General features: G+C 35.7%; 4 protein-coding genes across 4 annotated transcripts; all 4 read left to right on the top strand.

Moving 5' to 3' along the window:
* The first annotated feature begins 2,987 nt into the window (after positions 1-2,987).
* On the top strand, positions 2,988-4,487 carry LOC122609008. The gene is made up of 2 exons (XM_043782069.1): positions 2,988-3,828; positions 3,937-4,487. Exons 1-2 carry the CDS (start codon positions 2,988-2,990, stop codon positions 4,485-4,487), a joined length of 1,392 nt encoding a protein of 463 aa, XP_043638004.1.
* A 7,421-nt stretch (positions 4,488-11,908) lies between these two features.
* On the top strand, positions 11,909-23,758 carry LOC122608430 (exocyst complex component SEC5A-like). The gene is made up of 21 exons (XM_043781539.1): positions 11,909-12,259; positions 12,731-12,891; positions 13,102-13,190; positions 13,945-14,139; positions 14,610-14,734; positions 14,813-14,971; positions 15,810-15,914; positions 16,409-16,483; positions 16,900-17,037; positions 17,126-17,287; positions 17,863-17,976; positions 18,551-18,677; positions 19,027-19,237; positions 19,760-19,872; positions 19,946-20,159; positions 20,884-20,977; positions 21,302-21,379; positions 21,456-21,512; positions 22,017-22,166; positions 22,814-22,978; positions 23,397-23,758. The coding sequence occupies exons 1-21, from the start codon at positions 11,909-11,911 to the stop codon at positions 23,607-23,609; spliced, it is 3,096 nt and encodes a 1,031-aa protein (XP_043637474.1). The 3' UTR covers positions 23,610-23,758.
* A 2,728-nt stretch (positions 23,759-26,486) lies between these two features.
* LOC122609007 lies at positions 26,487-27,421 on the top strand. Its single transcript, XM_043782068.1, has 3 exons — positions 26,487-26,669; positions 26,775-27,231; positions 27,414-27,421. Exons 1-3 carry the CDS (start codon positions 26,487-26,489, stop codon positions 27,419-27,421), a joined length of 648 nt encoding a protein of 215 aa, XP_043638003.1.
* An 8,804-nt stretch (positions 27,422-36,225) lies between these two features.
* Positions 36,226-49,708, top strand: LOC122608470 (threonylcarbamoyladenosine tRNA methylthiotransferase). Its single transcript, XM_043781575.1, has 11 exons — positions 36,226-36,477; positions 36,560-36,598; positions 37,074-37,165; positions 43,665-43,914; positions 44,408-44,527; positions 44,995-45,070; positions 46,645-46,853; positions 47,267-47,375; positions 47,832-47,924; positions 48,396-48,556; positions 49,025-49,708. The coding sequence occupies exons 1-11, from the start codon at positions 36,316-36,318 to the stop codon at positions 49,553-49,555; spliced, it is 1,842 nt and encodes a 613-aa protein (XP_043637510.1). The 5' UTR covers positions 36,226-36,315; the 3' UTR covers positions 49,556-49,708.
* The last annotated feature ends 22,381 nt before the right edge of the window (positions 49,709-72,089 follow it).

Below are 72,089 nucleotides of genomic sequence, written 5' to 3'. Positions count from 1 at the left end.
GGGGGATTTGATATGTCGTATTTTATGCTCATTTCCCATAGCTTAAAGTGTCGTTTAGTAAGTTATACGAGTCGTTTTCGTATACATTTGGTGCGTTTATGGTATTTGTTAGTGTTTCAGGTGGAAAACAGGTACCTAAGCGATATTTTGCAGAAAATGAAGTTCCTAGAGCAAAATAGGTGTTTACGGATGTTTCACGTGGCTCGCAAGTGAAGAAATGAAGAAAGTCAAATAGTCAATGCTGGTCAACCTAACGGTGCGGCGCACTTTCAATAGTGCGTCGCCGTTATTTATGTCAAGGAAATAAGTGCTTCGCACCTTTGAAAATCTGCGACGCATATTTTCAATAGACGACAAGGCCAGTCAACAGAAGTCAAAGTCAAGAAAGTCAACCAAAATGTGCGACGCACTTAGTGAAGTGCGACGCACCTGAGCGCCGAATCTGTCCAGTTTCCTGCATCATATAAATAGCTGCAAAAACATTCCAAAAACCTATCTTTCACTTTTCAGACGATTTTAAGAGCTTTTCCTCGGGTTTATCTTATTTTTCATCATTGTGGATGATCAAAGACTCATTCGGAATCATTTTGTTATTCGTTTTTCAATCCTTTGTATTCGGTAACAATGAATTCTTTCGTTTTGATTTGTTATATCATATCTAATATGAGTGGCTAATCGCCTTTTCATCCATCTTGATGGAGTGAGACATTATGGAGGGATTGCACAAGATTTATTAATTCAAGTGATTTGATTTAACGTTTTGTCGTGAACTTAATCTATTAATTCTTTGTTATTCAATTATTGATTGCGGATGATTTGTGCTCATTGCTTAGTGACGACTAGGATTTGGGTATAAGTTATTTTGATTGCTTAGTTAGAAGCAATTGGTTCTATGACAGGTACGGTAGAGGGTAATCAATATTTGATAGGAATTAACGGGTTGACGGTTGGGTACAATCGATAGGCAAAATTGTTATCTAAAATGACCAAAACCATTGTTTAACTAGGGAAGTTATAAAAAGGCGTCTCGGGGTACCGGTCTTAATAATGAAACTAGTTATTACAAGAGAATAAAATAAGTTGTTAACTTGACGGGTACGAGGTTTGGCAATAGATTTGAGTCTCGGTCATTGAATCACCAAATTGAATTTGAACTTCATCAAAAGTGCAATCCTAACATTCTGTTGAGCGAAATCAAGATGGGTGACCTTTAAATTCTTGTTTTAAACTACAATCTCTTTTTTGATTAATCCTTTGGGATTACTAATTTTCAACTAACTACTTGCATCGTGGAAACTCGGCCACAAAACCCCCCATTTTACTTGAATCATTAAACGTTTTTACAAATGCTTGTTTAAGTACTTGCGAACGATCTCGGCTTACCATTTTTCACTATACTGCATACGATCAGGTACACTGTCTGTGAGTGTGTAGTTATCAGTATTTTTCGGTAAATCGTGTTATAAATTTAAAGCTAGATATCGCATATCAGCTACCTTGTCACGTGTACTCATGCTACTGGTATTCGAACTATTAGATGTGATTAAATTTAAATAATGATAATAAGTTAGCGAAATGATGTGTTGTTAGCAAGGAGGTATGGCGATATATCATCACAGAAAAGCCTGATCAACTTTTCGCGTGTGGTATATTTTCTATGGACTTGATGGCAACATGGATCGTGCCTAAGATGGTAAGAGTGTGGTAGCAACTTTGGCATGTTCAATAGGTGTTGGTCGGGTGGAGGGTTAGCCGCTGGTACACCCTGTATACATATCTTTGCCAATACCTAGGGAGCATATCAGTACCATGAACTGACCTTGCATTAGATGTACTAGAGGTGTGGAGGGTTAGCTGCTGGTACACCCTGTATACATACATCGCCTGTGCAACGGATGTAGGTGTTAGATCCGGACCGCATTTTGGCTGTCAAAAGTTAATTGGGTTTAAAAATTTAATTTAAACTGAAATGGTTATGTTATTCATCTTGCAAACTACCTTTCATGGATTGAATGTTTTATTGTGATATTACTTTGTACTGCATGATTGGTATTGGTGATAATGCTTACCTTCAGATATAATACTTGATTTCTTGAGTTACATGCGATAATGGAAGTATAAATGAATAGGATTCTAGAAGACTAACACGTGTGTTTGAGAGTGCGTAAATGACTTCACGAACGACTATTTCCTCATTCTAACGCCGATCCCATCTTTTCCTAATATAGGAAAATGGTGCGAACAAGAGCAAACCCAAATGTCGAAGTTCAAGATAATGGTGTTGGTCGTGGTAACCTTGGAGGTGGTCTTGGCAACCCGAGAGGAGGTCATGGAGGTTAACAAGGAAGGGGCCGTGGTAGAGGTCGTGGTGGTCGTGGTGATGGCATGGGTCACGTTGAGAACCCTGATTTGGCCACTATCATTGTTGAACAGTTGGCGGCTTCAATGCCTACTATTATCGAACAAGTGACTGCCGCAATGGGTGTTATTCCGAATCAGAACCGAAGAGCACCTGAAGTTGAAGCTGAACCAGTAAGAGTTGCGCCGCAACAAGTGAATCAAGAACCAGAAAATTTTGACCCCGAAGTCGAGTTTGTTGGGGAAGGTGTGTATGTGGGCCCTGGACCCAAAAGGTTTCCCAAGAATGAGGAGTATGCTGTGGAGAGAAGAGTTGCAGTTACACCGAGTTTAAGAAGTGTGGTCCACCGGATTATAATAGAAGATGAGGGGCAGGCGTGTTTATGAAGTGGTTGGAGAAATTGGAAGCAGTCATGGACATAAATGAATGTCCATCTCATCAGAGAGTAAGATTCACTGGAGGTTCATTCACCGATGATGCACTGTCATGGTGGAACACTTTGCTAGGAGCCCGTGGAAGAACTGCTACTTTGGAAACACCATAAGATCAGTTTAAGGAGATGATGAAGAACCGCTTTTGTCCACTGAATGAGATGCAGAAGATTGAACAAGAGTTTTGGCACCACACCATGGTGGGATCTGGTCATGCAGAGTATACCAGCAAGTTTCAAGAGTTGGCTAGATTCGTACCTCATTTGGTGACTTCTGAGTTGAAACTGATTGAGAGATACATCTATGGCCTCATTCCTCAGATTCGTAACACTATGACTGGCATTCCTCCCTACTCCATTGAAGAAGCTATTCGAAGAACCAGTGCAATGACTGATGACTTGGTTAGAGCTGGAACATTGTCTAGGTCTTCAGAGAAGAAGAGAGACTTTGGTGAACCCAGTAAAAGAAGGGATTTCAGGACAGACAAGAGAGTCAAGGTTGGAAAGGTGTTTGCAGCAGTTGAGTCAGGGCAGAGGGCATATGTCGGTCAAGCTCCTCAGTGTTCTACTTGTACTTATCATCATCCAACAACAGTGCCATGTCGATTTTGTCAGAACTGTCTGAAATTTGGGCACTTATCTAGAGATTGCAGAACAGCTAGAATCCCAGCAACACCACTGAATGTCGCACCAAGAAACATTAGAAATCCTCCAGTTAATCCAAGAGCTTGTTATGAGTGTGGTAGCACTGAGCACTACCGTAATGCTTGCCCAAGAATTGTTAGGCGACCCGCCCCAGCAGCAGCCAATCAGAATCCTCTACAGATTGCAGCACCAAATCCACCAAGAGCTAACCAAGCCCAGCAGGCCAGGGGCCGAGTCTTTGCTTTGAATGCTGTGGAAGCCGCTCACGATCCGAACGTTGTCATGGGTACATTTCTCTTAAACAATCATCTAGCTACTGTGTTATTCGATTCGGGTGCTGACTACAGCTTTATCTCCACTAACTTTGTGTGCACTATTAACGTGAAACCCATTCGTACACATGCATGTTATGAAATAGAGGTAGCTAGTGGTGGAATCTCTAAACTTGACCAAATTGTACCTAAATGTGTGTTAACACTTGATACTCATTCATACTACATAGACTTAGTCCCATTTGAAATGGGTAGTTTTGATGTAATAGTGGGGATGGATTGGTTATCTATGGTAGATGCAACGATTGTACGTCGCGCAAAAATCCTTAGAATTCCCTTAAGTGGGGGAGACGTACTAGAAATCCAAGGTGAACGACCCGAGTCTCACAAACGAAACCTAATGAGCACGGCAACCGAAGTAATCAAACTAGCCGATATCCCAATAGTCCATGATTTTCCCGATGTATTTCCTGATGACATTCAAGGATTGCCTCCGTCTCGACAAGTTGAATTTCGAATTGATCTCCTACCTGATGCAACTCCAGTAGCAAAGGCATCATACCGTCTAGCTCCTTCTGAAATGCAAGAACTTGCGACACAATTACAAGAGCTACAAGACAAGGGTTTTATCCGACCGAGTTCTTCACCATGGGGTGCACCGGTATTATTTGTTAAGAAGAAAGACGGATCTTTTCGCATGTGCATCGACTATCGTGAGCTAAACAAGTTAACAGTTAAGAATCGATACCCTTTACCGCGCATTGATGATCTATTTGATTAGTTGCAAGGTGCAAAGTACTTCTCAAAAATCGATCTTCGTTCAGGCTACCATCAACTAAGAGTTCGTGAAGAAGACGTGCCAAAGACAACATTCAGCACGAGATATGGACACTTCGAGTTCCTAGTGATGCCATTTGGATTAACAAAAGCGCCTGCTGTTTTTATGGATCTAATGAATCGCGTATGTAAGCCCTACTTAGATCAGTCCATCATTGTTTTCATTGACGATATTCTCATCTACTCGAAGACTAAGAAAGAGCATGAAGTCCATCTAAGAGAAGCTTTAGAACTTCTGAGAGCTGAAAAGTTGTATGGAAAATTCACGAAATGTGAATTTTGGTTAGAAGAGGTGAAGTTTTTGGGTCATGTAGTTGACAAGGATGGAATAAAGGTTGATCCCAGTAAGATAGAAGCAGTAGAGAATTGGAGAAGGCCAGAGACATCGACTGAGATCAGACAGTTTCTTGGTTGAGCAGGCTACTACCGGCGATTTATCAAGAACTTCTCAAGGATCGCACAACCACTTACATTGTTGACACACAAGGATAGAAGTTTCGATTGGGGGGAGAAACAAGAAGAAGCTTTCAGAATCTTGAAGGAGAAGTTATGTAATGCACCGGTCTTAAGTCTTCTAGAAGGAACCAAAGATTTTATTGTTTATTGCGACGCGTCGGGTCAAGGCTTAGGATGTGTGTTGATGCAACGAGGCAAGGTTATTGCATATGTCTCTCGCCAATTGAAGATTCATGAGAAGAATTACACGACACACGATTTGGAGTTGGGAGCTATCGTTTTTGCACTCAAATGTTGGAGACACTATCTGTATGGGACTAAGACAGCATATCTTCACGCAGAAGGATCTTAATATGCGCCAGAGACGGTGGCTAGAGTTGTTTAGCGACTACGATTGTGAGATTCGATATCATCCCGGGAAGGAAAATGTAGTAGCAGACGCCTTGAGTAGGAAGGAGAGAGTTAGACCAAGACGAATTAGAGCTATGAGCATTACCGTGCACAACAGTCTGAAGGATAGAGTGATTGGGGCACAAGTAGAAGCAAACAAGAAAGAGAATGTTGACAGAGAAGGATTGGAGGCATGATAGAACAGTTTACTCAAAGAGATGATGGAGGACTGTATTTTTGTGATTGATTGTGGATACCAATGTATGGAGGACTAAGAAAGCTGATAATGGACGAAGCGCACAAAGCAAGATATTCTATTCACCCAGGGATAGATAAGAAGTACCAATACTTGCGAGACCTATTTTGGTGGCCAGGAATGAAGAGCGATGTGGCGGTCTATGTAAGCAAGTGCCTAACGTGTTTGAAGGTTAAGGCCGAACATAAGAAGCTAGGAGGGCTGCTAACACAACCAGAGCTGCCCAGTTGGAAGTGGGAAAAGATTACTATGGATTTTGTCACGAAGTTACCAAGAACGAGTACTGGTAAGGATGCAATATGGGTGGTGGTAGATCAACTGACCAAGTCAGCGCACTTCATACCCATACGTGAAGATTACTCAATGGAGCAATATGCGCGTCTGTATCTTAAGGAGATTGTAGCTAAACACGGTGTTCCAGTATCGATCATTAGTGATAGGGATAGTCGATTTACCTCAGGATTTTGGAAATCGTTGCAACGAGCCTTGGGAACGCGAATCGATATGAGCACAGCCTACCATCTGCAGACAGACGGACAGAGTGAGAGAACGATTCAGGCACTAGAAGACATGCTAAGAGCCTGTGTCATAGACTTTGGAGGAAGTTGGGATACTCACCTCCCATTAGTCGAATTCTCATATAACAACAATTATCATGCAAGTATTGGGTGTCCGCCTTTTGAGGTTTTGTATGGAAGAAAATGTCGATCTCCGCTTGCATGGCACGAAGTTGGAGACATGCAGTTAATAGGTCCAGAGATTATTCTTGAAACTACCGAGAGGGTTGCTCAAATCAAGGAGAACCTCCTGAAGGCAAGGGATAGACAAAAGAAATACGCAGCCAACCGAAGGAAACCTTTAGAGTTTCAGGTTGGTGATCGAGTGATGCTTAAAGTTTCGCCTTGGAAGGGCGTGGTCAGATTCATAAAGAGGGGGAAACTAGCTCCAAGATATGTCGGACCGTTTGAGATTGTAGAACGCATTGGTGCGGTGGCTTACCGTCTGAAACTTCCCCAAGAGTTGAGTAACGTACACGATGTTTTCCACGTATCGAACCTCAAGAAGTGTCTAGTCGATGAAACAACCTATGTCCCTTTGAACGAGATACGAGTAGATAGTAATTTAAGTTTCAAAGAAGAACCCGTTGAAATTCTGGAACGAGAAGTCAAAAAGCTCAAGAGACATAAGTATACCATTGTGAAAGTTCGTTGGAACTCCCGTAGAGGCCCAGAATTCACTTGGGAACGAGAAGATCAAATGAAGCTTAAGTATCCACTCCTTTTCGCTTAACCCGATACCTCAAACTAGTGAGAAAACCTAAGAGCTTAGTTCCTAACTTGACACTTGACGCTTGTTGTGCAATATGATGTTCAATGTGAAACATGCTACTTGCTACTTATTGTGTGATGACATACTTGAAACTTAACGTGCGACTTCATGCTTGTAAACGTGGTGTGCAATCGTAACTTAAAACATGGCGTATAACCTGAATTTCAGGACGAAATTCCTTTAAGTAGGGGAGAATGTAACAACCGTCATAGAAATGTTTTAAATAAGTTTCTAGAATCGTACTTTCGCCATTGGAACGATTAGACAGTTCAATTTATTAAAGTTCTTGATATACTTTAGACTTAATGATACGCTTATATGAAGGTCAATTTGATCTTAAATGTTGAATTAAATGACGAGTTTATGAGTTAATATGATAGAATACTAGAATTCGAGTCGTAAACATTCAAGTCTATAAAAGATCTAGTCCAAAATGTTCACAAATAGTCCTTGCATTTATTGAGTTCATTTATTATGGGAAAGGTATATATAGAAAATGATGGAAACCCTTGAGAGAGAAACTACTATTCACCTTCTTCTCTACCTTTTTTCTCTCTCTCTCTAAAAACACATAGTGCAGCCTCAAAAACACACACAAAAATCATCTTTTGATTTTGGGTTGTTAAACCAAAATCATTCTTCTCCACCTTTTTTCTCTCTCTCTCTCTAAAACACATAGTGCAGCCTCAAAAACACACACAAAATCATCTTTTGATTTTGGGTTGTTAAACCAAAATCATTTGTACTTTTAGCATCCTTGTGATAATCAAAACATATTTCTGGAATCAAATCTCAGTAACAACAACAAATTAAAAGTTTTTGATCAAATTAAAAGTGTACTTTTTCAAGCTTATGTTCTTGATGATTTGGTCCAATTTTTGAAAGGAAAACGTGTTAATAGCTAATGGGTTTGTGTCTAGTAACCTTTTTATGAACAAATTTGGGTCATAACATGTTTTAATCTACAAAACCCATTTTTGAAAAACAAGGGAAAACTTGTTCTTGATGTGCCACACCTTGTTCATAGTATAGGTGGTCTTGAAATCGTTAAAAGTGTTAATGGTTAGTTTTATTATGTATATATGTACTAGTTTTATGTTCTAACAAGTCCCGGAATCGATCTAGATCTCCGTGTTATGTTTGAGCTCTTGTTTCATCCCGTTTTGTTGTTCGGACGATCTTGGAGGGGACGATCTTGTCCCAAGATCGTCCTAGCAGCCCACTTGGTTCCTAGTTCATGCTCGTTTGATCTTGTGTGGTGTTGTGTTGTTGTGGTACGTTGAATGGGTAACTGATCCTTTGGATTGGTTTAGCTCAAACACTTGTTCGTTCAAACAATCATATGCCTTGTTCTTGTTCTTAGACCCTTAGGACGATCCTAAGCTAGATGTCCTTAGGACGGTCTTGAGCTCCCTCATTTTGAAACGATCTTGACACTGGAAAACCTAAGACGATTTTGCACCTTGTTCCCTTAAAACGATCTTGAGTCATGAAATGAGACGATCTTGAACCCTTAGTCACCAAAACGATCTTGCCCTAGAACAGCTAGGATGATCTTGCACCTTGTCCAGAGGGACGATCTTGAGCTTCAAACTCTTAGGACGATCTTGTATCCTGACCTCTAAGATGATCTTCAAACTAATGGAACCTAGATCAACCGTAAACCCTAGAACGACTTCGAAACCCAAACACAACCTAGCACCTATAACATATCACACTTAAAACAACCTAATCATGTACCTAATCATCAAAATCACTTCCTAACCTCATTCTCATATGATTAATCACATTCAAGGCTATGTTATAACATTGAAGCTAGTTTTTAAAACTATCTAGACCAACGAATACTGTGCAAACCCTAATTGAGTACACACGAGACATGTGCTATCTAAATTACTAAAGTACGAGTTCTATGAACAAACAAAAATCGAGTTCTTAAGGCTAAAGTTCATCATTTAAAGACACGTTAAACTCATTAACACGATAAGTACTTATGTGTGAGTTCAATGACATTCAGTTCGAGTCCAGTTCACATACTTAAAGTCCATTCAAACACTTTTGAGTCAAAACGTTCAAAGATCTTTAAGGGACCAAATTATCAGTTCATCAAGGACGTTTCAATGATTAATTAATCACAAGAACTAATACACGCGTTTATTTATACTCATTTGACTTGTGATTAGGTTAACATCAAGACGTATTTGGATTCAAATAGATATAACCTATTTATATCGGTGCTTGTTCTCTGTGCTTGTAAACTACGCTTGTATCGGATCACTGTGAGTCTTCGTAGCCCCTTTTTCTTTACTTATGTTTTGGGGTGAAAGAAATACTACACATGCTTTTATATGTCGTAACTGCTTTTATTATTCTATGGTTGTTTGACTACTTTGTGACATACTAGCCGGTCATGTTGATGACTGTGAGTGCTCGATTGATACATATTAGGTGGTCATGTTGATGACTGTGAGTGCTCGATTGATACATATTAGCCGGTCATATTGATGACTGTGAGTGCTCGATTGATACATATTAGTCGATCATATTGATGACTGTGAGTGCTCGATTTATACATATTAGCCGGTCATGTTGATGACTGTGAGTGCTCGATTGATATACTTGTCGGTCATGTTGATGACTGTGTGTGCACGATTTATATATGCTAGCCTGGTACCGTAAGTGCACGTTTATACTCAAACACATACTTATGTGCAAAGTTAGTCTCTAGCCACATCATACTACTTTATTCTCAACATTCTATTGACGGCATAAAACATATTTTAACAACTTGTTTATGTACTCAAACCTACGAACTCACCAACCTTTGCGTTGACATGTTTAAGTATTCCTTTCAGGTAATCAAGCGAATCGTGGCTAGGATTGGTAGCATGGGACTCTTAGCAGACCGCAGGCTAGGTTTTGAAGTTTGCATGCTCTTGTTTATGCTTGATAGCAATATGCCTAACCTTTTCCCCTACGTGGGAACTTATCTCATCTCTATTTGAATGTTTGACGTAACTTGTGTGTGATGACTACTATTATGCTTATTTAGTTATGAAATTGACTATGTATGCTTAATGTATGCACTCATTTAGTATTCCTATGTAACATCCATGTGCGCGTGTGCTTTATCTTACATCCCGAGTTTTCCGCTGCAGTCGGGGTGATACAACTAGGAACCTCTTAAGAGGATGAACTAAGTTGAATATTCCTAACACTCCCTTGACGCCATCAAATAGTGCAATGATACTAGTCGTCCACAATGATACTAGTCTTCTATGTAGAGCTCCTCCAAGACTCGAGGCAATTATGTTCACTTTTTGGTGGTATGCTTGGAAAGTTAGAAACGATATTCTTCATAACAATACTCACTAAACCAGCATGGATATCTACAATGCTATTCTTTTTCCTACCATTGGATTCATAATCGTGATTGGAAGGACACCACTACTTAGGATTTGTGGAGTGACACACCGTTCAACCTGGATAGCGAGCTTATGTTCCTAATCAATAACACTATTCTCTTTTAATTACTCTTTATGTTGTGATGTTCATCCCTAAGTCTTATATGGACTACACCAAATATACATTGGTAGCACGTACTTCGGAGATAGGGTTTTTTTTATTTTCTCAGAAAACTGTAATTGGTACTGAGACGGATCTAGTTAATTCGCGTATACTAAATTCTATATTTTGTATCTTAAACCTCTAGCATCTTGTTAGAAAGTTATTTGTTATAATAATATTATATTGTTAAAATAAAAATATATATGTAACTTGAATTGGAAAAAATATTGTGTTCATATATACACTCATTTATTATGAGCACACGTCATTATCTTTAATAGACTATTTAACGTTTTAACTAGTCAACATTGTCGTTCATTAACATTATGCGAATATTAATGTTCCATCATCTACACGTCAAAAAAGTTGGTTAGCATTTAAATAAAACTTATAAAACAAACTAATGTTTTAATAAATGGTCAGCTCATTTGGTCAGAGACACTCCTTGGTTTACCTTGAGTATTAAGCTCGTTTTTTAGGATGACAAGTCTTGGGGTTATTCTCTTAAATACTTGTAACGGCCCATAGTCAATATCTTGTTGTCTAAGGTACGTGCAAGGCTTCATCAGTATACAGTGAAGTTTCCATAATGTTGTATCTCGACTCAATGTTCGAAAAAATTCCCATAGTAGATGAATAGATAAATAAATGTCATATAAATAAATTTTACTTGAGGACACATGAATGGAAATGCATGGTAGACTTATTCATTTCAATAGGTTTCCTTCAAAAATAGTTACCAAGTACATAGCTCTTTTAAACATATACAATCAATCATTTACTCATATTTAAAACATATGTAACGGTAAAATAATAATGATAGATGGTACTAACTTTTCCTTTTATTTAAAAATTTACTTAATACTTTACATAAATCTCAAAGGTTATATTTTACCACTCTCATTTATCATATTTATTAGGATGAATAGGTAAAAGACAATTGTTTTGGCAAAAAATATGAAAAGAAAAGTTTGATAGTAGTGAAGTAATAACATTCATTTTTCTAGGAAGATGAATGACAAAATATATTATTTTTTCCTCAAAGTGAGTAAAATAAATCTAAAATTAAATGACGATTTAGCGTTAAGAACAACGGATCATTTTGAATAGCAAAACGACCACAATTTTCAATCATCCACAAATTAGGATGAAAAATGTTGAACTTTCAACACCAAATTGTTATTCTTCATTAAGCACAAGGACCAAATTTGTAAAAGAGTCTAAAAATAGTAACAATGGACGTAGATGTATTGATTTACTATTCTTGTCCATCAATAATGGCAAATAAAAATACTACAGATATAGATCTCATCAAATTTTCATTGTTCTTTAGAACTCAAAATTTCAATACGTGAAAGATAGTAAATATGAGTGACAGTGATGAAGAAGAGGTGGTGGTGTCGAAAGGTAAATCGCGTAAAGCTAAAGGTAAGGCAAAGGCTAAGCGTGTTGGTAATTTCATGCAAACCTTAGGAGGACGAATTCCTAAAACTAAAATAAGTGGCCATCATAAGAATTCTGCAAAGCGTGGTCGGGTTCCCTCCGAGGAATCGGATGATGATGATGAATCTGAGGTTGAAATGCTTAGTATATCGTCTGAAGACGAGGATGATGATCACAAAAGTGGAGACAAGAAGGTGAGTAATAAGAAAAACGATGATGATAAGGTTCCGGAAGGTGGAGAACCTACTAAATGGAAACAAGTCAATGAATCTGAGGTATATTATATATAGTATAGATAATTTTGTGGGCCTTTTTTATTGTATTTTTCGTTTGAAAGAATAATATACTTTTCATGTTATATAACCCAAATTAGATAATGACAAAAATAATGTTGTGAACCAATATATAACATGACATATGTTAACTTATGCGGATGATGTGACATAATTTGGGTTCTTTAATGTGCTTTGAGTCTCCATGAACTATTCTACTAATGTTTAGGGCGGGTTTACAACCTAGATTATTTGATTTTATACACAACTAAACAAGATTTTATTGCCCTTTAACAATTTTGGATTACACAATGGTGAAAAGGAAGAGTACAATCATTAAATAAGGCGTCAAAAATTAATTAAGTCATTCACCGAAGAAAAAAAAAAGTAAGTTGGTTATAGTAATAGCTATTTTGTATTTAATCTATAGCTATTGGTTGAATGATTAATTGCTTATTACGTGTTGTATTTAAGCTTGCTCGAAGGGTCCGTGAGATGAGGGAGTCTAAAGCAGTTCCAGTTCCAGTAGTCGTAACTCAAAAAATTGAAAGAAAACAAACGAAGGGTGCAAAAGGGCTCAACAACTTACAGTCCTTGCCCCATGGCATGGAGTGCATAGATCCCTTAGGACTGGGGTAAATTTATTCTACATTATTATTATTTTTATGGAAACTCATAATTTTATATATGTTATTACGTTATTTGCATGGTACGTTGTCATTTGCCCTTATTGTTATTGATGTCCTAATTTATCTCATTATGAAACTATTGACAAATGTAAGGATGGTGAATCATTTTACAACTTATTAAAATTTACTACCAATGTTAGTTTATTTCTATTCTAGGATCATAAGTAGTAGAACTTTGAGGTTGATGACTGAGCGCTCAGCAAGCTCTCCATCAAACAACGAAAAAGTGGATGCAGACCTTCGAGGTAGTCACCTATTATATTATTGTTTTTATAGTTGCACGTTCATGCTCACAACACGTGTAAGCTTTACTTGATTATCTGGGTTTTCATGTTATTTATACTCACACTCTATATATGTACACAATGTAAGAATTAGACGACTTTTTGCTAATAAAGTATGGATTGTTTTAGCTTATGATGAAACCTGACATCTAACATTATGAGTAGGTGCATTCTTTGAAGTAGAAATTCCGTGAACTAGATATTCATCTTGTTGTTTCTTAGAGCACAAAATAACTTTGGAATTTTCATTTTGTATGGAATTCTGAAAAGTAATATTTTGCATATAGCTTTAGATACAAAAAAAAAAAAAACCTTAAATAGACGGTAACTCCTCGTTCATGTTTTAAAGTTGTTGTGCACTTTATCATCCGAAGAAAGTAGAATCATTTTATCAAATAGAAACTTACGTTAAGTTCAATTTTCATTGCAATAACCTTTGACATTGATATATTCTATCAACTAAAATTCCATATCAATTTTATCCTTAGTCTATATGAACCAATTCGCATTATTTAATGTTCATGGATAGGTATGTATGAGTGTATTTGTGCAATTGAGATTGAGATTATAAACATAGTTCAATTTTTGATGAATTTTATCTTATGATTTTGTTAGCTTCCTTTAGATTCACCGTTAAAGAAAAGCCTTTATTTAAGTGAAAAAAAGTTAAATATGACTATTTGTGTAGTCCTAACATAAACAAATGTTGTTGCAGAGAAGCTGATGTTTTTCTCAGAGAGGTTTGATCCAGTATTATTCATTAGTCGAATACACCAATATACTTCAGCTGCAGACTTGGAGTCTGGCACTGCGGCTTTGAAAAGAGACTTGCAAGGATGGACCCAACAAAGGAAACAACTAGTCAAAGAAAATTTTGACTGCTTCGTCTCATGCAAAACTACTATTGATGGTAGGTACATGGACATTAATGTGATGGTATTAACCCATTTACTTGTGAAGGGATTAATTTGAGCTATGGTTATCACTACTATTTGATGATAGAATAAACAGGTTAGCTATAAAGAGAAGGTCAAATGGGTGTAAAAAGTCTGACAAAGTGTATATTGAACATGAAAAATCTTTTAAAGCACTTCTTTAAAAATATTGATTTATTATTAAAACATACAACTTCTATAATCATATTCGACACATGGTTTAAGCATTTCAAACAAAATATCGTTATATCCGACCTCTGAAGTTTGAAAACTAGATAAGTTACCCAACCCATCCATATTATCATATTTAGTACTTTTTATTTGGATGTTCTTTAGTATGAGTAGCCAACTTTTGTGCACATGAAATTCCCTGGATATCTTTTTCTCATGCATGTGATGCATATAAATTTGTCATGGTGGGTGATGAGAGCCTATTCTTTTACAGATATTCAATCAAAACTAAAAAGAATAGAAGAAGATCCTGAAGGTGGAACCTCTCATTTATATACCTCTATCCAAGCAGTCAATTCAATGGCATATCGGGCGTTTGAACCACTGCTTGAAAGACAGGTAAAATGTATTAATAGTTTTGACTAACATTGTACTCTATTATTTATTTTTCTTCAAAAAAACCATCATTTTCATTAGGCTCAAGCAGAAAAAATCAGGGCAGTTCAAGGAGTGCTTCAGAGATTTCGTACTTTATTCAATTTGCCAAGTACTATCCGTGGAAACATCCGTAAGGGAGAATACGACTTGGCAGTCAGAGAATATAGAAAAGCAAAGTCAATTGTCCTTCCTTCTCATGTACGATTATTCTCATCTCGTTATGCAACATTTGTTTATTTATTTATGTTTTTGAATATATGTAAGCTTGTCTATATACTCTGCACGTCAAATAATAAATGTCTATGTTACCATATTATATGTCCCTATATAAAGGTCCACTATTAAGATCAGAGTGATTAATTGTCATCATTGTTTGAACTAGATGTATTTTTCTTAAGGTAAAAGTAATGCAATCAAAGAAACATATATTTGAATGATTATATTACTACTTAGCCTATCTCTAATGGGGTGTTTTGAGCACATCCTTTCATATTTTTGTTTCTCATTTTTGGTTCATACCATTGAAGCATGCTTGTCTTTGCTTTTTTATATGGTATTTGTCCATAGTTAAGGACATGTTTTTAGATATCCTTAGGATATCCATAGTATTTATGTTTTGTTTATCTATGATAAAAGATATGTAAGGATGTTTGTATGGTTGGAGATATATATACAGTTCAAAAAATAATTTAAGGATCTTAAGAATTTGTGAGAATATGATATGAAAGATAAAGGACGCTTAAGGACGTCTTTAACATCGAAGATAACCTTAGCAAGGTTGGAATAAATATTTCTTTTTTGATTTAAAATATTATGTATCTAAAATCACGAGACTCCCATTCAAGAAAACTTTCTCCTGGTATTGCGTTTAATATAACTTTGAAAGCTCCTTGTACATATACAAAAACCTCTCCTCGGTCACTGTAGTTGTCACTAAATGCTTTGATATTTGTTATTTTGAGACCCTGTTGAATGACTTGCATGGTTAAATTTATTTAAATTGTTTTTCTTCCCATATTTGGTATATAACTTGCAGGTTGGCATACTAAAACGCGTTCTTGAAGAGGTTGACAAAATTATGCATGATTTTAAAGGAATGCTTTATGAGTCGATGGAAGATCCACAAATAGATCTAACAAATGTAAGACTTTTTTTTGTTTATTCTATTGGGTTCATGACTCTAAGTTTTTCAATAAAAAAGTTCAATCTAATTATGATAAATAATTCTTTTTTGCATTAGAATCATAGAATCATTTTCATAATAAACGTATATTGCTAATTTCAGTAGAACTAGAATCTGATGACAATATGAACAAAAGTATGAATATACTCTATCATATCATTTCCTTTTATATATTGTTTTCCTTTTGATTTAATTTCTCACATGTAGTTAAAATAAATGAAGATTGTGATGGCATGAGCAACTAAAGAGTTGCATTATTTTTGTGTCTCATTCGTGCTATCAGCTCACATGCTTGTCAATGTCATGATGCATTACGTTAAATGCATTTTATATACGTCAGTATTATTTGTACCAAATGCTGCTAAAATCTGGTTTTGGAAGTTTAAATCAAAAAGTAAACACATTAACTATTTTGTATTCTATGAAATAAAGTTTAATTATACTTGTTGTAGCTTGAGAATGTTGTAAGACTGCTCTTGGATTTGGAACCCGAGTCAGATCCTATACGACGCTATTTTGGCATTCAGGTGAGAGGCTATTAAATTTGTTTCAATTCTCCTTCGCTAATACTTTAGCCCTTATGTTATTTTTTTAAGGCGAATACACTACCTTTGGCTATGAATCTTATAAATAAAGTAGTTTTAATACAAGGTTGACAACATTGAACCAAATGAGAAGTTTATATAAAGGTAAGAAGTATAAATTTGTTTATATGTGTTGTGTGTAATGTATATTAGCTTCTCCATACGAACTTAGTTCACATATGTTAGTATGTGTTATTTAGATGGATAATATGATACTAGAAAATAAGTAATGCCCAAAGTTGTAGATCTGCTATTTATATATTTTTTTCTATCTTTTTTTTTTTATTATTATTTCTAATCACATTGAAGCCGACTAGTTTTTAAAAGATGCAACACTAACTTTTGAGATTGATTATTAGAATCGCAGGATTCGTAGTTTGCTTGAGAGGTGTATGTTAGATCATGATTCAAAAATGGAAAGCTTGCAAAATAAGCTACATGAGAAAGCATTGTCTGATGAGAAATGGAAGAAAATTCAGCAAGACATACATGAATATGTGAGCAATGTCATTTCTTATAATGAATTGACATTTTCCATCTATTTTTATATTATTGTTTAATGCAAGTGTTATTTTCTACTATCAGGTGGACGTTAGTTTGTTAAATTCACAACAAAATGATTCGGGTGTTGAAGAACTTGATGCTCTAAGAGGATGGTATATAAGAAGATTAACTGCTGTGATTATTCATCATATACCACCGTTTTGGAAAGTTGCACTCTCCGTTTCAAGTGGAAAGTTTGCAATGGTAATAACTTTTTATACCAACTTTAGCTTGAAAAATTAGTATTTGATATTTTCATGATCACATAACAACAAACATTCAATCCTGAATTACATAGGTAAGATAATTCATACCCAAAAGAAATGAGGCAAAATGCAACCCAAATGGCGGTGTGATAATTGAATACTTGAATAAAGTGACGTCCTTATACATAGACTATCCTAAGGAAATAGTTGGGGTGCACAAATCATGCAAATTTCTCTTGTCACTTAAATCAGATCTTGAATTTTCACGGTTGCGTGATGTCCTATTGCTTTTCTTTTTGTGATCATATAAGTGCACAAAAATGACCACATGCTCTCTCATAAATCTATACAAAATTTTAGATGTGTTAATATGGGCGGGGTTGGTTAGCTAGTGAAAGGCTAGGTTTTAAAAAAGATTATAAAATTATGGTTATTGTAAGAATAATGTATTACTTTAACGAAGGTTGTAAACATTTGAATGAACTTTTCTCATATAATTTCTACAGATGTTTCTATGGTTTAATACTTCATACATTTAGTTTTTTCCCAATATTTTAGCCAATTTTTTTACAGGTTTCTGGTGACAAGAATAAAACTGAAGTCAAAGAAGAGGGAAGATATTCCAATCATTCTCTTGAAGTTGTCTCTGCAATGATACATGAAACTGTATTAGTATATGAATCCAAGGTAGGTGTTTAGAGTACATTTGTCTGCATAGTTTTTTAATTCCTTTAAGAATCATAGATGTTTTACATTACTTACTTTCTCAGCTAGGAAAACACTATTTTTTTGTCATAAAAAGGTTACCCTGATTAATATTCTAATTCACTAAAAACAAACAATTGATTAAAAAGGTGGTTCCTAAGTAGTAAAGAATCTCTCAACTCGTCTCATTTTATTGAATCTACACATGTGATGATTCTAAGAAATAATTTACAACTTGATTGCTTCATATATGCAAAAAAAAATGTTACTAACCTATTTTGGTTATACCATTAGTACTAACAAGTTAATGGGTAGGGGGTAATTTGATTAGATTCATAACAAGTTGTTGATGAGATTGGATTATAACTAGGGATTCATAATAACTAGGATAACGTTATAGGTTTACTTTTTTTTCATATAAGAAGTGCATAGTTGTTATGCAAGTAGTTGTTCATGTGACAAACATTTATGCTTTCATCATATGACATGAATTTTTCACTTTCTATGCACCGGAGATAATTCTATTTCACTTCTTTTTTCCTATATCATCTTACAGGTCCAGAACACTTTTCAAGAACTTGAAGAGTCCAATGTTATTTGCCCATATATGAGGGATGCGATAATGCATATATCTAAAGCATGCCAAGCTTTTGAAGTAAAAGAAGCAGCACCAACAGTTGCAGGTTATAGACCTTATGATAGTTTAAATGTTTTTTTCATTTTGTTGTGGAACATAGCAGGTCAAAGTAAATAGTTGTTCATCTTCAAAAATTTACAAGTTTAAAGGTTTTCATATTCAAACGTAGTTTGTCAAAATGATTATTTTAATAATGATGTAATTTATTTGAATAAAAGATTTATGAGCTTTTATGCGTTAAAGATACAATTTCCGGTGAACTAAGCCCTTAGTCTTTTTCAAATTTGGTTGAAATTTTCAAAGTTACATGTTTGACTTGCTTGAGATTAAACATAAGTAAAGGGCTCAAAATTTCTAAATCTAGCATTACTGTGAACTACTTCTCATGACAACAGCTGAATCTCTGCGGACACTTCTATTTGAGAGCACGAAGATTTATATAGTAAGGCTTTGTTCATGGATGAGAGCTTCAACTGAAGAAATATCAAAAACAAAATCTTGGGTCCCGGTGACTGTTTTAGAAAGGAACAAATCTCCATATGCTATTTCTTCCTTACCATTAACATTTCGTTCTGTTATGGTATCAGCAATGGATCAGATTGATTTGTAAGATCCTATATCTTGCTTTAAATTATAAATTGGTTTTTTATAACTTTATAAATGATATGGCATGTAAATCTTTTGCCTATTTTTTGTATTGCACACATTATCAAACTAAATAAATTATCGAAGTTTTAAAGTTGATATGGGGTAATCTGTGTCTTAATGTGGTGAGCAATTCTTAAACATACTTTACATTAATTAAAATGAAACATACTATATGACTAGCATATTATCCACAATAAAATTTTGTACGCTAGGTTTGACCCATGCGGACTATGTTATATCGCTTGAGGATCAAATAGGTTTGTCTAAAATACTTAACTAAAAGGTAAACATGTTGATTTTAAAATGTATACCAAATTAAAATGGGTTAGATTCTTACTATGTTAGTTTTCCTGTATCTATTTTAGTCTAATAGATACGATATCAAAATTTCTGAAGGGGCTAACTCCTTTTTGATACAAACAGCAGTAGTAATTTAGTTTGAACTGACATTACATCTTTCTTGGTAACTCTTTTTTCTAGCATGATTAAGTCTTTAAGAGGTAAAGCGACTTCAGAAGATACTCTTGTGCTACTTCATGAAGCTCAAGAATCTGCTAGGCTTTCGTTTTTTAATTGTCTACTTGGCTTTGCTGGTAAGGAATGGACCACCACTTTTGTACTCGAGGCAATTATATTATGATTAGTACTTAACATGAATTTTATCAGGCCACATGGAGCAGATCGGAGGTGACCTTGGCCAGGATATGTCAAATGGAGAATATCCTCATATTCTAGAAGAAACTTTGTATCATCATCGTCCTGGAAGCATTACTGATCCACACCAACAATTATTGATGGTTTTGAGTAATATCGGATTTTGCAAAGATGATCTTTCTCGCGATATGTACAATAGATACAAACACGTGTGGCTTAAGTCCAGGTATGTAGATTGCAAATTGTTATTTCATCCTTTACATGAGCTATGGACATATACCAATGATTGTTATAAAAAAATGGTTGAGATGAAAACAAGTAAATCGAGGATCAAAATTGTCAAGTCTAGTTATGACCATCAACATCTCCACTTTTGAGTTATTTGTGTATTTTTTTCCGTTATACTCCAAGGCAAGCAATCTGGCTACCCAAGTGACTAATTACTTCTATTGCTTGATACTTTTTGTTGAGAAAAAGTAATTTTCATATATGTGTAACTTATGGATAATTTATATGAAGTGCACACAGTGCATAATATTGATGCTACAATAAAGACTCTAATGAGGGGAGACGCTAAAAAAAGTGTTGAGTGGGTCTATAACCAAAATGATCAATGTTTTTCAGATAAATCAAGGGTTTTAAACATATTTCATATAAGCTTCACACTGAGATATGCTAGAATAATGGTGAAAAATGTTGTTGGTTTTGATTGCATCGTGTCTGGTCTATAACTCTATGGCCCTAATATAGGCTAAAAGATACAAGGATGGATATAAAATATAGTAATTTAACAATCATGAAGTAAGAGGAAATAAACTAAGTCATGCCCAACTTATTATGTTTGTTGTTTGCTAAATTCTATAGCTTATTCTATAAGCTTTGGTTAATTGTTCAACAAACTTGCATATAAGTATATCCCGATTTAATAGTTAAATATTAAATTCCTTTAGTGTAGAAGAAGATGACGACAAAGATCGAGAAGAGTTGGTTGAGTCCTTTTCCACGCTTGAAGAAAAAGTCCTTGCAAAATATACTTTTGCTAAGGTATCTAAAACGATAAAACATATCTATTTTACATATTGGTTACACTTTTACTTACATATATGTATGTGGGAACTATAACAAATGAAATTTAATGCATAAGTGTCGAAATGACGTAGGTGCACTTTGTAACATTTCAAAAGGGTTTGGGTTCACTGAATCACTTGTTTGTCCAAAGTTTATACATTTCTACATATAATTGGCGTGACAAATATGATTAAGAATGTCAAAAGGGTATGGTTTCATTGGCTTGGGAGCCTGGTGGACGTTGGATTTAAAATTTCTCTCATTGATTATAGTTGATTAGCTTTTTACGGTCTCATTCAGGCAAATTATGTTAGGACAGCTGCTACAAACTATTTGTTAGATGCTGGATTACAATGGGGAGGAGCACCTGCAGTAAAAGTGAGAAAAGATTTATTATTATTGATTGTACAACATACATCTTTCATTTAGATTTAAACATTACCATATTGTATAGGGTGTTCGGGATCCCGCCATGGAATTAATGCATACTCTTGTCACTGTCCATGCAGAGGCAAGTTCTATACTAATATTTTATCATTCTCTTTTGTTAGTCTGAAAGGTATCCAAAGCACACATCGGATATATTTTATTACTATTTAGTAGATGTAGCAAGATAGGCAGGTGGCCCTCTTGACTCTCCATTCCTTGCTTTCCTTCATCTCTTATTCATCCGACCAATATAGTAAATATACTTAAAGTTTCTTCAAATTAACAAGAAAAACTTGAAAGTATTGTTATATTTGCTACTTTGTGTAACAAACTTATGTGTAGTTTACAAAGTCAGTAATATGTTTGATAACATTCCCGTTCTACTATCCAAAGTATGCTCATACATGTGACCCACTTCTTTTTGTATCGGCTATCAAACTTCTACCCATTGGGCCAACCCATTGGGTAAATTTTTTACCAAACACTTTGAAAAAATGGGTTATTTTGGTCCTAGGTTATATTCCAAATTGTTAAGATTGGGCTACTATTTAGATATGAATGCTTGAAGTTTGAAAGTGGATTGCAGGTATTTGCTGGCTGTGAACCCTTGCTTGACAAGACCCTTGGAATTCTTGTGGAAGGCCTAATTGACACATTACTCAGCCTTTTCCATGAGCAAAAAGAAGCAAATCTCAAGCTACTCGATGCAAATGGTTATTGTCAACTCATGCTTGAGGTGAACTTTATGCATTTAGTAATTATCATAGGTACTTTACTAGTTTTCTCAAATTTCAGTCATGCAATAATCTATACTATATTATAAAGCAGATTCCTTCTAGATTTTCAACATTGAATTGAAATTTTCAATATTGATTTTAAGTACATCCCCAAAATACCCCTTTCATCTATTCTATATTTATCTAAAATAACCATAATATCCTTTCTCTCTCCTCAAATCTCAACCAATCATCTTTTTTCTCTCTCCTCCATAAATTATTTATTCCTCCAATTTATTCAAAATCTTATATCTCAAAAATCATACGTCGATAAATTATAAAAATTGTATGGGTGTTCTTAAAATTTCATGTTTTTTCATTAGAGATGTCATTCAATATACTTTCAACGAATTTTTAAATCCGAGTGCGGAGGGCGGAGGTCGTAGGCATTTGACTATCACACTCCCTGACCTAGCTATCACCCCACCATCTCACCGCCGCAACGCGCGGGTACTTACTCTCGTATTTATAAAACAACAAGTCTGCAAGCATTATCAAACTTTTGGAATCATAAATAAAACTTTGATCAATAACACATAAAGTTATATTTTAATTTACATTACCCATGGTAGATGAAGCGATAACTAAAATGGTGTTGTGTGTGCAGATTGAATACTTTGAGACTATACTAAATCAATATATAACATCTGATGCAAGTGAATCTCTCAAGTCGTTACAAGGGATTTTGTTAGAAAAAGCTACCGAGAGTTGCTCTCATGAAAGTGTTGATGATGATCAACATCAAGGAACTATATCGCCTGATGACCTCATAGTAACAAACTAACTCCCTTTTCTTTTGCATCTAGTTATCAATTACACATAATAAATTTTGTTAATTTGGTTTGGGGGGTCTTTTCTCTCTATCCTTATAAATGAAAACATATAATACTTACAAACATATGAGATTCTGACTACTATACTAGACAATACTAGTTTAGAATATATTTTGCGATCTACAAACCTGATAAGGTCGGGCTGGGTTATATATTTGGTTGGCTTCTTAATATCTTAACCACGTTGCTGAGATTACTTTGTTTGTTCTGCAATCTTCTTTTAATAATTGCACAAAGTAATATCCAATTCTCCACGAGGAACTTTTTAATATCTTATAATTTCCACTCCATGTATGTCTTTTTCAAGCTACTGTAATATTATGGAAATGATGTGTGTGTAAACTTGTGGTTGTTTAGGCTCTTGCACAACAATGCAGCTCAGAACTATTACAATATGAGCTTGAGAGAACTCGGATCAACACTGCATGTTTTATGGAGTCATTTCCGTTAGAGTTTGCTCCAGAGTCAGTCAAAGTAGCTTATGCATCATTCAGAGGCTCAATGGATGCTTCAAGTACGGTTTTTATGAGTGCGCAAGCACTCAACTCATCCCAAAGATGGAGATTATAATACTGAAAAAAAGCATGGTGTTAGTGAGATTTTTTGCATATTGGTTGCTTCTTTATTCGTTATTCATAGAAATATTTTTTTCTAACTAAGCCACCTTGTGTATATATTGTTATTTCTACTTTCAAGGTATTCTTGTAATCTTTTTATTCAATTTGGTTTTCGTGACTAATAATAAAACGTGAACTAGTATGATAATTTGGTCAAATGCATGTGAAATTAGAAGTTTAATATGTATCCTTAGATGGTTTTTATTACACACATACTAGTTTTTCCAAAGGCCAAGAGTGAAACTAAAAATTATTAGGACGTACATGATATATTTCCAAACTTGCAATTTGCGTTGCAATTGATTTTTATTTAGCTAGTAATAAAGGTTCAACCCATACACTTCAAACAAAGTTTTGCTACTTATTATAACTTTAACAATAGTGAATTAACAAATATAATAATACATGTTGGCATATGATCATATTATTATAAGTCACATGTCCGGGAATAATTTAAGCCTACGGGGTCACACGAAATGACACGGTAACTCGATAATAACAATCGATATATTAAAGTAATATATTAATTAGTTTGATCACGAAATAATTAATTAAACATAGTTAAAAGATTAATTATATTTAATTGATTAAAAAGGAAGATTAAAATGTGAAAATTGAAAAGTGGACCTGGACCTAAGTCCATATATGGGGGACGGCTACTTCAAGGCTTTCCAAAGCCTTGATGGTTGCTTAGTTTCCAAGTAATGTTAACCTAAAATTACCCTATAAATACAAGGGTTAATTCCTAGGTTTTTCATTCATTCATTCACAAACAAATTCTCCTCTCTCCCTCTTCTCTTGTTTCGGCCGAAACCCCTCCCCAAAAGGGTTTTCGGTTTTCGACTTTAGTTTAAGGGTTATTAAACAAAGGGTTGTTTAGGTTCGTGATCGGGGTACTAGCATACATTATCCGGGGTGTCTAGTGTGCGATCGTGGAGGGGTTTTGCTTTAAACCCTAAGCATAAATAATAATCTTATTATTATTTTCTTATTGGATCTTTGCATATAAGGTACACGTCTCAATTCTCTCTTTGTTAATTAATGTGATTGCATATATGTTTCGATTTCTTCCGTTGCGCTTATTCGTGATCTTGTATGTTTATGTTCAAATATTCTAACAGTGGTATCAGAGCCAGGTTTGTGATCTATTAATTACAAAGATCAAAACTTGAAGGGGGGTTTAAGGGTTGGTTGAATTTTAATTAATTAATTAAAGTGGTTTTCTTATTTTAATTAATTATTAATTTCGATTTTAGTTAAATAAAAATTAGGGTTTTGTTTAATTAAAAGTTTTAACCTTGTTCAATGGAGATTGAAACCCTCAAACAAGTTTTGAATTGTGAATTGATATAAATTATGTGATGAATTCCATGATTATGTGTATCGTTTTATTTATTGTTAAATAAATAGTAAAATCACAAGAAATTCATGCAAAATTTTATTGTGATTTTACTGGATATATAAAGAGTTATATTATGCAAAGCATGTTGATCCAATAATTAGGGTTAATTATTAGATAATTATGTGACAATGTGATTTTTGCGTGTAAATTTTCTGATGTGCGATAGTTTACAAGAAAAATCATATAAAATAATCTGTAATGAGTTAGGAGTCGTGCTTTGGACTGTAGAAGCCCAAGACATAGGGCTACAACTTTTTAGTTTTGGTCGAAAGCTAAATCGGACCAGAAATAGATGTAAACTGGTCATCAAGCTGCTGGAAATTTCCAGACAGCAAGTATATGTGTTTTATTTGCAACTTGTTTTGTTTAAAGGCTTAAGCAATCAAGGTAACTTGATGCATGTGGTCCTCTTCTTCGGAAGGGGGAGCCGGAATTGAACTTTTGCATGAAACATAGTGACCATGTTTAGGTGGCCCACCTTAACTTGTTATTTGATTAAATAGTTCGGTAATTAGTAAGTTTATTAATTTTTGTATTTTGTTTATAAGTTGTATAAAGGTGATGCAAAAATTGGTTTTGAAAATAAACTTGACTAAGAACTATCGAAATAGAGATTTCATTAATAAAATTGGAGTCTTGCAACCTTGAGATACACCGGCTCACCCATTTGACCAAACTCTAAGAGAGGTATAAGTCGGAGTGCGCTAGCCTTCTAAAAGAGCGGGTTTTTAAATCGCGTTTATCGCATACCTTTGCCCTTGCGCTTCTTTGTGCATTCAAATGGAGCTACCGAGCTCTCTTGTGTTGTTAGACTATACAAATGATTTTATTAAATATTATGTTTCGAAGATTATGCATGAGTCTTCAAAACATAAACTTTTGATTCACATCAAATGCATTACTCATTTAAAGTTAAATCAATGCCACCCACTTTGCTAAGAACACTTTCCAGTGCTTTTTGCTCTACGTGAGACGTAGGTGAATTGTATCTCTTCAAGGTGGATTACCACTCGTTGTGAGACAGTGGTGGACTATCTACATGTTCTTAATTGGGCGACTTAAAACGAGTTAAGAGGTGAGACCTTAACCCGTGGCATAAGATGGGACAAAACATGTTTACAAAACACTTAATACCCCTTTACAGTGTTATTGTAAGTCCCATAAACCTAGGAGTTGCATGAATGCAATTATCGATTCTCGATTACCTTTTGAATGCCGTCATTTCTAGCAGATCAACTGATGAAATGATTGTATGTCAAGTTGGATCCTAGCCTTAGTGAAAGTAATTTGTTAGATGAATTTAACAAGGGTAAAATTACATTTCTTAAGGATAATTATCGGAATACTGATAATTGAACTTTTTTGTCTGTTTTGTAGATGGCAACAACCAATACCACTCAAAACATACATCAATCAGCGTTCAGGCTGATGTTGGAAAGGGAAAAGCTTTCTGGACCGAATTTCAATGATTGGTATCGTCAGCTCCGGATTGTTTTGAGAGCTGAGAGGAAATACAAAGTCCTTGAAGAGCCAAGACCCGTTGCTCCTGCTGCCAATGCTTCTACTGAAGCATTAGCGGAATATGCGGCTGCATATGATAGACATAATGAGGTCGCTTGTCTGATGTTGGGAAGCATGAATGCTGACCTACAAAGGCAATTTGAGCATTCATTTCCATGTGATATGCTTACTGAACTCAAGTCTATGTTCGAGAAGCAAGCTGGCGTGGAGTTATACGATCTTATCGATGTACTCCATGACTTGCGACATGAACAAGGAACACCAGTGAGCACTCATATCCTTAAGATGAAAGGATACTTTGAGCAGTTGGAAAGGTTGAAATTTCCTTATGCAAAGCAAGTACAAATTGGTTTGATTCTCAAGTCCTTGTCTAAGGATTTTGAAGAATTCGGACGCAATTATACTATGCATAGCATGGATAAAAACGTTCCGGAACTTCTTGCAATGGCTGTTGAATTTGAAAAGAAGTTACCAAAGAAAACTGCTACTCCCAATTGTCTCATGATAAAAGGGGGTAAGGTCCAAAGAGGCAAACAACCGAAGGGAAAGGGCAAGGCTGACGGTAAAGGAAAGCAAGTTGTTGCTCCAAAACCTAAGAAGACCCCTCCGACGAAGAAGGAACATCCCGCTAAGAACCTACCTTGTTACCATTGTAATGAAGTGGGTCATTGGAAGCGGAATTGTCCCAAGTATCTTGCTGAGTTGAAGAAGAAGCAGCCCGGTACGTCCGGGACTTCAGGTATATTCTTCACCATTGAATTATATTCATTTTCTAAGCGGAATTCATGGGTTTACGACACTAGGTGTGGTACTCATATTTGTAATTCTTTACAGGGGCTTAGAAGAGGAAAGAAACTGAAGTCGGGATCTTTACAACTGTTCGTGGGAAATGGACTACCTATAGTTGTGGAAGGGATCGGCGATTATCATTTGGTTTTACCTAGTGGTTTAATAATTGTCTTGAACGATTGTCATTATGCACCTTCTATTACTAGAGGTGTTATTTCAGTTTCTTTGTTGAAAAACAACGGTTACGTTAATGTCTTTAATGATATTGGAATTTCAGTTTCTCGAAATAATGTTCATTATTTTGATGCTATTGCTTGTGATGGTATTTATGAAATTGTTATGCGTGGTTGTGATTCAAAGGATAATTCAATGTATCAAGTTAGCAAACGAGTCAAGTCCACCTTGGACTCGACTTATCTTTGGCATTGTCGGCTTGCTCATGTTGGCAAGAAACGCATTGAAAGACTTCAAAGGGACGTTGTCTTGCAATCAAATGATGAATCATTTGAAAAATGCGTGTCTTGTGTTTCTGGAAAAATGACAAGGAAACCTTTTCCAAATAAACCGGAAAGGGCTAAAGATCTACTTGGACTAATACATTCGGATGTATGTGGCCCATTTAGACATGTGTCAAGGAAAGGTGCTAGCTATTTCGTCACTTTTACGGATGATTTCAGTCGTTATGGTTATGTTTACTTGATTAAGCATAGACATGAAGTCTTTGAAACATTCAAGGAATTTAAAAGTGAAGTGGAGAATCAACTCGGTAAAACCATCAAGATCCTCCGTTCGGATCGAGGTGGTGAATACTTGAGTCAAGAGTTTAAGGATTATCTTAAAGCTTGTGTAATAGTTCAACAGCTTCCTCCTCCATATACTCCTCAACACAATGGTGTTTCGGAGAGGAGGAATCGAACCTTGTTGGAAATGATTCGATCAATGATGATTCATACGACTCTTCCTTTTTCGTTTTGGGATTATGCCCTTGAGACTGCTATTCGCATTCTCAATATGGTTCCAACTAAGAAAGTTGACAAGACACCGCATGAATTGTGGCATGGGAGTGTTCCTCAATTGTCTTACTTAAAGGTCTGGGGATGTGAGGCGCTCGTGAAACGAGATACGCCTGACAAGCTTGCACCTAGATCTGTCAAGTGCATCTTTGTAGAATACCCAAAGGAAACGATGGGTTACTACTTCTACTTTCCTACGGAAAACACTGTCAAGGTTCTTCGATATGCTGAGTTCTTTGAAAAGAAACTCATATCTCAAGAAGACAGTGGGAGGATTGTTGAACTTGATGAGCATCAAGAAGATGTGTCAACATCTAAAGATACTAGCAATCTTCAACTTGGGGGGGAAAATGTTCAAAGAGATGAATCTCAAGATGAACTTCAAGTTGAAGATGAAGCGATTCCACTTCGTAAGTCCTCAAGGACTATACGTGCTCGTGAAAGATTAAATCTTATGATTGAGTCTGAACAACACGTGGTAGGAGATTTGAATGAACCTCCTAATTTCAATGCTGCATTATCAGATCCGAAATCTAAAAAATGGCTTAAAGCTGCGAATGTGGAAATGAAATCCATGAAAGACAATCAAGTCTGGAGCTTGGTTGATCTTCCACCAAATGGTAGAACCGTTGGGTGTAAATGGATCTTTAAGAAGAAGACCGACATGGATGGAAATATACACACCTATAAAGCTCGTCTTGTGGCGAAAGGTTATACTCAACTCTTTGGAGTTGATTATGAGGAAACCTTTTCTCCGGTTGCAGACATTAGAGCTATTAGGATCATCTTAGCCATAGCGGCGTACTATGACTTTGAGATATGGCAAATGGATGTCAAAACCACTTTCTTGAATGGTTTTCTAGACGAGGAAGTCTATATGGACCAACCTGAAGGTTTCGTCGATCCAAAACATCCCAACAAAGTATGCAAGCTTCAAAGGTCCATTTATGGACTAAAGCAAGCATCAAGAAGTTGGAATAAAAGGTTTGATGAAGAGATCAAAAAGTTTGATTTTGTTCAGAATCCTGATGAGCCATGTGTATATCGCAGAGCTAGTGGGAGTAATGTTACTTTCCTTGTCTTGTATGTCGATGACATATTAATAATAGGAAATCACATTCCAATGTTGAAAGACGTTAAATCTTATCTTGGAAAGTGTTTTGCTATGAAAGACTTGGGTGAAGCAGCATTCATACTTGGAATCAAAATCTATAGAGATAGAAGTAAACGGTTGATCGGATTGAGTCAAAATGCGTATATAGATAAAATCCTGAAGAGATTCAAGATGGAAAATTCTAAGCGCGGAAACTTGCCTATGCAAGAAGGACTTAATTTATCCATCAAGAATGGTGCTTCTACACCTGAAGAGGTGGAGTGTATGAAGAGAGTTCCTTATGCTTCGGCAGTGGGTTCTATCATGTATGCGGTTAGATGCACTAGACCTGACATTGCGTTCGCGCAAAATATTGTAAGCCGATATCAGCAAAATCCCGGAGAGGATCATTGGACTGCTGTGAAAAACATTCTTAAGTACATGCGTGCTACTAAAGAATTGTTTTTGGTGTATGGAGGAAATCCGGATCAAGAGCTTAAAGTCACTGGATACTGTGATGCTGGATTTCAGACTGATAAGGATGATACCAAGTCTCAGTCAGGGTATGTCTTCATTTTAAATGGAGGAGCAGTAGATTGGAAGAGCAAGAAGCAATCTACCATTGCTATGTTTGCTATAGAGTCTGAGTATATAGCTGCTTCGGATGCAGCAACGGAAGCTGTCTGGATCAGAAAGTTTATTTATGGGCTTGATGTGATGCCATCAAATAATACACCTATGGATCTGTACTGTGATAATTCTGGAGCAATTGTCATTGCCAATGAACCTGGGGTTCAAAAGGGTGCCAGACAATACCAAAGAAGATATCACTATGTTCGAGAGCAAATCGAATCACGTGAAATCAATTTACTCAAAGTTCACACAGATAATAACTTGGCGGATCCTTTCACAAAGGCATTGTCGAAGGGAAAGCTCAACAAGCATGCAGAAGGCTTAGGTCTTAGATATTGCTAAGTTATTTCATGTAAATCTGTGATTAGTATTTGGATAATGGGATGTTAAACAATTATTATTTTCAATAAATGAATTTTTATACACGGTATAAGTGGTTTCATTTTTATAATAATTGTGTTGTATATTTGCATGTTTAAATCCATGAATATTAGTTGAATGTTCAAAATGTCTATTGTCGATTTATTATATGGGAATATGATTAAAGTAAGACAATTTTGAGAGATTGGTGAAAATATTTAAGGGAATATTTTGAAGATGGTGGATCGTACCAAACTCACATGATATTCAAAAGGTGAATATTAGACTTACCCCACAGAACGAATTATCATTTTATGGATCGGCGTCATTAAATGAAATTCGTGAAATGGTTACTTTATTTATCCTTTGACTTGAGATACAAGTGAGTTATGCATGTGTGGATTGCATTTCTTGATATAGTTCCTAACTGTCCTGAACAAGGCAGTAATAAAGGGCTATTTTCAGAAATGTTAAGAAACGACATGGCCAGACACTTGTAGTCAATACAGGATTTGTTCCTTCAATTTGCAACTGAAGTATGATACCAATTGGGCCCCTCATTAATTAATTAAGATGTTTGTATGACCGTACCCAAATGAACTCAAGAGGATTCTTGACTAATTTGGTAATCTTGATTAATTGTAGAAATGAGAAACATAATCGTTAAATTATGAAATGACATTCATCCATATTCATAATTAACAAGGGTATCTGAACAAAGGGATATTAAAGACTAAATCATTTCAACTTGGCAATTTAAGAATCTATTCTTAAATCTTTCCGGGAGCATTGGAGTGTTGCTAGACGCCAACCAATGTTATTGTGTTTATAATAACATGCTCAAGTGGGAGCTGTTGGCATATGATCATATTATTATAAGTCGCATGTCCGGGAATAATTTAAGCCTACGGGGTCACACGAAATGACACGGTAACTCGATAATAACATTTGATATATTAAAGTAGTATATTAATTAGTTTGATCACGAAATAATTAATTAAACATATTTAAAGGATTAATTATATTTAATTAATTAAAAAGGAAGATTAAAATGTGAAAATTGGAAAGTGGACCTGGACCTAAGTCCATATATGGGGGACGGCTACTTCAAGGCTTTCCAAAGCCTTGATGGTTGCTTAGTTTCCAAGTAATGTTAACCTAAAATTACCCTATAAATACAAGGATTAATTCCTAGGTTTTTCATTCATTCTTTCACAAACAAATTCTCCTCTCTCCCTCTTCTCTTGTTTCGGCCGAAACCCCTCCCCAAAAGGGTTTTCGGTTTTCGACTTTAGTTTAAGGGTTATTAAACAAAGGGTTGTTTAGGTTCGTGATCGGGGTACTAGCATACATTATCTGGGGTGTCTAGTGTGCGATCGTGGAGGGGTTTTGCTTTAAACCCTAAGCATAAATAATAATCTTATTATTATTTTCTTATTGGATCTTTGCATATAAGGTACACGTCTCAATTCTCTCTTTGTTAATTAATGTGATTGCATATATGTTTCGATTTCTTCCGTTGCGCTTATTCGTGATCTTGTATGTTTATGTTCATATATTCTAACAATACAAAGTTTTCTTGCATATTATAAGTTAAGTTATATCATCTTTTTTAAAGTAGCATACTCTTTTTATCATTATCTTTCTTACAACCATACATCATTGAAATTATATACCATGTTAAAAAGTTTCTTGGTATTCACCCATGCACAAATTGAACATAGACATATTAACGTTTTAAAAGATTTTCAAATGTTCTAATCTTATTCTTACTATAAAGGTGTTCTCACTTAATTAGAATTATATATGACAACAAAAATCGATGAATAAATTAAAGAAAAATAAATTTAAGAAGATAGTATAAAAATAATTTTTTTTGTTTAAAAAAATTTAAATTAATTTATGAAAATATTTGAGGCTAAAAAACAAAAATTTAAATTAATACATGATGTCATCTTTTTTATTTATTAGAACATGATATAAGAAAGGATCTCATATCTAAAGTTTTTCTTTGAAGTCTAGAAACAACTTTACTTTATTATATAAAGAAGATGCGAGCATGGTATCCACGTAATGCGGCGGCAGTAACGACGTCGACGGTTTAGTGGTGTTGGTGACGGGTGGTGAACATCGACCATTGGTGTCGAGTAGTGTAAGTTGATGTAAAGATAATAGTGAAAATATTTTAGAAGACAAGGACTTAAAATGTAAATTAGCAAGATAAGGGTTTAGAATTTAAATTAATTCACTATGACAAATTTGGTAATCTCTAATAACCTTTTCCATAGGGGTGTTTGTTAAGAACAACTTCGTACTTTCGTATGTAACTATTGTGTAATAATTTCTATTTTTAAGGGGTGGATAATCTTTATAATGAAGTATAGATAGATAAAGATAGAGAATCCTTTGTGTGATTATATTGTTAGGTACTAAAAGGAACATGTGTAAAGAGGCGACGGTGATGACGGTAGTGTGGTGGTGTCAACAACATCTGGGGGTGGCGACAGAGATGATGGGCGATGGTGGCGGCGACTTGCAGTTTATGTTGTCGATGTAAAAAGGGGCAATGTAGTTATTTTGGAAGGTGAGAGATTAATTTTGTAAGTTATTTTAGTGATTCAAGTTGTTTGTCCCTAGGATGGATGGAGGGATTTGTTTTATAAAGTATTATAGTCTTATAGATACATATATACTTCTATATATGAGAAAAACGAGTATGGGGTTGTCATGTACCCAACTTGGGTGAACCCCCCCCCCCCCCTCCCCCCACATACCAATATTTTAATATTTTGAATAAATGTTTGGCCCCCCATGATTTTATGGTTGAAAAAAAGTTATATGAGAGGTTTTTCACCCAACTTAGGTGCCTAACAGCCTCATATTTCCTTCCCCTTTACATATATATATATATATATATATATGGGATAAGTATCTTGTAATGTAACAAACTTTGAAAGAATGTCTATAGTAGGAAATAACTAAAGTTGTGTGTATTGTATGTAAACAACTCGAAAATAATATTTATTATATGTAAGAAAATGTATTCAACCAATTAAAATCAGACAAATGACACCTCTATATGGTTGCCACGTATGTTTTCTTACATACAATAAATATTTTTTTAAGTTGTTTACATACAATATACAACACTTTAGTTATTTCCTATTATAGACATTCGTCTAAAGTTTGTTACATTTCAGGATACTTATCCCTTAAATGTTTGTAGAGTCAGCTGTATAATCTGTACAATATGGTAAATTCGTCTACAGTAGGAAATAACTAAAGTTGTGTGTATTGTATGTAAACAACTCGAAAATAATGTTTACTGTATGTAAGAAAATGTATTCAACCAATTAAAATCAGACAAGTGGCACCTCTATATGGTTGCCACGTATGTTTTGTTACATACAATAAACATTTTTTTATGTTGTTTACATACAATACAATATGTTTGTTACATTTCAGGATATATTTATTACATTCGTTCAAAGTTTGTTACATTTGTTACATTCGTCCAAGTGGCACCTCTATATTAAAGTATTTTTTTAATGAAAAAGCTTGCATGATAGAATATGCGAACCCCGGGTGAAAACAAATTTAAACGAGTGGCAAGCCAATACATTTGTTGACGTATTGTCGTTACAGTTTCCCATATATATAATTTTTATGTATATTATATTTATAAATAGTGAAATACGTTAAAACTAGAAAAATCTTTCCCCATTCTGAATTTCAGCATGCATTTTAACATTATTTTAATATATTTTACATAGTAACATAACATATATATCTTCCATATTCTATAGATCGGATTTTTATCGAAACGCATACCCCGACCATAGAATAAAGTGTAAGTCGACCACCACTATCCCCGGCGATGTCGCCGCGGAAAGTCAGATAAGACAAAACTGCAAGCACCCACCCGCATTAATTGCCCGCTGACTTTGACCAGACTTTCCGCGGCGACATCGCCAGGGTAAGTTTTCTCGATTTTCGTGATTCAAACTTGACCGTCCCCTTGTCTCTTCTCTATCTCCCCACCCCTTTATTTTCTTTTCCTTTTACACTTCCGAACTCAACCAAAAACCTCAAATCTCCATCTCTTTCAAAACCAAAATTTACCATCTTTTCTCCAAATATTCCGGCCAACTCTCCACGGCGACTTTGCTTACCACTTTCCGGCTACTTTTCCGGCCGTTTCCCGACAAGGTATATATTTTCCGCCCATTATCCATTTTTTTCTTTTTTTTTTTGTGCTTTTGATAGCTTTAGTAAATGGTTTTATGCTTTTGATAGCTTTGGTAAATGGTTTTATTCTTTTTTTTTTTTATAAATGGCTTTTGATATATTTTCCGCCCATTATCCTTTTTTTTCTTTTTTTTGATAGCTTTGGTAAATGGTTCTGCCCATCGACTTTTCCTGTTGACTATGACAGTCGACAGACACTTTTGTCTTATTTGACTTTTCGCGGCGATGTCGCCGCGGAAAGTCGAATAAGACAAAAGTGTCTGTCGACTTTTACTGTTGACTAAGACATTCGATAGTGACTTTTGTCTTATTGACTTTCCGCGGCGACTTGTCCTGGTCGGGGTACCCTTTTTGAAGGTCGGCTTACCCTCTGCCATTTTTATATATTATCCCCCTTCTAGATTCACACGACCCAACCCAACCCCCCCCCCCCCCCCCCACACACACACACATATATACAGACTTTTCTTATTTTGAGAATCAATTTTTTTTTTTTTTTTTTTTTTTTTTTTTTGCAAAAGTTATAAGAACTCTCAAATTATATATTGGATCATCTATTTTTGTTTTTCCATTCACATGTGAAATGCCAAAAAAACTATGTTGTAAAAAAAACTTAATTAAAAAACCTTCAAAATAGTTTTTGTGAAATTGTGAATGAATATGTTCATGTTTTTGTTCAGATGTGAACAAACGAATATATATAACGTTTTGAATTTTTTTTTTAACATATATTTTTATAACGTTTCACATGTGAATGAAAAAAAAAACATGTTATCCAATACATAACTTAAGAATTCTCAAGGTTTTTACATAAAATGGGTTTTCAAAATAAGCGTCATTTTGAGAACCATGTATACACTTTGTCTGGTCTGGTCTCGTCTGACCCATTGAATATTAACCAGTTTGATGTCCGGTTCGATCCTAAAATCGTTGGTATTGTCAGTTACTATGTGGAAAAGAGTAGTGATACTCGTACCACAATTTTTGATAAATTTACCATATTGTACAGATTATACAGCTGACTCTACAAACATTTAAGGGATAAGTATCCTGAAATGTAACAAACTTTGGACGAATGTCTACAATAGGAAATAACTAAAGTTTTGTGTATTGTATGTAAACAACTTTAAAAAATGTTTATTGTATGTAAGAAAACATATGTGGCAACCATATAGAGGTGCCACTTGTCTGATTTTAATTGGTTGAATACATTTTCTTACATACAGTAAACATTATTTTCGAGTTGTTTACATACAATACACACAACTTTAGTTATTTCCTACTATAGACATTATTTCAAAGTTTGTTAAATTACAAGAAATTTATCTCAACATTTAATATACGTAAATTTATCAAAAATTTAATATACGTAAATTTAATATAAGTAATGGTACAAGTTTCACCCTCCTATGCGGAAAATGTTAGGCACACCCATATTTGGGCTTTGACACAACTCCATCATGACTGAGCCCAGCACTGATCGACCATCAAATCAGAAAGCTTTAGTAAAAAACATTCGCACTCGGCACATAGATAGTTCCCCTCATTCACACACGCACATACACACACACGCAGAGAGAGAGAGAGTGAGAGAGCGAGGATGGAAGACATAGAGGATTTGTTGGTCGGAAGTCAGCCATCTCCACCTGGTTTCCGGCTACCAATTACCACCGCTGCCGGAGGAGCAGTAGCTGTTGGAATCAAACCAACTTCAAATAAAAAAACCAAACCACCACCATCTTCTCACGTCCCTGGCACCCAGGTTTCTTTCATTCTTAAGTTTTCTTTCTATAAAATATTATTTACTATTTTATTCAATTTCCTCACTCATTATTTCTTAACAGACCATTTTTCTCAAGACATTTGGGTGTTCACATAATCAGGTATTCTTTCCATTTTACATAATATAATTATATTAGGGTTTAAGCTATAGAATAGCAACTTATGGCCCCGATAACTATCGTTGACTACATCCGAAGTTTTTTTTTTTTTTTTTCTGAAAATTTAATGACTACATTGGGATCTTTTGGATTGTAACAGAACGAAAAATACTTGGCTATTCTGTAGCTTTAATTGTGTATTATATTTTTAGACCAAGTGAATAGAACCCACAACAATTCTTAGCTTAGCGATTGCTATGTGAAGATTATTTTTCTCCTTTTTGAGCTATAGCTGCTAACCTTTTGTTGATTATGTACAAAACATCGATAGAACAACATAACGTATCTAGCTTATACAGGCTTGGCTTGAGATATCAATTAGGTTCTTTTGGCATTGCATTTAGTGTATGTTCGGTAACTCAAGTCTGCATAATGAAGGCTAGATCTAATATATTGCGCTGGTTGTTTCTGTTTTTAGAGTGACAGTGAGTATATGGCCGGACAGCTTTCAGCTTTTGGTTATGCTATCAGTGATAGTGCAGAAGGAGCCGATCTTTGGCTCATAAATACGTGAGTTTTTGTTCTACTTTATTTATTCTAGTTATTATACTTAATTTAACTTCTGCTGATGAGATGATTTTATGGAACATTTTTTTTCATTGGGTGATAGATTAAAATAAGGAGGCACATATATCTTTAGTTATAAAAAAAAGTACCCCAACAGGTTTTTGCATACATGAATGAAAGCTGATTGATTAAATTGATGATGTTAGGTATTCAGAACACAAACACACAAAGCAGTAAAACTGAAATCAAAGAACACAAGGATTTTACGTGGTATCTCACACTATGCGTGTGAACTAATCCAGAATTAGGGTTAATCCCTTTGCTAAACTTGCTGGACAAGTCTTAACAAACTGGGCCCATAAGGGTTAGGGCTGGCCAGACTCTTTCCCTCCTTTTCTCTAATTCTTTGCTGTCCATAATTGTGTGGGCCACTATGGGCTGAAGACAACATATCGCCAACAATCTCCCACTTGGTGTCTTCTGACCAAAACTGCAACCCTCTCTGTTCTTCTGTAAATGAAAATCCCCTAAACTTCTACACTCCCTAGTTACCCCGTCTCCTCAACATTACTCCTGGAGACGAGCTGAAGTTATAACTTCAGCTTATCCAGCACCATAGGCTTGGTGAACATATCTGCTGGATTCTTGGCACCTGAGATGTTCTTCAAGCTAATTGTTCCATCACTTATCAGTCCTCTAACAAAGTGATATCTCATCCCAATGTGCTTCGTCTTGCCATGATAGACTGGGTTTTTAGCAAGTTTCACAGCACTCTCATTGTCACAATACAGTGAGTAATCAGCTTGCTTTTTACCCAATTCTTCAAGAAAAGTCTTTACCATACTAACTCCTTAGCTTCAGCAACAGCCATATACTCGGCTTCTGTTGTTGATAGAGCTACACTTTTCTGAAGTCTGGACATCCAGTAGTGCTTTTAAATGTCCCTTTATAGCCACCCAGATCAGCATCCGTATAACCTCTAAGAATAGCATCTTTCCCTTTGAAACATAAACCCATCTTTTGTGTACCTTTCAGGTATCTGAGTATCCACTTGACAGCTTCCCAATGATCTCTACCCGGATCTGACATAAATCGACTAACAACTCCAACGGCATGAGCAATATCTGGTCGAGTACAAACCATGGCATACATGAGACTCCCGACCGCTGATGCGTATGGAACTTTAGTCATCTTTGATCTTTCTTTTCAGATATAGGAGACTGATCTTTGGTAAGCTTTAAATGACTTCCCAATGGAGTCTTTCTAGGCTTAGTCTTTTCATTATTTATCTTGAATCTCTCCAACACTTTCCTTATGTATTTCTCCTGGGACACTGTCAAAGAACCATCCTTATTTCTGACGATGCTCATCCCTAATACCTGTCTGACTGGACCCAAGTCTTTCATCTCAAATTCCTGGGACATTTGTTTCTTCAACTTGCTGATTTCTTTCATATCAGATCCTGCAATTAACATATCATCAACATATAGCAATAAGATGATATAAGAGTTGCTGAATTTTTTCATATAGCAACAATGATCCATCTGGCATCTATTAAACCCCGACCTCTCCATAAAGTTATCAAACTTTAAATACCATTGTCTAGGCGCCTGTTTAAGACCATACAAGCTCTTCTTTAATTTGCAAACCCGATCATCTTCACCTACAACCTGGAAACCTTCTGGTTGTACCATATAAATATCTTCCTCTAGATCACCATGAAGAAACGCGGTTTTTACATCAAGTTGCACAAGATGTAAACTTTCTGCAGCAACCAAACTGATAACCAATCTGATGGTGGTCATTTTCATCACGGGAGAGAAGATCTCGTCATAATCTATCCCCTTTTTTGTTGAAAGCCCTTGACCACTAAACGGGCTTTGTACCGTTTAGATCCATCACTTTCTTCCTTGACCCTGAAGACCCATTTATTTTGCAATGCTCTCTTATCTTTTGGAAGCTTTACATGAACCCAAGTCGGGTTCTTTTCTAGAGAGCTCATCTCATCCTTCATTGCATGCTCCCACTGGAGCAAATCTTTCATCTTAACTGCCTCTGAATAACAATCTGGTTCTCCGTTTTCTGTCATCAAAAGGTAGCTAACTGAATCAACTGAATTTACTGAAGGAGTGTACCAATCTGGCTGTTTTGTAGATCTGGTGGATCTCCTGACCCAACGCGTATTCTTGTCAAGTTGTTGTGGGGTATGCTGTTGTTGTGCGGTATGCTGTTGTTGTGCGGTATGCTGCTCATCTTCAGATTCTGAACTAGATTCTGAACTCTCACTGTCATAAACTCCCACTGACTCGTGACCTCCACCTTCTTCAAACTCAGGACCCATGTCGACACTATAATCATCAGGTTCAGGAAACCAACTTGGTGATCAACCTCGAATTCAACCACCTTTTGTTGAACCTTAGAGTTTGAATCTGATCTATCTTTGTACAACTCAGCCTCGTTAAATGTAGCATGTTTACTTCCGACTATTTTTCTGCTTTCAAAATCCCAAAGCTTGTAGCCCATTTTGTCTGATCCATAGCCAATGAAGGTCTACTTCTTGGCTTTAGCATCTATCTTGTCACCATCTTGAGTGAGATCATATGCACTGCACCCGAAGACTTTAAGGTGCTTATAATCCACTGCTTTTCCCTTCCATTCTTCTTGCGGTACCTTGTAACCCAACGGAGCTGAGAGACCTCGGTTAATAAGATAGGCAGCGGTTTTGATTGCATCTTCCCGGAACATCTTTGAAAGGCCTGCATTTATTCTCATACTTCTGGCTCTCTCATTTAAGGTCCTGTTCATCCTTTCCGCGACTCCATTTTGCTGAGGAGTGCCTGGAAGAGTCTTTATCATCCGAATACCGCGTTCTGCACAGTAGCTAGTGAACTCTGAGCTGATGTATTCCCCTCCATTATCCGACTTTAAACACTTCACCTTCATATCAGTTTCAAGTTCAACAGCAACTTTCCATTTCTTAAAAACTTCAAATACTTCAAGTTTGCTTTTAAGAAAATAGACCCATACTTTGCGTGTAGCGTCGTCTATGAAAGTCACATAATATCTCGAACCCTCTAAGGATTCAACACGTGTTGGACCGAACACATCTGAATGAATAAGCTCTAGCTTCTCCTCTTTTGGTGCTTTCCCTGTCTTCACAAAAGATACCCGTTTTTTCTTACCATAAACACAATGTTCACAGAATTCAGTTTCAATCTTTTTAAGGTTAGGAAGTTTTCCTCTTGCAACAAGCATCTTCATTCCTTTTTAAGGTTGGGAATCACCCTGACATCTTTTAGTGTCCAAATTGTTCCCAAGTTGGTTTTCAAATCAATGTCACCCACCCCTGTAATATCCAAAGTTTGGTTATTAGCAAGACTTACAGTACCGAAGTTGCCTTTTCTGAGATTCTTCATCTTTCTCGAGTCTGGGATAGCATGAAACGATGCTCCCGAGTCCATAATCCAGGACTCTACTGTGTCTTCAACACAACATACTAAGGCGTCATCTGAATCTGAGGCTGTGGCAGCATTCACCTCTTTCTTGTCTTTGGGTGATTTAGTACACTGATTTTTGAAGTGCCCATACTCATTACAGTTCCAACATTGTATGTCTTTCCTTGGCTTTGAACTTCCTCTTCTGCCTTTAGACTTAGATCTTCCCCTGTTATTGTATTTTCTTTCTTTCTTTCTACTTCTTTCTTCAGTGTTCAACAAAGAATTGGAACTGGATGATTCACCTGTACTCTTTCTCCTCATGTCTTCACCTAGGATAGAGTCACGAATTCCATCAAACTTGAGTGCAGTGCTTCCCGCTGAACCACTAATAGCTGTGACCCATCCCGACCAACTGTCTGGTAACGAAGATAAAAGAAGCAAAGCTTGTACCTCGTCATCAAATTCAATATCAACTGAAACGGGATATAACAGCATTGAAATCATTGATATGAGTAGTAGCAGACACACCTTCCCCCATGCGAGTATTAACTAACTTTCTGATTAAGAAAACCTTGTTAGACGCGGAAGGTTTCTCATACATGTTTGACAATGCTTTCATAAGCCCACTAGCAGTAGTTTCTTTCACGATATTAAAAGCCACACTTTTAGTCCGTGTGCATCTGATGACAGCTAGGGCTTTCCTGTCTAGGTCAGTCCAATCTTCATCTTTTATATTCTCGGGTTTCTTGTCTGCCAAACATGGAAGAAGATCTTTCTGACATAGCAAGTCCTCAACTTGCATCTTCCACCATCCAAAATCCTGCCCATCAAACTTCTCGATCCTAATCTTTCCCTCCTCGGACATCATCTCTATGGATTACTAGAAAGAAGTGCAGAAACCAGAAAATTGCAGCAGCAATATTCAAAACAGAATCTGAAAAGCAATTCAGATTAATTCTGCAAGAAGGCAGCGACGGCTGTGATGAGAAGTTGGTGGCTTCTGTGGTGGTAAGGTTTGTGGCGGCTGTGTTGGTGTGTTCTTTGTGATCCAGAACCTGGCTCTGATACCAGTTGTTAGGTATTCAGAACACAAACACACAAAGCAGTAAAACAGAAATCAAAGAACACAAGGATTTTACGTGGTATCTCACACTATGCGTGTGAACTAATCCACGGGGCAACTAGGGTTTTGTATTATTGAGTGATAAAATTTACAAAGTACAGCAGATTAATTTATAGACCAGAATTAGGGTTAATCCCTTTGCTAAACTTGCTGGACAAGTCTCTAACAAACTGGGCCCATAAGGGTTAGGGCTGGCTAGACTCTTTCCCTCCTTTTCTCTAATTCTTTGCTGTCCATAATTGTGTGGGCCACTATGGGCTGAAGACAACATATCGCCAACAGATGAGCACTAACTTTGGATTTGAAAGTTGAAACAAACATATTATAATATGTATTTCGTTAATGGACTAATGGTCTTGGTTGGAAGTGAGCTAGTCCTAAATCCACAGTCCACAACAAGGCCATACAATTGTTTCAGTTTTCAGTTTCATAGTGTAATTGTGTATATGTGGTTTCAATACAGATTTAGTTCGATTAAGCACATTCCTACGGCCTTATCTGATTGCCCGTGTTTACTTAATAGCCAAGTTCACCATTTTCACTTCAATGTTATGTTTGCTAAAGGACATTGAAAAGTCTAATGATGAAAAAAGATGTTTGTAAACATTGAACCAGGATATAAAAGCATGTTCACTGGTTGCATTATGATTTATGTTACTCTGAGGTGATATTCTTTTGCTTAATTTGTTTTTTGGTATGGTCATATTTCATGGAGAGGTGGTAGCTTGTGACGTTTCCTTAGCTACTTATTAAGCTTCCTTAGTATTCCCTCTTGCGCAATTGTTGCACTGCAATGCTTGAAGAACCCACATGGTGTTTGTATCTATCGAATTCAAACATGGCCAGTGTTGTAAATAACGGGCTTAACGGCTGTTATAACGGCGTTAAAGCGGGTAACGGACTAACGGCAATCTGTCGTTACGTTAAGTGCATTGTAGGGTAAATATAACGGCCCAGCCAATAAAGGTCAAATAACGGCATTTAACGGGATTTAACGGTCATAACGGTCAAAAAAGTCAAATAACGGGCTGACTTTTAACAAAAAGTTTGACCCTTTTCTTTTTCAGAAAAAAAGGAAAATGGAACTGTTTTGGTAGAAGATAAGAGGGGAGAAAAAATAGAGAGGAATCAAATACAAGAATGACAAACCAGAGATAGAAGATAATAAATTGAATCTTAATTTACATGATAGATATGTTCAAAAAAGAAACAAAAGCTAATAATCATAAGCACCAGGAGACAAGGAGAGTATGGCGGCTGTATGAATTTGTAGGGCAAAATGAGAGTATAAACAGACTGTGAAGTTTTATTCTTAACCTTCATGTTTTGTCTTTAGCAATTATAGTCCCTATCCTTTTATATTTCATAAATGCCCTTTAACTTTCAAAGCTTATTAAGACATAATGTTGAACAATTGATTTCAATATTCAACAACTTACATATATATAATATATATGAAAAGTTAAAATATACTAAATTCAATACCTACATAATAATTAAAGTTAAAAGTTTTAGTTTTTTTTATGACTATTGACGTCTTTTATTATGATATTGGTAATATATGTATATTTTTAGAAATATATTCCTTATAATTTATAGTTTCCGTTATAACGCCGTTATATCTCCGCGAAATGAGATTTAACCTTAAAGGTGGTCGGCCGCCGAGTAATCGCCGAGCGTTATTTACAACCTTGAACAGGCAGTTTCATTGAATTCTTTCCATCATTAAATTGAAATAATACTTTTGGGGAAATAGCACATAATACTTATATATGAATGAGAATAGGAAACCAAAAACAAAGATGCAACTATCTTATATGCTAGTCTCTTGATAACAAATATTCATATGTTGACAGTTTTTCTAATGTATAGTTTAGTATCACTTGAAAAAGATATGTAAACATATTATGGGTGTGAATTTGGCATCTTGCCCTTATTACAGTTGTACAGTGAAGTCCCCAAGCCAGTCAGCCATGGACACATTGATTGCAAAATGTAAAACTGCAAAAAAGCCACTTGTGGTGGCAGGATGTGTGCCTCAAGGAAGTCGAGACCTGAAAGAGCTAGAAGGTGTCAGTGTAGTTGGAGTTCAGCAAATTGATCGGGTTGTAGAGGTGGTTGAGGAGACCCTTAAAGGTCACGAGGTCCGCCTATTGACCCGCAAAACTCTTCCAGCACTCGATCTTCCCAAGGTATTTTTTTGTTTTCTAATTTTTCATTTCCCACTTTTGCTCAATTTAACATTCAGATTTATCAGACTGAGATTTGTTTTAGCGATCAATAGAACTGGGAGGGATGATTTCATTAATGGTCACAATGGGTGTGGTAGATCGACCTGTTCATACTTTTTCTCCTATTGTGTTCTTGAGTTTTATAAGTAATTAATTATCATATGATTATAAAAACTCTATTAACTTTATTCTATCATTTTCTAGAAAAAAACTATGTCTAATTTTTTATGTTTATTGATTTACGCTTTGGTAGCTTTTGACCTGCTTGGCCTATTTCAGATGATTGTTCTGTTTGTGTATTACTATTTTATTTATCTAGTGTGAGCCATTTGCTCTCTTAGTGGCGAAGCATAACTCAAACTGGCTTATATACAAATTACACATAAGTGGTCAATGTTCCACCTCTGCTGATCGTATAGCATCTAAAATTGTTAGTTAATTGTAATTTCAACAGGTAAGGAAGAACAAATTTGTGGAAATCCTTCCGATAAATGTTGGTTGTCTGGGGGCTTGCACTTATTGCAAGACTAAGCATGCTCGAGGTCATCTAGGAAGCTATACAGTTGACAGCCTTGTAAGTACTTATTTGTTTAATACTTCTATACCTCAACTACGTAGGGGTTGTTTGAACGTGCATATCAAAAGTGATTATAGAATGTCATCTAATTTGAGTTAGATAATCAATTGTATAAGGTGAGCTGAAAGTTCCGATTAATTACTGAACTAATAGATAATTGACCAAAACAGACATTTTGTGAACAAGAATATGAGATGTGTTATGAATTGGGGAGTTAAATAGGTACCGAGTCTGAAGTTAGGTTAAAAGAAGGGGTAATTGTATAATTTTATTTTACTCATCAGTTTTCTTGCAGCTGGTATCTGGTATGATAATAGTTTCCTGTAGTTGATTAAATGACCCATTAATAATACATGATCAGAAACAGGATCTGTTTATCCAACTATGAAAGGAATGTGTTAATTATAACTACAAAGTATACACCCCGAAACTTGAATATGGTTTGAAGAATTTCAAAACTGCAGGTCGGGCGTGTCAAAAGTGTGGTGGATGATGGGGTCAAAGAGATTTGGTTGAGCAGTGAAGACACCGGGGCTTATGGTACTGATTTGTATTGTGTATATATATGTTTTTGAAGTCTCCCAAAAGTTGTGGTATTTGGTTACTTTAAAGTTTGAAGCCATTAATATGGAACACTGGATTTCCTTTCATACATGATTTATTACCCTTTAATGAATGTGGCAATTTGGACCCATCTAATTACGGTTGGGTCGATTTGGCTTTTGTTTGATATACGTAAAAGCGAAGGATAACTGGTCTAATCGGTTAAAAGTTGTTCAAAGTGTTTTTTAAAAGACTATAACCTTTTAAATCATTCCTTTCGAACGTTCAGATTGTTATTGTAATATGATGCTGTTTTTGTAATCATAACTAACAAATCAGTTAGTTAGTGGAAAAGTATTAAAAATGGAGAATTGTTAGATGGTTGAGTGGTCAACCCAACCTGGCCCATTGTGAACTTAACTAAAAATGACCTGTCACTGATCACTTCTAAGTCCTAACCAGTTTATCCTACCATCTTTATGACTCTACCCTTGATCTACAACCGAGGCTGGAAAGAATGACGGGCATCAAGGCTGCATTCTTCAATTCATAGTCTCATTCACTGGTACTTAAATCTACAGTAGAAATCAGTGTTAACATTAAAGTAACATGACACACAAATAATGAAAAGAGTATTGTAGAGTCAGATTCGTGTTTGCTGTACCTTATGTATGTCTCATCCCCTCGTCACACGTGCTTTGCCAACTTCATCACTTTCTTTCTTTTTCTTTTTCATTGTGATGATTTGACGGGCTTAAAGTTAATCAAATTTTTTAGTTAGTATGCTTTTCATAATCAATGGCTATTTAACCGATATTATTTGATGCCAATGTTTATGCCCTTCATGTTAATACTATTCTATCATTAGTTGTTAACGAATGTTAGTGATTGACTGACTTCAATGTTATTATTAAATTGTCTATAGATGCTTTTTTAAGTGAATTTCATTGATGACATACACAAATTTTACTTGTCACAATACTTCACTTAGTTCTACTCGTTATAATATGTGATTATTCTGCCCTCTTAGTTATCTTTGTATTTACCTTGGAAGTCATGCTTCACTTTAGCTGGTGATAGAAACTAACTGATTGAAAAAGGGCACTAGTAAACATAGTAGCTAACCCTGAAGACTAAAATATCAATAAAACGTGCATCTTTTTAATGCATACCCTTTGTGCTTTTTTTTTTTCAAGGAACTGGTAAAATATGGCTACGTAGCTGCTCTTTTTACTTGCTTTTCCATACTTTTTCTTTTTTTTTTAAAAGAAAGATTGCTATCGAAAAAGCTGTAGTTTTGTGACCATCTATAATGAAATATTTGGACTAAAGTTTGAAACCTTATTGGTTTGACCCATACCGTAGGATGAGTGGGAGAAAGTTGTGCTCAATAATAATCGATTTTTTGTATATAACGTGTAAAGACCAATGTTATTTCTTCAGTTATTTTCATATATATATTTTAAAACCAATGTGCTTGGTTTAACCCACCTGTTTATCCATAGTGCATTGTTAACATTACTTGTGGATGTAGTAAATGTAGCTTTTTTCTTGGTTATGTGGATTTTCAGGTCGTGATATCGGAGTAAATCTTCCAATATTACTGAATGCAATTGTCGCAGCACTCCCATCAAATGGAAGCACAATGCTTCGCATTGGGATGACTAATCCTCCTTATATTCTTGAGCACTTGAAGGAGATAGCTGTTATATTGCAGCACCCTTGTGTGTATTCATTTCTCCATGTACCTGTTCAATCGGGGAGTGATGCTGTCTTATCTGTAAGTAATGATCAGGATATCTGTAGACATTGAATAATAAAGATTAGAGGTGTGAGTTTTGGTTTATTATGATTACTTGTTGGCTAAAAAAAAATATCAGTAAAATGGGCTGAGCCGGTCGAAAGTTGCCCAAAATGTATTTTTAATGCACAAAACTTTCAAATCATTTTATTCAAGATTATTATTGAAATCGAATAATTTTACCAACATATTTGACACATCAACTATTTATCAATAGTTAAAAAATAAGGGATCCAACATAGACTAAAAAATTACTGAATTTGAACGGAAATTTACCTGGGACCGGCAAAATGTGCCACCTCTAGTAAATACAATATGAGTGTTGACTTCAAATGGGTTACATCACAAGCTGCAAGTACATGATCACTTTATGACTCACTTCTGGATGACAGGCAATGAATCGAGAATATACAGTAAGCGAATTTAGAAAGGTAGTAGATACATTGACTGAACTGGTTCCTGGGATGCAGATAGCAACTGATATCATTTGTGGATTTCCTGGTAAGCATATATATTCTGTATGTTCTGTTTTGTTTTATTCTTGTATTGTACAAACTTACTAGTCATATATGCGAAGTTTTGCTAGTTGAGAAAAGTATGGGTCACTTTATTCCATGGTGAATGAGAGAAACCTGAATCCTGTTAAACATGGTACCAACTTTGAGTTGGTTTGTACAAATGGTAATCTTTCCTTAGAATTTAGTAAACGTTAATACTATTTTAGGTGATTATAATAGCAATGTTATTGTCCTCATTTATTTTTTCTGTTTTTATAAATGCATGTTTAGTTTAGGTCTTGTTTTCAGTAACAGTTATAAATATTAAATAGTTTCTTCTTAGCAAATTAAGTGAACTGGAATAGTAAAATGTTGTTGCTCAACATAAAGTGAATTGGAATAATAAAATTTTGCTGTTCAAAATAGAGTGAATTACATATTTCTGGTTGCGGGTATACAGGTGAAACGGATGAACATTTTGCTGAGACGGTTAATCTAATCAAGGATTACAAGTTTTCTCAAGTTCATATTTCTCAGTTCTATCCACGACCAGGTTATTTCCTTTTCTTATGCACCCAAAAAGTTTAATATACAATTTACAGTGGGCCTTTCGATAAATTTAATCTATTTCTCATATAAGTATCACTGGGGCAATTTGTAATTTTGGAAAGTCTGGAAGCTATTTTATTGTAAATAAAACTTTGAGGGGAAGATCATACTTTCGTTAAGGCTTACTGGTTAAGGGACATCATGCTTTATTTGCATATGAGGAAGTTCATGATAATTTGACAAAAAATCGCAAATCGAATCTCCTTAGATTTTGCAGTGTCACGAACCTGCTTTATTGTATACACCACTCATATAAACCTATCTCATTGGAGGATTTAATTTTCTTGTATTATCTATTATTTTCTTCAGTATTGGTCAAAGTATTTCATTGGCTGGTTCGCATTTGAGCATTTATTGATGATTCGTTGTCACGTAGATTTCTAAATTAGTATGGTTATGCTGTTTGTGAGTGAAGGAACTCCGGCTGCCAGGATGAAGAAGGTGGCAAGTAATGTAGTGAAGAAACGGAGTCGTGAGTTGACTTCAGTTTTTGAATCATTTATGCCTTATAATGGTATGGAAGGGAATATTGAGAGGATCTGGATTACTGATATTGCAACTGATGAAATTCACCTGGTAACTCTTTATTTAATTCTACTTTCCCATACAACTAGTGGAGTTATTTTGACGTATTCGCATATGAATTGGTTGATTTAGATTATGTTATTTATCTTGAAGGGGTGAAATAAAAATAGTTTAGCTTAAAACAAAAGGGATTGAAGGGGTCATACAGATTGAAATTTGATGTATCAGGAAAAATAGGTCTTTATCCAGATAAATATAAGTTCATGATCATATTTCACGGACTAATTTTACTTCTAACAAAATTTTTAGATATTGGCTAGAAGTGTTTCATCGTAACCCATTTTAACCGACTGTTTGTTTCTAATATGAGCCGCACTTATTTTGACCCTTTACCCATCCGTGCCCATTTTGCCTTCATTGTGTTTTTTGATAATTATCTACTACAAAAAAGCCTTTATTGATCTCTGTGCTCCATACTTCCGTTTATTGATCTTAAATTGGTGTTATATAATCTTCTAGGTTGGACATACAAAGGGCTATGTGCAGGTTCTGGTTGTTGGCCCAGAAAGTTTGCTTGGGTCTTCAGCAATCGTAAAGATTACTTCAGTTGGACGGTGGTCTGTTTTTGGGGATGTCATTGAGATTCTTGATCAAAGTAATGATATCAAAAGTCAAACAGACAAAAAGGACACAAGTATTCAAGAAAGATGCTCACCTTGCTCCAGTCAAGAAGATACATGTGCATGTTTATCAAAAAAACCAGAACCCTGTGCTTGTGAATCTCAGGCATGTGAATCCAACGGATGCAATATTACTCTGAATGATTCATATCCAGAATCCCCAAATAACCAAAATGCCGGAGGTAATCCAAGTTTATCATTGAGGAGGAAACCTTCACCGGCTGTGATGGAAATGGAACACAACGACATTCAGAAACTTGCCAGCAATGTGCATCATCGGGAATGGGGTCTTCTTGACAGAGCTCTTCTAGGTGGAATTTTTATGAGCTTGTTGACGATATTAGCTCTACTTTTTTATGTGCGCTCTTGAAATTCTTGGACATTCAATTTTGACTATCTTTGAAATCATGATTTAGATTTTACTTTTGTATGTGCGCTCTTCAATACATTGTGTGTTATGAGATTGGTAGCTTGTAAGTTTACATATTGGTAATAGGAAATACAACCAAAAAGAGTTATTTCATTCATGGACTTGAATTTATTTCACTATCCATAGTCCATAAGAACTATATAAATTATATGCATAAATGAGTGCGTGATTGCATTCTATGATTAACTTATAGGACTTGAAAAGAACGATTAAAAGCTGTAACTCTGTAAGTACTAAAATTATCATAAAACTCATATCAAATGAAAATCCATGCACAATTTAAAAAATACGGATCCCAAAATTTGACTGTTATTTGAATCTCAAAAGAGATGGTAAAAGCATCATAATTTAAATCTCAAGAGAGATGGCAAAAGCATCGTAGAAGTATCACCTACTACCTACTCTTGTGAAAAACTGGTTAACCAGTTTCGGTTTGAAAACCAAACCAGTTTTTAGTCAAATCATAATAGGTTTTTGCTAGGATCTGGTTCGATTTAGTTTCTCTCAAGGCCTTTCTTTCCTTCTTGTCTGAGTTAAGCTCAGAGTTGAGCAATTTTGCATTTGTTGGTTTGCTTAAGAACTACCATATAGAAACTGGTTTGGACCGGTTTGAAACTGGTTTATGCCAAAAAAAAAAAAATTAAGTCACTGGATGACCATCGTATATTTCTTCTTGTACATGGTTGCCCATCAAACCAGAAAAATAAGCTGTATGACCAACATACTTTTCAAATTTGTACACGGTTGACCAAAAGTTTACCTTTTTACTGGTTACATTATTTTTTGATGATGTGGCAATGACGTTGTAATTTGAAAAGTCACTGGATGACCATCGTATTTTCCTTCTTATACATGGTTGTCCATCAAACCAGAAAACTAAGTTGTATGACCAACATACTTTTCAAATATGTACACGGTTGACCAAAAGTTGACCGGTTGACTAAAATTTGACATCTATTTGAATTTAGTTTGGATTTGGGGCTTTTGAAAACCCTAGTTTGGAATTAGGAAATAAATTTCCAGATCTGTTGCATGTATAACAGATTTATTTGTATTGAATTTAGTTTGGAATTGAGGGTTTTGAAAACCTTAAATTTATTTGACAATTAGTGAAATGAATTCGTTTTCCATATATGAGCATGTATGAATTCATTTTCAATATATGAGAATTTATGTTTGGTTAACTTTTTTAGAGTCTGCTGCTTCTGGCCGGAATCTGCTAGTGTTAATTCATTATTATTATTATTATTATTATTATTATTATTATTATTATTATTATTATTATTATTATTATACAAATTAGGAATACGTTCATATACACATAATTGTTGACTGGGCATCCAAGTCATCGTTAAAAATAATGCACTTCATTGACACGCCATCAAAAAAATAATGTAACCGGTAAAAAGGTAAACTTTTGGTCAACCGTGTACAAATTTGAAAAGTATGTTGGTCATACAGCTTAGTTTTTTGGTTTGATGGGCAACCATGGACAAGAAGGAAAGTACGATGGTCATCCAGTGACTTAACCCTAAAAGAAAATACGTTTAACCGGCTATTACCGGTCAACCGGTCAACTTTTGGTCAACCGTGTACAGTTTTGAAAAGTATGTTGGTCATAAAGCTTAGTTTTCTGGTTTGATGGACAACCATGTACAAGATTTAAAAACGATGGTCATCCAATGACTTAACCCCAAAAAAAATTCCAATGGTCATCTTCAATACACTCAATACACTATCAACTTAGCGTCACATCAGCAAAATTTCCTTTCAATAAATTTTTCTGTCATTCACACCCAATACATTTAATACATACCAATACATGTCTAGGACCCACATTTATACAATAAATAATAACCCATGTGAGAAGATGATTAAACAAAAAAGATTAACCAAACATTTCGTATTGTCCACCACGAAAATCCCAATATGGAGCCGAATACATACTCAATACCGATTGCACCCGTTGTTGACCGTATTGAGTTTCCAATACACACTCAATACGCTCCAATTAGGACCTCTAACTAGTTTGAAGGGTTTTTTTTTTTAATTTTTTAAAAAGGAACGAAATTTATTATACATAATAATCTTTTAACTTTAATTAAGTAAACTTCAACACTTACATAGAAACGTCATTGTAAGCATAATCCATAAATATTGGCTCATGAAGACGTCGAATGATGCCCAAACAAACATGTGAGTCAAAGACGGAATTATGCGGACTTTGTGACAAATGGTCTGTAACAGTTTTCGTCTTATAGGTAGGCGAATACATACTCGGTATGGATTGTACCTAGTGGTGTTCGCCCTATTGAGTTTTAGATACATACTCAATACACTCCATTAACAAGTTTTGTAGGTTTTTTTATTTTTAAAAAATGAACAGAATTTATTATACATAAAAACTTTTAAGTTTTTTTTTTATATAAACTTCAACATTTTACACAGAAACGTCATTATAAGCATAACCTATAAGTATTGGTTCGTGGAAACGCCAAAGGATGCCCGAATAAATGTGTGAGTAAAAGACAAAATTCTGCAGACTTCGTAATGAATGGCTGTCACGACTTCCGTTTTCTGGGCAGACATTTTACAAGATCCTATTTGGCATTTCTTCAAAAAAAAATATGTTAGTTCACCTATCCGTCTTTTTGTCTTGTATACGTTTGGCCGTGTCTAAGTGATCCTTCAAGCAAATACACATCTCTAATGATGCCGGAATGAGTCTTGTATTTTGTATCGATAATACCCTTGCAATAAGAAAAAAATTAGATTTTAAAGCTACTATAGAAGTTTGGGTGCTTAGTTGATGCGTAAATCACGTGAAAAACTAAACACACCGGATTTAAAACAACTATTGTTGGTATTTTTTGATTTTATATGAAAACAAGCAACAAACAAGACAATAAAAGTAAAAATGATAGATAAAGAATCCACCACCACGACTCGTAAAGGCTAAGCCACCAGAATCAAGGATAAAGGAAACACTCCAACCCACCACTATGTTTGATAAAGGTTAGCCACTACAAACACAGACAAAGGAATCGAAGATTTAAGACCTCACCACTATATTTGATAAAGAACAAGTAACCACAAATATAAGTAAAGGCGCCACTCCAAACCACCAAGATCAAAGATCCATAAAGGTAAATAAAGATTTTGTAAGAAATAGAGGCTGCTCTATTAATTTCATTCAATTCAACATAACTTTTTTTTTTACAAGGAAAATGATCCCCTATTTATAGATAACTAACTGCCTAGGAATCATCGAAATTATATAAAAATAATAAGGAAATAAAATAAATAAAAGGCTGGCACATGGTGGGGACAACCACTAACAAAATGGACCAATAGAAAGAGCACACATAAAGCTTCTAAAAATATTCCTTTTGTAGCCGGACCCATAAACCATTAGAAATAAAGTTGTCAGACACTCCTCTTTTTGTCTTTATCACAGCCGTCATCCACCTTCTCTTATTGGGTCCACCAGACACGTGACTTCAGAACCATTCTATTATTTGCAAACTGGAATATAAATTTGGAGCATTCATCTGGGGTGCTTCAGTACCACTAGAGTGCTTCAGTGAACTTTACTGGCGCGTCACGGCTTATTGTCACTGGAACTCCCTTCCACTGAAGAAGTGTTATCACTGGAGACTGGACTGGTTCAGTGAAGACTTATCTAAAATGAGCCACTGCTGGTAGAATCAACATGGCTTGTTCAGATGGCATCGCCAGTTCACTTTCCTTCAGTTCATTTATATTCTCCAGTTCACTGGTGCCTACCAGTTCATTGAGCCTTGCCATTTCCGCATCAATCTCCTCCTCTGAAAAAGGACTTGTCCTCAAGTCTTCGAGGTACTCATCCTCTAGGTATGACATCAGATCACCCACATTAAAAGTACTTGAAACTGCCATATCTCCCGGTAACTCAACTTTATAAGCGTTTTCTCCAAATTTCTCCAAAATTTTGAAGGCTCCTTCAACTCTTGGCATCAACTTGTTTTTCCGTCTTGATGGAAATCTTTCTTTTCTCAGATGCACCCAAACAAGATCACCTGGAGCAAAACTGGGCTGTTTTCTGGACTTGTTTGCTCTTGCCTTGTATTCTTTATTAGTCTTTTCAATTTTAGCCTTCACTTGTTCATGAATTTTCTTAATTTCTTTCGCTCTGGCCTCAGCTTCAATACTTGCCTTAGGTTCAATCGAAAATGGAATCAGATCAATGGGAGTTAAAGGATTGACTCCATAACAAATTTCGAATGGTGATTTCTTAGTAGAATAATTTGGAGCTCTGTTGAAAGCAAATTCTGCATGAGCTACTTTCAGATCCCAATCTTTTAAAGTTTTCTTCACCAATGTTCTCAACAGCATACCAATGGTTCTGTTAGTAACTTCAGTTTGTCCATCAGTCTGAGGATGATGAGACGTACTGAACATCAATCTAGTACCCATCAGTCTCCATAGTGTCTTCCAGAAATAACTCAAAAACTTGACATCTCTATCTGAAACAATTGTTTTTGGAATCCCATGTAAACGAACAATTTCTTTAAAAAATAAGTTTGCCACTGCTGAAGCATCATTTGTAGTATTTCAAGGAACAAAATGGGCCATTTTCGAAAATCGATCAACAACCACCATTATAGAATCTTTTCCCCTTTGGGTTCTGGGCAGTGCAATGATGAAATCCATACTAAGATCTTCCCATGGCTGACTTGGAACTGGAAGAGGAGTATACAATCCTTTGTGAAAAATAGCCTTTGCCTAATGACAAGTTGGGTAGCGACCGATAATATTCTGAACATCCTTCAGCAAACTTGTCCAGTAAAAGTGTTCAGTCAGAATCTCTCCAGTTTTGTTAATGCCAAAATGACCAGCTAAACCTCCTCCATGTGCTTCCCTTATCAATAAATCTCTAATAGAACCCCTTGGGATACACAACTTTCCATTTTTAAACAAGAAACCATCTTGAACAAGAAATGGTCCTTTCTGGTTAGCTTCAGTGAGACAATCATAAAAGTCTGGATCAACAGCATATAATTCTTTTATGAAAGAAACTCCAAGAACTCTCGCTTCCAAATTTGACAACAATGAATATCTTCTAGATAGTGCATCAGCAATAACATTAGCTACTCCAGCTTTGTGTTTAGAAACAAAAGAATAAGACTGCAAATATTCTACCCATTTTGCATGTCTAGCATTAAGCTTGTGCTGACCGTTAATGTACTTCAGTGCTTCATGGTCAGAAAATAAAACAAACTGTTTTGGCTTCAGATAATGTGACCAGTGATTGATAGCACGAATAATTGCATAAAACTCCTTGTCATAGGTGCTATATTTTGGTTTGGAGCCATTAAGCTTTTCACTAAAATAAGCAATTGGACGCCCTGTCTTCACTAAAACTGCACCAATACCTACTCCACTGGCATCACATTCTAACTCGAACAACTGATCAAAATCTGGCAAAGATAGAACTGGAGCTGAACTGAGCTTCTTCTTCAGTGATTCGAATGCTAGTTAGGCTGACTTAGACCAGTCAAATATACCTCTCTTCAGACAATCAGTAATAGGAGCCACAACTATAGAGAATTTCTTAATAAACCTTCTATAAAATGATGCCAGTCCATGAAAACTTCTTACTTCAGTGATAGTAGTAGGAACTGGCCATGATCTGATGGCTTCCACTTTAGAAGGATCCATGGAAATACCTCCCTTTGATACCACATAACCAAGAAATATTACACTTTCCACCATGAAATCACATTTTTCTAATTTGCCATACAACTGGTGTTTTCTCAGTAATTCAAACACACTTCTTAAATGATCAACATGTTCAACTTCAAATTTTGAATATACCAGAATGTCATCAAAATAAACAACAACAAATTTTCCAATAAGTGGCCTGAGAACTTCATTCATTAACCTCATAAAAGTAATGGAGCATTAGATAAACCAAAAGGCATTACTAACCATTCATAAAGGCCTCCATTGATTTTGAAAGCAGTCTTCCATTCATCTCCACCTCTCATTCGAATCTGGTGATAGCCACTTCTGAGATCAACTTTAGAAAATATACTGGAACCATGTACTTCATCAAGCATATCATCCAATCTGGGAATGGGATATCTATACTTAATTGTTATATTATTTATGGCCCTGCTATCAACACACATCCTCATCGAACCATCTTTCTTGGGAACCAGAAGAGCCGAGACTGAACAAGGACCCATACTTGCTCTCACATACCCTTTAACAATCAACTCATCCACCTGCCTTTGCAACTCCTTTGCTTCAGTTGGTGAACATCTGTAAGCAGCTTTATTTGGGAGGACTGAACCAGGAACTAGGTCAATCTGGTGTTCAATACCTCTTACTGGCGGTAAACCTTCAGGTAGGTCTTCGGGAAAGACATCACTGAACTCTTTCAGTAGAGACTTCAGGAGACTGGGGATTCCAGTGAACTCCTTGTCTTCAGTACGCTCAAGCACCAGTAACATCATGACTGAAGTACCTCCAGTGAGTTCTTCTTCAACTTCAGTTTGTGACATAAATAAAGACTTACTGGGCTGGTCCTTCTTATTAACTTTTAATAACTCATTGGGTTTCAGAGAAGTCAAAGTGATTTTCATACCACTTACAAATTAATAAGAATTCATGCGACCATTATGAAACACATAATTATCAAACAACCATGGTCTACCCAACAAAATATGACAAGCATCCATAGGAACAACATCACAAACAACTTTATCTTGATAAATAGATCCAACGGAAAAAGGAATCGTAACAACATCACTAAGCCATTGCAACTTGTAAGGACGGGGATGCTTAACTGTAGGCAATTCCAGTTTTTCCAGCATATAAGTTGAAGCAGCATTAGCACAACTCCCACCGTCAATGATCAGACTACACACCTTGCCTTTAACAGTACATCTGGAATGGAAAATATTTTCTCTCTGGGCAGTGTCATTTACAACTTCATCAGTATGCATTACCCTTCTTACCACTAGCATTTTTCCAACATCTGCACCTATGCATGTCTCTTCAGTTTCATCTTCATCATACACTGGTTCGTCTTCTTCAGTGTCAACATCTGGTAAGCTTTCAATCTCTTTAGCAGTGAGTGCTCGCTGGTTAGGACACTGTGCCTGGAAGTGACCAAAACCATGACACTTAAAACATTTTTTTTCCAACTGGCTCCTTGAATCCTCTAGTTTCCTTTTCTTTGCCTCTGAAGGACTGTTGACCAGTTGTACTGGGCTTCAGAACTGGTTGACTGTCTGGTTGACTAGAACTGGAAGAAGTCTTAGTAAAAGGCTTGTACTGGACCTTCTTCTTCAGTTGCTTCTCAATCTGGAGAGCCAATTTGCAAGCACCTTCATATGTCCAGATGGGCTGCAATTCTATCTTCTCAGTAATAGATGCATTCAACCCACCAAGGAATCTGGCAATAGTATGTTCTTCAGCTTCTTTCACACCAGTTCGAGTCTTCAGTTGCTCGAATTCCCTGATATACTCCACAACTTCTTTTGAGCCTTGCTTCAGATTGTTCATCTAAAGATATTGATCTTGCTTGTACGACTGAGGAACAAATCTCTTCTGCATAACTTCCTTCAGTTTGGACCAGGTCTTGATTCTGCTTTTCCCTTTATAATTTCTTTCATCTTTCATATTATCATACCAGGATGAAGCATACTTTTTCAACCTAATAATGGCAACCTTAAAACTTTTCTTATCATCATACCCTTTTATCTCCATTATTCTATCCATCACCTGAACCCATTCAAAATAATCTTCAGGATTTGAAGAACCAATACAATCTGGTGGATCTATTTTAATATCTTTAGTATCATCCTTATGTCTCCTATGCCTTCTTCTAGACTGATTAGACCCATCATCAGAATCACTAGAGGATCTATGAATACTATCAGATCTATCCCTAGGATCTGGAGATTCATCATCCCTTTCACCTACAACACGTTCCCTATTGAACCTTAAACCACCATCTTCTAACAGATTAACAACCCTACCAAGTGTTTCTTGTAGATCTTCAATCTGCCTATCTCTCCTAGCATTATGAGCTTCTTCTAATGTCATATTTCTTCTATAAGCCATTAATACTTAACAATCAAACTCAACAATAACAGATCTAAACAATAGACAACCAAACAACAAAACCCACAGACAAAAAGATTAAGAAACCTTTTTTTTTCTAACCTGGCTGTGATACCAATTTGATGCGTAAATCACGCGAAAAACTAAGCACAACGGAATTTAAAACAACTATTTTTGGTATTTTTAGATTTTATATGAAAACAAGCAACAAACAAGACAATAAAAGTAAAAATGATAGATAAAGAATCCACCACCATACTCGTAAAGGCTAAGCCACCGAAATCAAGGATAAAGGAAACACTCCAACCCACCACTATGTTTGATAAAGGCCTAGCCACCACAAACACAGACAAAGAAATCGAAGATTTAAGACCTCACCACTATATTTGATAAAGAACAAGTCACCACAAATATAGTAAAGGGGCCACTCCAAACCACCAAGATCAAAGATCCTGATGTGTCGTATTTTATACCCATTTCCCACAACGAGTTTACTTGCTTTCGTATAGTTTTTGAGTCGTTTTAGTACACATTTGGTGCGTTTATGGTATTTGTTAGTGTTACAGGGAAATAACAGGTACTTGAGCGTATTTCTGGAGGAAACGACACTATTAGAGCAAAAGAAGTGCTAACGGAAAATCTACGAGTCTCTAGGTGGCATTTGGTGCTTAGTCAACAAAGTCAAATACTAATTATGGAATTAGAAATAAAAGTATGGTGCTCGTGCTTTGATGTCCAGCCGCAAAGAAATAAAAAGAACAACTCAATGGCCATTGGGCCTGGTTTCTTGTGAGCCTAACAACAAGGAAAGCAGCAGCGCACCAGTTTAAGAAGGAAAATGGGCTTCGGCCCTTGGTTGAATGAAAGTCGGCTGGAGGAACACAATATATAATTCAATTCATGAATTGATTATGGAAGATTTCTATTTTTAATGAGAATAGAGAATTGAGAGGTCGGTGTCTAGGGATCATATTTTTAGGTGCTGCTTGGTTCGTGGGAGAGGATTGGACGAGAATTGGGCAGGAGGTCGGTTCGTGGGGTTTTATGAAGTATTCGACAAGCAGTAACATCAAGCAATTCGATCACCACCTCATCCCATCATCGTTCGATTCTTAAACTTTTTCTTTTTATTAATATTTAGTTGTTTAATTGCAAGACTATTGCTAGACAATCATTGTGGATTCTGTTTATATGATGATTGTTAGTTTTATTAATCTTGTCATGAGTAACTAAATACTTTTTCATCCGTTTTGATGGAGTGAGACAATATGTAGGATTCCACTATTTTATTAATTTAAAGTTGATTTAAATTATCGTTGCGTCGAGATCTTGATGATTTAATTCTTTGTTTATTATTATTTGACATTGGTGGCATATGTGTTCCTCGTTAGTGGTACTAGTCGAATATATATGTGATTTTCATTTAACTGTTTGTCTATAAACAGTTATCACTAGTTCATGGTATGATAGTGAATGTCATTTAATAAAAGGAGTTATTTTGTCAACGTGTTGTGTAACGGTTGGTGGTACCACGTTATCTTCACATAGGTACAATTGTTAATTAGATAGTCAAACAAACTAGTTGGTTAGGGAAATTGTTTTAAGCATTGGTGGTACCGGCTTTTACAAAGGAACTGATTAATTAGGTGATTTAAATGATTTTACAAACGTTGGTGGTACCAGTTTGTGTCTTTGTTTTGTCACGATTATCTTTATCAACTTAATTTGAATTTGAACTTCATTAATGTGCAATCCAAACATGTTGTTGAGCGAGGTCAAGATGGATGACTTTTAAATCTCTTTTGTCATAAAATCAAAATTCTCTTTTTTGCAATTAATCCTACGGGATTACTAACTTTTTCTACTAACTTTTGCAAAAGTGACAACTCGGTCACAACCCCTTTTTATTTGAATTACTTTATTATAACAACTGCTTACAAAGTCCTTGTGTTCGACCTCGGATTTACCAAGTTAACTATACTGCATACGAACGGGTCCACTGCCCGCAAGTGTGTAGTAGTCAGTCGCTAGGTGATTCGTGTTATAAATTTTAAGACTTGAAATTACACATCAAGTTTTTGGCGCCGCTGTCGGGGACTTAGTTTAAATAGTTGTTTTATTTTGTAATTCGATCCTTTCTTGTATTCATTTATGAGAAAGTTATTTGCTTTCTTAGTATAGCATAATTTAGGATTATTTTCTTTATTTTGTTTTATAAATTTGCTTTTTATGAGGTTTCGTGCTTGTATTTTTACAGGTAAATCAGATATGGAGGAATTTTTTAAGGAGTTCATGGAGCCAGGTGATACTTTTTCACCATCTGATTTTGGTGACATGACGATGGATGAGTTTTTAAAGGAATTCATGGAGCTTGGTGATATATTGAGTAAGATCATCGCACAAGAGGCCAAATTGCTTCCATTGCCTTTGATAGAAGTCAATTCAAAAGAAGATGATTATGTAGACTTCCATGATTATTTGAAGAAGCCCACAAGTGTGTACCAACCTTACATACTTCTGACTGAGCATATTGATTTTCCTTTCCATCTTTGGTTAGGTAAATTTATTTTTAGAGGTATGTATCACTACTATCACCCCCACTTAAACTTAAGTGTGGGGGGAAACACCCTAGTTTCTAATAAATAAGGTTGGAGTTAAGCTAATGACTCGAACAATAATTAGCGCTTCCGGGAGGCAACCCGAGGTTAAATAATTTTATTTTTATTTTCTTTTGTGTAGTTTAAGTGTCATTTAATTATTATAATTTCAAAAATTCCAAAAAAATTGAAAAACCTAGAAAATACAAAAAAAAGTTTTTGATTTTTAGTTTAGTTTTTTTAATTTTTCATATTTAGGATTTTATTTTGTGTTTTATAGTTATTATTGTTTTCTTTTATTTTTGTAATTTGATGATGTTTGTTGAGTGCTTGTTAGAGCTATAGGAACGGAGGCAAATGCGGTTGAGATATATTTCAGAGCTATATATTTGTAGTGGAATCAACCGAGCATTTGAAGCGGCACATTAACCCCGGGAAGTTTCATGTTCTTTATCCTTCTTTTATTTTGCTTTTCCCTATTTCCCATAATTCTAATTGGTTCTATTGTACATTAAGGCCAATGTACAACTTAAGTGTGGGGGGTGGCAAATAGGTTTAAGCTACCGGGTTTATCGCTTTTGTTGTTTTGCCATTGAGATTTCTACCGGTTTTGTTGATGTGTCCCTCTCATAGGCCTTTGGATTTTATCCGAGGGTAGGAGTCTCCATTTCGAGCTCTTCACTATGAAGTGCCTGTTTGAAACTAGTGTTTTCAATTTGGTGGGATGATGGAAGTTGATATGGTTTTAAAACTTGAGTTGAACTTGTCCTTGTGGTAAATTGCTTCTATCACTTAATTTATGATAACTTAATAAGCAATTTTACTACAAAATTTTTCCTTGGCAAAAATTTTAATTGGCGAAATGTGTTCTGAACGGTTATTTGGCTAGTCCTTCGGGATTGATAACATTACTTGCATACTCAAATATATCCAAAACACCCAATTATGAGATTTTATCATTTCATATATAGTTGTGTCAGGTGACGGTTTTGGTTTGATTGCCTCGTAAATACGCCCCTCTCTTAGGCTCTTGGATTATTCGGAGTAAGGGTTTCCATTTCGATGCCTTGCACTACGATGTGCGTGTTTGAGGTATATCTACTCCATTTCCGGATTCTTCTCTCGATACGGTGATGTGTTGATTCTAGAACTTGGCCTGGTGATCGTGACAAGTACATCGGATGACGAATTGACATTTAGGTTTGACCATACTTTTTCTTTCTTTCTTTTCACTTTTCTTTTGTATATCCATACCTCTACTATACAAACCTTTATACATATACTTGTATATACATACACTTTTCTTTTCTTTGTATACCTTAGTGCAATTATACACATATTCAACCCTTTTAACTTAACCTTTTCCTTTGTATAAATCCACTCATATATGTAAACTTTACCTAATTATACCTTACTATACCGATAGTCTAATCTGGGGGGCCATTGATTGTCATTGGTTTGTTTGGATGGTTTGGGAGAGCTTCAGTGGATTGATTAGTGGAATATTCTTGTCTATGAGAGTACGTCAATGGGTCAAGTTATTGAGGATTATCTTAGATTGTTCAAACGAATAAAGTAAAGTGTATAGACATGTTTAACATTGTAAGGGGGTATCTACTAGTAGAGTAAAAGTGGTTCAAAAAGAATAAAAAGATGAAAAACAGAAAATAAAAAAAAAGAGGAAAAGAACTTGGGCTACTAGTGGGTATTTCTTATTTTTATATGTCTAGAAGTTTTGTTGTATTATTAATTATGGAAGATTTGGTTGATTATAAGTTGTTTGAAGTTGATACACCACAATGGTGTCGGGTTTTTGCTTGGTTACTTTGGAGGTGTGTTCGCGGGATGACATCTTATGGGTTGGTGGTTTGTTGGCAATCAATGGTATGGGTCGATTAGACTATTTTGTACATATTTCATACATACAATATATTCTTGATTTTTCTTTTCTTCATTAACCAAAATTTCCCATATTCCATTGTACATATCCATATATATCTAGCCTTAGCCTAACTATACAACCGTCCTTTATGCCTATTTTGATGATGTACTTGGTGCTTGCGCCATGTTGGTGGAGCGACGATCCTAGTTCAAGCCTATGGTAAAATAATATACATCATGACTGAGCTATGAGTGATTCTTCATATATATTCAACCCCAGAAGTAAGTTTGTTGGAGTAGAATGATATTAATAGGCTCATTTGTTTCACTTTAGCTTAGTTGTGTTATCGAGGCTTGCGGATTGTTCAGGTTTTGTCAAACATTTCAGGTTTTCACTTAAGATTAAAAATGCTTCACTCAACTTTTTGTCATTTGACATGATTGGTGTTGCTTCTTTTTGCACTCGTAATTGTTTCTATAGCTTCATTACGAAGGAATGCTTTTTCTTAAATTCAAGATTTGCTTGAGGACAAGCAAGGCTTAAGTGTGGGGGGATTTGATGTGTCGTATTTTATACCCATTTCCCACAATGAGTTTACTTGCTTTCGTATAGTTTTTGAGTCGTTTTAGTACACATTTGGTAAGTTTCTGGTATTTGTTAGTGTTACAGGGAAATAACAGGTACTTGAGTGTATTTCTGGAGGAAACGACACTATTGGAGCAAAAGAAGTGCTAACGGAAAATCTACGAGTCTCTAGGTGGCATTTGGTGCTTAGTCAACAAAGTCAAATACTAATTATGGAATTAGAAATAAAAGTATGGTGCTCGTGCTTTGATGTCCAGCCGCAAAGAAATAAAAAGAACAACTCAATGGCCATTGGGCCTGGTTTCTTGTGAGCCTAACAACAAGGAAAGCAGCAGCGCACCAGTTTAAGAAGGAAAATGGGCTTCGGCCCTTGGTTGAATGAAAGTCGGCTGGAGGAACACAATATATAATTCAATTCATGAATTGATTATGGAAGATTTCTATTTTTAATGAGAATAGAGAATTGAGAGGTCGGTGTCTAGGGATCATATTTTTAGGTGCTGCTTGGTTCGTGGGAGAGGATTGGACGAGAATTGGGCAGGAGGTCGGTTCGTGGGGTTTTATGAAGTATTCGACAAGCAGTAACATCAAGCAATTCGATCACCACCTCATCCCATCATCGTTCGATTCTTAAACTTTTTCTTTTTATTAATATTTAGTTGTTTAATTGCAAGACTATTGCTAGACAATCATTGTGGATTCTGTTTATATGATGATTGTTAGTTTTATTAATCTTGTCATGAGTAACTAAATACTTTTTCATCCGTTTTGATGGAGTGAGACAATATGTAGGATTCCACTATTTTATTAATTTAAAGTTGATTTAAATTATCGTTGCGTCGAGATCTTGATGATTTAATTCTTTGTTTATTATTATTTGACATTGGTGGCATATGTGTTCCTCGTTAGTGGTACTAGTCGAATATATATGTGATTTTCATTTAACTGTTTGTCTATAAACAGTTATCACTAGTTCATGGTATGATAGTGAATGTCATTTAATAAAAGGAGTTATTTTGTCAACGTGTTGTGTAACGGTTGGTGGTACCACGTTATCTTCACATAGGTACAATTGTTAATTAGATAGTCAAACAAACTAGTTGGTTAGGGAAATTGTTTTAAGCATTGGTGGTACCGGCTTTTACAAAGGAACTGATTAATTAGGTGATTTAAATGATTTTACAAACGTTGGTGGTACCAGTTTGTGTCTTTGTTTTGTCACGATTATCTTTATCAACTTAATTTGAATTTGAACTTCATTAATGTGCAATCCAAACATGTTGTTGAGCGAGGTCAAGACGGATGACTTTTAAATCTCTTTTGTCATAAAATCAAAATTCTCTTTTTTGCAATTAATCCTACAGGATTACTAACTTTTTCTACTAACTTTTGCAAAGTGACAACTCGGTCACAACCCTTTTTATTTGAATTACTTTATTATTAACAACTACTTACAAAGTCCTTGTGTTCGACCTCGGATTTACCAAGTTAACTATACTGCATACGAACGGGTCCACTGCCCGCAAGTGTGTAGTAGTCAGTCGCTAGTTGATTCGTGTTATAAATTTTAAGAGTCGAAATTACACATCAGATCTATAAAGGTAAATGAAGATTTTATAAGAAATAGAGGCTGCCCTATTAATTTCATTCAATTCAACATAACTTTTTTTTTTACAAGGAAAATGATCCCCTATTTATAGATAACTAACTGCCTAGGAATCATCGAAATTATATAAAAATAATAAGGAAATAAAATAAATAAAAGGCTGGCACATGGTGGGGACAACCACTAACAAAATGGACCAATAGAAAGAGCACACATAAAGCTTCTAAAAATATTCCTTTTGTAGCCGGACCCATAAACCGTTAGAAATAAAGTTGTCAGACACTCCTCTTTTTGTCTTTATCACAGCCGTCATCCACCTTCTCTTATTGGGTCCACCAGACACGTGACTTCAGAACCATTCTATTATTTGCAAACTGGAATATAAATTTGGAGCATTCATCTGGGGTGCTTCAGTACCACTGGAGTACTTCAGTGAACTTTACTGGCGCGTCACGGCTTATTGTCACTGGAACTCCCTTCCACTTGAGAAGTGTTATCACTGGAGACTAGACTGGTTCAGTGAAGACTTATCTAAAATGAGCCACTGCTGGTAGAATCAACATGGCTTGTTCAGATGGCATCGCCAATTCACTTTCCTTCAGTTCATTTATATTCTCCAGTTCATTTATATTCTCCATTTCACTGGTGCCTACCAGTTCATTGAGCCTTACCATTTCCGCATCATTAGTAAATCTCCGGCCATGGTAGTTAGAGCGGAGAGTTGAGATACTCTTCATTTCCACCAAGAGAAAATATCCAATTGTGTAAATTCTTGGGGTCGGAAGTGGCCAAAAAATCGATTCCATTATACAGCCCAAATTTGCTAGTTGATGGTCCATAGCCCCCCCCCCCCCCCCCCCCCCCCCCCCCCCAATCCCGTTTAATGGTGTCATGTCTTAAACTATTATATAAGTTATGCATCAACATCAGATCTGAGTTATGAAATGTAAAAAACAATGACGAATCCGAAGTTGAAGAAACATTTGTTTAAACCATATATGTTAAAGTATATCCCAAATAAATCTTTAAATCATTTGTTAAACTTCGTCATTGCGTTTTGTGCAAAGAATAAGTTGTCTTTATGCAAATTTAGATCAACAAAAGTCTAATCGAAAAAAAAAGCAAATTAGTTATATTATGTTTTAAATCTTAAAAAGGATAGAGAGTTAAATGTTTTTTCCACATATTATAGATATTCATTAACTCTATAAATTCTTATATTTAAAGAAATTATTTTTAAAATTTTAAGAATTGTCAAGGAATTCTTACATATATTTGATAAACTCAATATCTTTTTCTTTTCTTTTAACGGCAATGAGACTTTATTTTTTTAATAGATAGGATTCAAAGTCAATACTCTACATTATTAAATTATCGTTATTATTAAAGTTAATGGCAACTCATTTCGGCCACCTGAAATAAATGACTATTCACTTAAGTTCTGTTAGGACCAGGTTTCGACTAAAACTGGCCAGTCTCCAGTTACATTTGAAGTCTAGTTGCAACGTACAGTTAATGCAACTGAAGACTTCCTCTATTTGAGATCTGATCAGAACTGAAGACATTCCAATTGACGTCGAAGACAACAAGTGGAAGATAGAGAATGACAATGGTAGCGAAGCGCAGTTGGCATTCTACACAAATTGAAACTGGAGAATATCAGTCTAAAGCCTTTACAATGCTTTACACTGTTTACAAGGAAGACCTTTTTGCTTTATGCAGCTTTATACAGACAATATCGTTTGTTTATGATTAAAGTACAAAAGTGCATAAAGCAGGTTGGATAAAGTAACATCTTGACTTACCTTATCGAGCATTTCAAAGGAACTTACCTAGCTTCCTTAAATGCTGTCAACCATATCTATACGACAAAGTTGGAATCCCAATGCCAACTTTGTCTATAAATAGAGGTTTTTGCACAATAAGAATATAACTTTAAATATTCAGACTTTTGTAATATTCTTGGTGTACTTGTGCAATATTTTCTCAATCGTAAAAGGGAACACTTCACAACTTTAAGTGTTTCGATTGTTAAAGAGAATTTCCAAGTATAGATCGTTTGTATTTCATAGGTTGTTAGGATATTTACACTTATGTATTATCTTGGTTCCGCAACAACCTTGTATTTTATTTAGCATCAATAAATAAAATACATTTGAAAATTACAACTTGGTCTCACAATTTTTACTTTGTTGTATTTATTTATTGCATTGTCTTTTCCTTATTGTCACCTGCTAAGTAATCTAACTAAGGACTTGGTATACATTCACTAGAACTGGTCATCTCCACTTCAGTGTTTATATTGCAAAGAAATCTCACCATTGACATAGAGGTGTTTTCAGTTAGTACCATCTCTTGAGTTGGGACTTATAAGTGGTATCAGAGCAGAAGGCTAACATAATTGCCTAGATCTGCTAAGATGTTTACTACTAAAGGTGAGAATGGTCCTGGTCATGATGAAAACATTAATGTTAACAATACTGTACCTAATCAAAATGTTAATCAAACTGCTAATACCAATCCTCCTCTACCTTCTCCTAATGCCACCAACCACGTCCATGTCCATTACTCAAATACTCCTGTTACCAAATTTGATGGGAATGGTGAAATATTTGGGACATGGAAGGACAGAATGCTGCTGCATTTTGGTGGGATAGAGAGGTATATGTTAAAATTCCTTAAGGATGGACCTTATATACCCATGTCTGTCGGGGTAAGTCCTCTTCTTGATCCAATTGGAAGAAGAGGCTCTAGAGAAAAACCAGAAGACCACTGGTCAGATGAGGATCGTAGGCTGGTAGACTTGGATACCAGACTGAAAAACATGATCCTTGCTGCTGTCCCTGAAGACTTAATTCCAACACTTGTGTTGTTTCCCAGTGCCAAGGAAATGTGGGATGAATTGGTCATTCATTTTGAAGGAGGTGATGACACCATTGTCACTAGGAAAGTTGCCTTAAACAAGAAGTATGAATTCTTCTTTGCTCTACCTAATGAGAGTCTAACTGGTACCTATACCAGATTTACTAGCCTGATCAATCAGTTGAGAGGGTTGGGTATTGAAAAAGACAAGGACATCCTTGTTGAGAAATTCTGTGATATTCTTCCATCTAAATGGGAAAATATGATTCTTGTCCTAAGACAAGGTAAAAACCTGCACAGTCACACTCTTGCATCCCTCTATGGAGCTTTTAGATTCATTGAGGATAACAATGCTGCAAGACTTGTGGCTGAATAGGTAGCCATAAACCATGCCCAAAGTTCCAAGGTAACCAGTTTCACTGGACAACCTTGTGCTGCTTTAATTTCTGCTGAGAATGTCGAGTTACATTCTATGAAGGAGATGTTAAGCAATTTGCTGAACTCTGGTTTGACCACTGAGACCAGTGTTGGTTGTGATGAAACTGACGATGATGATCTGGTAGCCATGATTGCCAAGACCTTTAATAGGTTTAAGCATAAATTTAATCGATTTAATGGTTCCAACAATGCTTCCAGCTCCAACTCTCTGGACAAGGCCAATCTTACTTGCTATAAGTGTGGTAAGAAAAGTCACCTTATGAAGGAATGCAGATCTAGTGAAATGAACAATCAATTTGGTCCTCTCGTCGCAATTTATAATGTGCCTGATGATAAATATAAAGCTGAATATAAGAAGCTTAAGGCACAAATTGCCCTCTTGTCTCTTGAAAAAGAAAAAGAAAAGAATAAATGCATGATGGCAAACATTGACGGGAAGTGGGAACTCTCTGATGATTCATTTGATGATGGGGAAGAGATTATGGATGTGTTTTATGGCACTAGAAGATCAACAACAACATCCTGTGAAAGATGATGTCATTGCAGGAAGATGGGTGGACATCATTATGAAAAAGGTATGTGATTATGATAAGCAGGATGACCCTGAATTGAAACTGGACATTGCTGAATCACTCAATGGTGATTTATTGTTTGTAGAAACTGTTAGAACTGATAGTGAAAGATATCTGGAAACAATTTTAACTGAATTAAACAATGTGAAACCTCAGTTGAATAGCCTGCAGAGTGTCCAGTTGGCTCTAAAAGAGTCAGTTTTGAAAATTGAAGCTTTAAAACTTGAAAATCAAAGTTTAAAATCTGATCTTGAGAAAGAAAAATGGATTATCAAGTCCTGGGTTAAAGCATCTGAGAAGAATTATGATGCTTTTTCAAGAACAATTGATGCCCAAAAGAATGCATGGAAATCAGGAGATCTTCAAATGGCAGCTGCCATACCAGATCTCCATGCATTGCCTTCATCTCTTCAAGTTGAAACTCCTTATGATCAACCTAAGAATTTCAAAACTGAATCTGTTGAAATCACCCCTGTTGAGGTTAAAACTGGAGCCAATCAGGCTAAAGCTCCAGTTAAAAAGGTTGCTTGTGAAAAGCCTTTACCTCAAAAGTCAAAGGAGCCCAAGAATCCCAAGACCAAAAATCAAACTGAACCTAAGTCCAAGGTTCAGGTGTCTGTTGAAAATGATATTTTGCTGAAACTGGACAGTCAACTCCAACTTTTGTCTGGGCAGGTTCAGAGTTGTACTGCCAGAATCAAAAATCTGGAAGGAGCCTCTTCTCCTTCAGTTGAAAAGCTAAGTGTTAAAACCCTTTCCAAGTCTAAACAAAAACAAAAGGTTCCACCTGGAACAAAAACTGAAAATAAAAAGGGAAACAAATACCAAGTACCAATTGTTTTTACTCATGGATCTGAAGTAACTGAACAAGCTCTAGATTCAGCCTCCAGTTCCACCCCTCAACAATCAACTGTGACTTCTCAGGTGAAGTCCAGTGAACCCATCAAGAAAAAGATGGGTTCACAATAACAACTAATGATTTTGTGGGTGTGCAGGGCGATCAAAAGAAGCATATCTGGTATCTGGACAACGCAGCTGGAAAAACTATGACAGGATGTAAGCCCCTGCTGGAAGAGTTCACTGTCCAAGATAGACCCGACAGTGACTTTTGGTAATGATGGTAGTGGAAAAACTGAAGGATATGGTGTGCTCAATAATGGATAAGTCAAATTCACTAAAGTTGCATTTGTAAATGGTTTGAATATAACCTGATCAGTGTAAGTCAACTGTGTGATGATGGCTTCAGAGTTCTGTTCGATGTTGCACAAGGCACCATTTTTAACAAGAATTGGCAAGTGGTAATGATCGCTCCAAGAAAGGGAAATGTGTACATCATGGATATTAAACCTGCTCCAAAAGAGCATTGTTTCTATATCAAGGCTGATGAGGACACCAACTGGTTATGGCACAAGAGACTATCCCATCTAAATTTCAAAAATATTAATAAGTTGTCTCGTAAACAATTAGCAGATGGGATACCTCTTATTTCCTTCAAGAAAGAAAAGCCATGTCCAGGGTGTGAGATGGGCAAGTAGAAAAAAGCCAGTTTTAAAACCAGGCAAAACTTAAGTATCACTGAACCTCTTCACATACTTCATATGGATCTATTTTGTCCAGTGAATGTTCAAACTAGAGCTGGAAAGCGTTATGCTCTAGTTGTGGTTGATGAATTCACCAGATACTATTGGGTGATATTCCTCAGATCCAAAAGTGATGCAGTTGATGAAATCATCTCACTCATCAAAAGAATTGAACTCAAGTATACTCACAAAGTGTGTCAATTAAGAAGTGATAATGGTACAGAATTTTAGAATAAAGTACTTGAATCATTTTGCAATGACACTGGCATTTCTCAAAACCTTTCTTCAGCTCACTCTCCAGAGCAAAATGGTGTTGCTGAAAGGAAGAATCGTACTTTGATAGAAGCTGCAAGAAGTATGCTATTTGAATCTGGTCTTCCCACCAGTTTTTGGGTGGAAGCAGTGGCAACAGCTTGTCACACCCAAAACAGGTATGTCTACATCAAAAGACACAAGAAGATTGCTTATGAAGTGCTCAGGAATCGTAAGCCAAATAATGGTTATTTCCATGTATTTGGCTGTCCAATTTCATATTAAACGATTCTAGTCAGCTTGGGAAGTTTGATGCTAAAGCTGATGAAGGAGTATTTGTAGGTTATTTAGATATTCGCAAAGCCTTTAGAGTTTATAATTATAGACTCCAAAAGATTCATGAATCAATTCATGTCACATTTGATGAATCAAATGATGCAATCAATAGAAGGCCAAATCTTGATACACCAAGAGATGTTTCCAGTCACAAAGACTTGGAACCAGTTAAGAAGACAACTAGGGACACTTCATTTTATCCTTCCATCAGTTTTAATTTATCACAAAAACTGGTGATTGGATCTAATGTTCGTGCATTGTTCAAGAAATGCCTTCAACTGAAGAATTCCATGATGCAAATCGTGATCTCATTGACTCTGATGAGGATGTTGAAGAAGTCTGGACTGATCCTCCTCCAGTTTCAACAACTGTGGAGGTTCCTCAGGTTACTTGCACTGATATTGTTGTACACCAACCTAGTCAATACACTAAATGGACACAAGCGCATCCAATTGAGCAGATAACTGGAGATCCAAGTAGTGGGGTTCAGACTAGAAGAGCCACAAGTGAACAATGCTTGAATGTCACCTTCTTATCACTGATTGAACCAAAAAAGATTGACGAGGCTATGGCAGACCCAAGCTGGGTAGAAGCAATGCAAGAAGAGCTGATCCAGTTTGAGAGGAACAATGTGTGGGAACTTGTTCCTTGTCCACCAGGGTTGAAGAAGGAACCTATTGGCACAAGATGGGTTTACCGAAACAAGATGGATGAAGATGGCAATGTGGTTAGAAACAAAGCCAGATTGGTTGCCATGGGTTATTGTTAAGCAGAAGGTGTTGATTTTGATGAGACTTTTGCTCCAGCTGCTAGACTTGAAGCCATACGAATTTTCTTGGCTTATGCAGCCCATCTGCAATTCAAAGTCTACCAGATAGATGTCAAAAGTGCGTTTCTAAATGGAACATTGGAAGAAGAAGTGTATGTTAAGCAAACTCCGGGCTTCATTGATGAGAAACATCCTCACTGGGTATATAGACTGAACAAAGCATTATATGGTGTTAGACAAGCCCCCAGAACTTGGTATGACACTTTAACCAAACATCTTCTTAAACATAGTTTTCTAAGAGGTGCAATAGATAATACCTTGTTTATCTTGAAAGAAAAAGGTAATATCTTACTGGTACAAATTTATGTTGACCACATTATATTTGGGTCAACTAATGATGCAATGTGTAAAAATTTTTCAAAAATCATCTCTACTGAGTATGAAATGAGTTTAATGGGAGAATTAATGTTTTTCTTAGGTTTACAAATTAAACAAACCATATGGGGTATCTTTATTAACCAAGAAAAATATGTCAGAGATTTGTTAAGAAGATACAAATTTGATTCAATCTCATCAAAAAACACACCCATTGCAGGACCTTTGAATTTGGATTCTGACCCAAATGGAAAACCGGTGGACCAAAAAGAATATCGTGGAATGGTTGGTTCACTGATGTACTTAACTGCAAGTCGGCCAGATATAATGTTTGCAACATGTTTATGTGCCAGATTTGAGGCTAACCCAAAATGTAACATCCCAAACTTTTCAAGATTGACTTATTGACTTGACCGTTAGTCAACGTTAAGTTTCGTCAAGTTTATATGCCTTAATTGGTTTATGTGTGATGAAGGTTCTATAGGTGTAAGGCTTTAATGCCTTA

Source organism: Erigeron canadensis, chromosome 7, assembly GCF_010389155.1.
Source record: "Erigeron canadensis isolate Cc75 chromosome 7, C_canadensis_v1, whole genome shotgun sequence".
Classification (NCBI taxonomy): domain Eukaryota; kingdom Viridiplantae; phylum Streptophyta; class Magnoliopsida; order Asterales; family Asteraceae; genus Erigeron; species Erigeron canadensis.
Note: the sequence above shows the minus strand (reverse complement) of the source record. Positions and strands in the feature narration are given on the sequence as shown.

What these genes read in the sequence shown, in the direction of transcription:
- LOC122609008 (XM_043782069.1), top strand. Translation starts at nt 2,988, where the DNA reads ATGGTGGGATCTGGTCATGCAGAGTATACCAGCAAGTTTCAAGAGTTG. An exon ending in TATTAACGTGAAACCCATTC is followed by an intron (nt 3,829 to 3,936) that starts GTACACATGCAT and finishes CATACTACATAG; the next exon opens with ACTTAGTCCCATTTGAAATG.
- LOC122608430 (XM_043781539.1), top strand. Translation starts at nt 11,909, where the DNA reads ATGAGTGACAGTGATGAAGAAGAGGTGGTGGTGTCGAAAGGTAAATCG. An exon ending in AGTGGATGCAGACCTTCGAG is followed by an intron (nt 13,191 to 13,944) that starts GTAGTCACCTAT and finishes ATGTTGTTGCAG; the next exon opens with AGAAGCTGATGTTTTTCTCA. An exon ending in CACAAATAGATCTAACAAAT is followed by an intron (nt 15,915 to 16,408) that starts GTAAGACTTTTT and finishes TACTTGTTGTAG; the next exon opens with CTTGAGAATGTTGTAAGACT.
- LOC122609007 (XM_043782068.1), top strand. Translation starts at nt 26,487, where the DNA reads ATGTTGGAAAGGGAAAAGCTTTCTGGACCGAATTTCAATGATTGGTAT. An exon ending in CATATGATAGACATAATGAG is followed by an intron (nt 26,670 to 26,774) that starts GTCGCTTGTCTG and finishes ATGTTCGAGAAG; the next exon opens with CAAGCTGGCGTGGAGTTATA.
- LOC122608470 (XM_043781575.1), top strand. Translation starts at nt 36,316, where the DNA reads ATGGAAGACATAGAGGATTTGTTGGTCGGAAGTCAGCCATCTCCACCT. An exon ending in CTCACGTCCCTGGCACCCAG is followed by an intron (nt 36,478 to 36,559) that starts GTTTCTTTCATT and finishes ATTTCTTAACAG; the next exon opens with ACCATTTTTCTCAAGACATT. An exon ending in GATCTTTGGCTCATAAATAC is followed by an intron (nt 37,166 to 43,664) that starts GTGAGTTTTTGT and finishes CCCTTATTACAG; the next exon opens with TTGTACAGTGAAGTCCCCAA.